General features: G+C 40.0%; 5 protein-coding genes across 6 annotated transcripts; 2 read left to right on the top strand and 3 right to left on the bottom strand.

Annotated features, from left to right (window-relative positions):
- Positions 1–6,120: 6,120 nt before the first annotated feature.
- LOC111237715 (zinc finger protein 62 homolog) lies at positions 6,121–18,007 on the bottom strand. The gene is made up of 6 exons (XM_022766917.1): positions 17,759–18,007; positions 16,093–16,818; positions 14,379–14,558; positions 13,066–14,112; positions 10,050–10,265; positions 6,121–9,068 (listed from the first exon to the last, which is right to left on the bottom strand). The coding sequence occupies exons 1-6, from the start codon at positions 17,928–17,930 to the stop codon at positions 7,267–7,269; spliced, it is 4,143 nt and encodes a 1,380-aa protein (XP_022622638.1). The 5' UTR covers positions 17,931–18,007; the 3' UTR covers positions 6,121–7,266.
- Positions 18,008–19,497: 1,490 nt separating this feature from the next.
- Positions 19,498–21,492, bottom strand: LOC111237726 (zinc finger protein 239-like). The gene has a single exon (XM_022766929.1). It carries the CDS (start codon positions 21,289–21,291, stop codon positions 20,518–20,520), a length of 774 nt encoding a protein of 257 aa, XP_022622650.1. The 5' UTR covers positions 21,292–21,492; the 3' UTR covers positions 19,498–20,517.
- Positions 21,493–22,318: 826 nt separating this feature from the next.
- On the top strand, positions 22,319–28,195 carry ccdc84 (coiled-coil domain containing 84). Its single transcript, XM_022766952.1, has 11 exons — positions 22,319–22,564; positions 23,527–23,693; positions 23,839–23,937; positions 24,028–24,094; positions 24,294–24,356; positions 24,759–24,826; positions 24,961–25,075; positions 25,168–25,198; positions 25,941–26,042; positions 26,445–26,577; positions 27,156–28,195. Exons 1-11 carry the CDS (start codon positions 22,448–22,450, stop codon positions 27,271–27,273), a joined length of 1,080 nt encoding a protein of 359 aa, XP_022622673.1. The 5' UTR covers positions 22,319–22,447; the 3' UTR covers positions 27,274–28,195.
- Positions 28,196–29,390: 1,195 nt separating this feature from the next.
- fam214b (family with sequence similarity 214 member B) lies at positions 29,391–57,695 on the top strand. Of its 2 annotated transcripts, none has more exons than XM_022766989.1 (10): positions 29,391–29,700; positions 48,308–48,494; positions 48,831–49,038; positions 49,234–50,593; positions 52,393–52,451; positions 52,829–52,928; positions 53,994–54,152; positions 55,111–55,179; positions 55,464–55,669; positions 56,320–57,695. In XM_022766989.1, the coding sequence occupies exons 4-10, from the start codon at positions 49,406–49,408 to the stop codon at positions 56,471–56,473; spliced, it is 1,935 nt and encodes a 644-aa protein (XP_022622710.1). In that variant the 5' UTR covers positions 29,391–29,700; positions 48,308–48,494; positions 48,831–49,038; positions 49,234–49,405; the 3' UTR covers positions 56,474–57,695. The 2 variants fall into 2 exon arrangements, with proteins under 2 accessions (XP_022622710.1, XP_022622711.1); XM_022766990.1 differs by lacking the exon at positions 29,391–29,700 and adding an exon at positions 41,729–41,934.
- Positions 57,696–61,062: 3,367 nt separating this feature from the next.
- Positions 61,063–70,302, bottom strand: naaladl1 (N-acetylated alpha-linked acidic dipeptidase like 1). Its single transcript, XM_022766962.1, has 19 exons — positions 69,934–70,302; positions 69,495–69,667; positions 69,062–69,183; positions 67,683–67,802; positions 66,786–66,978; positions 66,471–66,564; positions 66,269–66,373; positions 65,536–65,621; positions 65,321–65,440; positions 65,152–65,237; positions 64,735–64,798; positions 64,436–64,503; positions 64,263–64,354; positions 63,704–63,797; positions 63,286–63,367; positions 62,860–63,033; positions 62,648–62,735; positions 62,435–62,527; positions 61,063–61,605 (listed from the first exon to the last, which is right to left on the bottom strand). The coding sequence occupies exons 1-19, from the start codon at positions 70,131–70,133 to the stop codon at positions 61,428–61,430; spliced, it is 2,232 nt and encodes a 743-aa protein (XP_022622683.1). The 5' UTR covers positions 70,134–70,302; the 3' UTR covers positions 61,063–61,427.
- Between the last annotated feature and the right edge of the window lie 587 nt (positions 70,303–70,889).

Consider the following 70,889-nt stretch of genomic DNA (forward strand, 5'->3'; position numbering starts at 1 on the left):
TCATTTACATCAACTGTTATCAATTTTTCATCATTTGTATATCCCTATGAGAATACAACTATATACATGTATATACATTTTGTTTTGATAACTGGCCGCAACCTCTGCAGTAAAATAATATTTTGCAGAGGGTGAGCCTTTGATTGTGTCTGTATATATAACAGAATAGAGAAGTGAAGATGAAAAAATAGATAAAGCGAGTGTCTGTTCATACAAAGGGAGAGTGCAAATCCACAGCAGGAGCAGAACTAAAATGTATAACTGTTTTCCAGCTATTCCTCTCAAGTTAAAATATTCTGGAGCCAACATCTCTACAGAAGACACACAATGAAAACACATCATGGGTATTCATGAGCCATCTAAGGTGGTAAGTTTCAACCACCAGGCTGAGCACACTCTGTGTCTGGATCTCAGCTTTAATGGCTGCTACTACCAGTCTCAACCTAGCAACAATAATTCGGGGTCATTATTAAGAGTAGGATGTGACAGTTTGCCCCAAAACTTTAAAAGATAACTATAAAGTATGTAGTGAAATTTTACCTATGGCAGTAACCAACATGGTACACCAAATTATTTAACTTAAACTGTATCAGAAGGGTGACTTTTTAATCCAAAGGACCCCTAATTTGTAGAGGGAATCAAAAGTAAAAAAAAAATAAAGCATATGTATAAAAATATGCATATGTAGCCTACAAAAACATAAAACTTTGATGGTGCAATTACATAAATGCCCACTAGATAGCAGAATGGGGTTATATAATTCAGTGCTGCTCTCTGGTGACAACATGAGACAGATGAGCAGCATGAGTTATTTTTTTTTTGGGGAGGTTATTGAACAAGTTGATGGTGTAGCTTTACATGAGGGACCACTTTTAACAGTCACACATCACAATGAAGCTGCATGAAAGCATCATAATACATGTGCCAAAAAATAAACCAAAACTAAAACAAGTTGAGCCTCTACAACAATTCAATTCACAATAAAAACTAATGAAAATACTGCAGCAGAAACATGGCAGCCTAGACATGGATTCACATTTTAAAAAGGTACAAAACCTACTCAAAAATATAAAAATCCAACTTTGCAAATATATAAAGGCCCACATGATGGCAGGATGGAACCATGAGTAATTCAGTGCTGCTGCTAAATTTCCCTGTAACAGCATCTGTTTGTAGTTGTTGATGGTGGAGAGAGTTTTAAAATCCAGTTAAAAGACAGCAGCTGATTCTGGGTCCAATAACACAACTGTTTCAGAATCGATAGATCCATTTTGGCAAGGGTTGTAATTTCACCACTTTCTAGTAATCAACAAAAAATAAACATTCAGCAACCTTGTAATTTTATGTCTAACATAGATATAAAACATACATATTCCCTGTTGAAGTAGAATTAAATGGTCAAAAAACACATTAATCTTGTTCTGTTGAACTGACATTAATCTCCAATTAGAAAAGTGTCATGTGACAGTTATTTATGTTGTGTGTGGTGTACTCAGAACTTTTTATGTTACTGTCCTGCACTAAAGGTTTTGTATGCAAGTTGTTTCCAATAAACTTAAATTCAGGTAACGAATTGGGATTAATAGGTACGCATTTTCATTATTAAGGTATTGTGTTGTCCTTGTGACTTTGACCACTAATATCATGTAGTGGTGAACAATATTACAGCAATCGATAGTCAAATAACTAAAAGTGAATATAAAATAGATCAATGATATTAAAAAATAAATGTAGCTAATAAAGATTAATAAAAGAGCAGATCAAAGAAAAACTTCTAAAAGCAAATCTCTAAGTATGGCTATGTGCCACAGGGAAACAATACCTTTCTTTGGAATTTAAGTGAACAGACCCTTTAAAATGGAATGTGGAATTTATGAGACGAGAGCCAGTGTGATGTCACTGATCAAAGTACCTGTTGGACACACACTGTTGGTATTACTAGAAGACACGTGTTACAGTTAGTGTATCAAAAGTCAGGATTTCTCCCAGCTACATTCACGACAAATTGTTAGTAAAGCAAAGCCATATTTTAGGATAAGAAAATGGACAAAGATAGATCTAGAGGACTTTTCTCTCTGGAGGTCCGGGACTCTCTGTGGCTCCCAAGGAATCATCTGTCTGACAATATCTCTATTGAAGAGATTGAAGATGAGATTGAAGACGAGACTGAAGTTGAAATGACAGACATTGAGGAAGACATTGAGGAGTACTGCTACACTCCTTCCCGTAAGGTAAGAGATACGTTTCACAAATATGAAAACTGTAAGAAATCCAAAAGATGCATTTTAGATTTGTGTAAAAATTACTGGCACTGTGTTAATACTGATCCCCACCTAAATCTTAATCATCTTAACAAGAACATGCATATTAGTACATTTAAGTAGTAGATATACATAAAGTATGTATATTAAAACATTACAAATCCCCTTGTATACAAAAACTATTTGTTCAACTGCATCCTTTAAACATGGTTTATTTGTGAATATATTTGAAATGAAATTAATCAGAAAATGTATGCATAAATAACATTTTCTTTGAAAGCTCATTATGTATCTAATATATTTACTGTGCCCTGCTGTCTGTCATCTTTTTATATGACATGAGATAGTATTAACAACAAACTAATAATCTCTTTGTTTCACAGAGAAATGAATCTGAGAAATCAAAGAAATCTTATGGTCTTCAAGAAGAGGAGGAGGAGAAGGAGGAGAACAGACAAGCCAGTGCTGCTCTTGAAGAGGACTTGGAGATGATAAAGTACGAAGATAAATCAGGAGGACTTTTCTCTCTGGAGATCCAGGACTCTTCGTGTCTCCCAAGGAAACCTTCCTCTGAGAATATCCCTATTGAAGAAGAGATTCAAGCTCACTCAATAGAAGTTGAGGAAGAGGTAGAGAAGTACTCCTACACTCCTTTCAGTGAGGTAAGACATAAATTTCACAAACATCAAAACTGTAAGAAATTCAAAAGATACAGTTGAGATTTGTTTATAAATGACTGGCATTGTGTTAATATTTATCCTACCTGAATCTTCATCATCTTAACAAGAGCCTACTTGTGATTAACTTTTTAAAAATGTACATATTAGTTTCTTAAGAAAAGTTAACATTTAAGTAGTAAATGTACAAAACTATGTATATTGTTATATGTATATGTTCAGTTGCATCCTTTAAACCACCTAATAATTTTTATGTATGCACGTTTATTTATGAAATGAAATTAACCGGAAAATGTATCTCTAATGTCTAATATTTTAACTGTGCCCTGCTGTCTGTCATCTTGACATGCGATAGTATTAACAACAAACTAATAATCTCTTTATGTGTCACAGACAAATGAATCTGATAACTCAGAGAACTCTGGTGGTCTTCAAGAGGACGAGGAGGAGGAGGAAAGACAAGCCAGCACTGCTCTTGAAGAGGAGTTGGAGATGATGAAAAGAGATCAGGTTCAACAGAAAGAAGCCCTAGAGCAGGAGCAAAAAGAAAAAGATGCTCTTTCAAAGGCTTTGAAGGAGGAACAAGATGAAAAAGCCAGTCTTCATGTTGAACTGGAGCACATGAAGACACAAGTAGCTGATCTTAAGAGTTCACGGAAAGAGCACAGGCATAGGAATTCAAAGCTTCAACACAAAATAAGTAAAATGACAGCTGATCATGAAGAGGACAAACTGGTGATTGAGAAACTCAAAAATGATCTGGAGGTGTCCTCTCATCAGCACAAAAAAGAAATAAGAAAGCGTGATAAGGCGAATTGTGCCAATATCAAGGCACTAGGAGACCAACTCATCGAGCAACAGAAGGAAAGTCTTGAAAAAGACAATGAGATTCAATGCCTGCGCTTCACTATTCAGAATCTTCAAAGTGGCCTTGAAGCCAAGGACAATACTGTTTCCTCACTGCAGGTGAAACTTGACCAGTGGGCCTCAGACCTCAAAGAGGAACAAATGAAAAACTACAAACTCCAGGCTGCTGTCTCCCGGCAGCAGAAGGAAGCAGAAGAGCTAGATCGTCTGACTCGTGAAAACCAACAACTGGCTTCTAAGAACAAGAGGCTTCAAGGTGAACTTGAGGATGCTTTAAATGAGGTACAGTTTGTTCAAAAGCAGCTCCAGGAAGACAGAGAAGCTTGCAGCAGACTTGAGGAGGCAGTCAAGAAGGAGAAAAGTTGTTTCTTGAGAGCACATGAAATGATAAAGAAGCAAGAGACAGAGCTCTTTGAAATGACTGTGGCTTTAGAAAAGAGCAAGACTCGGCTCAAAAAGGCCTCTGCATCCTTAGAGGGCAAGAAGTACGACATGCAGACACTAAAGATGGAGAATGCAGATATCAGGACTAAATTCATGGCCATGGAGACAAAATATGACATAATAGTGAGTAAACACCAGTCTCTCCGTGAGTCCCATGAAGAAATGAGGAAAAATCAAAAGAATGATAATCAAGCTACCATTGCTAGGCTCGAGTACATGGTAGATGACTTCAAAGCACGTCAGTCAGAAGCCAAGACAAGACAAGCCGAACTTGAAGATGCCCTGAAACAGGAAAAAACACACAACTCTAACTTGCTGCAGAGATCCAATGAAATGGCCTCTTCTCTTGTAGAAGAAAGGACCGCGTGTGAGAAGTACTGTGTCAAGTTTGAGGAAGCTTTGAACAAGCAGATAGAAACACTGGGCGAACGGCAGGAGCTGGCTGTGACCCTCCAGAAAACTCAGGACAGCTTATCCACACTTCAGCGACAACAGCTGGAAGAGTCAAACTTTCATAAAAATAAAATCTCTGAGAATCGAGCTACCATTGCTCAGCTCCAGTACATGGTAGATGACCTCAAAGCACATCAGTCAGAGAGCAAGACAAGACAAGCCGAACTTGAAGATGCCCTGAAACAGGAAAAGACACGAAGTTCTGACTTGCAGCAAAGAGCCGATCAAGGTGCCTCTACTCTTGAAAAGGTAAAGACCATGTGTGAGAAGTACCGTGTGGAGCTCAAGGAAGCTTTGATCAAGCAGACAGAGTTACTGGAGGAACGACAGAAACTGGCTGTGGCCCTCCAGAAAACTCAGGACAGCTTATCCAGACTTCATGAACAACAGCTGGCAGAGTCAAACTTTCAATCCAGACACATCAATGACACTGAGCTCAGGCTCAGTGAGAAGAAAGTTGCTCTAGATGAGGCATTACAGGCTTTACACAGTCTGCAAACAGAACACACAGACCTGGGGAAGAAGTACTGTGCCAGTAATCATAATTTTTGTGAGCTGCTTAAAACCCACAGTGCCCTCCAAATCAGATATGAGAGGCTCGGCTATGCACAAGGAAACCCCCAACCAGAAATCAACATACCGCAGTTCACCTTCAACTTGTAATAGTCATACATACAGGACAGCTCATTGGACAAGGGACAAATAAGTGTCCTTTGTCCAATAGGGCTCTTGTCCTACATCTGAAGGACATGCGACACGTTTGAATGGTCTGCGACATCACGGATCAGCCACTTAAAATGCAGTTTCAGTCTTGAGATCCCTCCCGAGGCACCTTAACACCCATCCACCACCCCCCATTTCTTTCCCTTCAACCCAACCAGCCGAGGCAGATGGCCACCCACCCTGAGTCCGGTTCTGCCAGAGGTTTCTTCCCGTTGAAAGGCAGTTTTTCCTCTCCACTGTCGCCCAAGTGCTTGCTCATGGTGGGAACGGTTGGGTTTTTTCTTTTCTTTTCCCTTCCTTTCTTTTCTTTTCTCTTCTCATCCCCAATAAACACTGAAAAAAAGTTTTTGTTCATGTTTACTTGTGTTAACATTTTAACATGTGACAATTTCAATACATAAAAAATTTTACTCTTATTGTAGATAATAGTTCCATACCAAAGAAATTAAAAAAAAGGTTCAGGTGAGCTTAACTTTTTGGCATAATTACCATGTTTCTGTGAAACTGTCTTACTTGCATTAGACTTACTTCAGATCAAAATCAGGACTGGCCTTAACCTACAAAAAAAACTTCACCTTAACTCAATTTCACACAAAACTCAACTGAACTTGTTTGACAGACAATAAAAATATCTAACATTTTGAGGTGTTTTTATAAAACATGAATTTAATTTTTCATGAATTGACAAGTGAGCATTAAGGCAGTAATACTTTATTTAGACAGTATACCAAACAGGATGAACCTGTAACAACCACTGAATCCCAGTTGGTTCATGTGTAAAATATTCAACTTTAAACTGTTGGTTTTACATCTCATACAAGTCAGAATAATCTAACAGTAACAAAGGTATCTCACAGATCTGTCCTGTGCAGCTTCATCTCAGGCTTCAAACGGATATCCAGCAGTCTGCACCGACAAATGATCTCCTCCTCTTACACAACTATTATCTGCTCACAAACGCCTAATATTTCCCACAGTAGTAGTTAGTTGCTCTTTGGTTAACTTTCTCAAACTGTGATTAGAAATATTTCAATAAATTAGGAAAGAATTTATTTCAAAACAAACTAATTTTCCAAAAGTCAAGGAATTAAGGCACTTGGACAACTAAGACGCAGTTTCTCTTCCTTGTTTGTTTGAAAAAATCAATAACATTAAATCTGATTAAAACAATATGATAAAATGGATTAACCAATTTTAATTAAGAATTAGTCAAGAATTTGTGTATAAAAACAACTTTACAAGGCACAAAACTGTGGGATTTAGCTCTTATGAACATCCCAGTTTTTAGATGCTTTATGAAAATCTAAACTCCAATATTAAAAATAAACGTATTTACAGAATTTTACAATTAATCTGTAAAACAATCATTATTCTACACCTAAATGGGCATCTTGTTATTTACAGTCCAGATAAAGGAAGTAAAAACCAAAAACCTAAAAAGGGGAACTCCACCAATTTTACACAACAGTCTGTTTACAGATGGGAAGTATTATTGCATATGTGAAAAAATAATATAGATCTTTTTGTGTTAGGTCTGATGTGAGGCAGTGTCTGTTGGGGTTGAAGACTACAAGACTGAAAATGTAAAAAATCTAAGGGTGTGAGGGTCTGCTTAAGGCCAGCGGCTCCAGAGTGCCTTATTAGCCGTGATTGTGTTGCATTGTACATTGTGCATTGTGCGTAACGTAGGCACCAGATTTTGACAAGGAAGAGGAATGTATCAAATAAAAAAGACAATATGTCTGGAGTGCAACACTAAAACAGTGAAGTAGTCTCTTCAAAACAAAATAAAAACTTAAAATTCCAGTAACAGTTCTACTTTAGTGTAATTCATTCGCTTTTTAAGCAGAGGAGCTTTGTCCATCACTTGTGTGGACATGTTTGTGTTTGTGGAGTTTTGACCAGGTGGAGAACTGTTCTCCACATGTACTACATTTGTAAGGCTTCTCTCCTGTATGTGTCCTCATATGTCCTTTCAGGTCTGTTCTGTGGGCAAACACCTTCTCACACACATTGCACTTATAAGGCTTTTCACCTGTGTGTGTTCTGATGTGCCTTGTCAAAGTCGTCCTGGTGGCAAATTTTCTCTTGCAGTGGGAACACTTAAAGGGCTTTTCGCCTGTATGAACTCGCAGATGATTTTTGAAAGACGAAGAATCTGCAAACTCCTTCCCGCAGTCGCTGCATGTGTACGGCTTCTCACCTGTGTGAATTCTCATGTGCTTCTTCATATTCACACATGCGCTGAAGCTTTTGTCACAGATGTTGCATTTGTACGGCTTTTCCCCGGTGTGAACCCTAAGGTGCAGGTCGAGATTGTATCGTCGGTTGAATCCGTTTCCGCAAACTTTGCACTTGAAAGGCTTTTCAACAGAGTGAATTACTAAATGTTTATTCAAATCCCAGCTCTCCCTGAACATTTTACCACAAGTATCGCATTTGAAAGTCTTTTCAACAGTGTGGGATTTCATATGAAATTTATAGTTTTTGAAATTAGTCATCACTTTACCGCACCGGTCACACTTGTAAGGGTTGTCTTCATCTTCATTACTGCCGCTTGACGTGTTCCCATCTTTCCTGTTTTGTGCTGGGGGTGCACTTCCATTTGATGTTGCGCTCTTATTGTTACGTTTCTCACTTTGTGTCAACTCCGATGTTGTATTGTCATTCTTTCGTCTCTTATTTGGTGTTGCATCAGTACTTTCATTTGGTGTTGTGTTCCCATGCTTTTGTCTCTTATTTAGTGTTGCCTGCTTACTTCTTGTAGACCTTGTGTTTACATCATTGGGTTTCTTATTTGGTGTTGATTCAATACTTTCACTAGAAGTTGTTTTCCTCTCGCTGCGTTTCCTATCTGGTCTTGGTTCAGTGCATGTGGTTGATTTTTTCCCATCATTGGGTTTCTTATTCGGGGTTAGCTCATTACTTCTAGTTGATGTTGTGCTCCTTCTGCTACGATTCTTATTTGGTGTTGATTTTGTACTTATGTCTGATGTTGTCTCATCGTTGCGTTTCTTTTGTGTCTTTTGTTCTTTTTCTTTAGGGTCTCTATTTTGTGTTGATGCAGTATTTCTTTTAGCTGTTGTGTTTTCATCATTAGGTTTCTTATTTGGTGTTAGGTCAGTATTTTCAATTGATGCTGTGCTCTTGTTATTTCTTTTCTTGTTTGGTGTTATCTCTGTACTTTTGTTTGATGTTGTGTTCCCATCATCCTCATTTGGTGTTGGCTCAATACTTTCAGTAGGTGTTGTTTTCCTATCATTACGTTTCTTATGTGCTGTTGGTTCAGTACTTGTGGTCGATGTTTTCTCATCACTGGATTTCTTATTAGGGGTTGGCTCAGCACTTGTGTTTTCTTTAATACAATTCTTATTTGGTGTTGATTTTGTACTTCTGTTTAATGTTGTCTCATTGTTGCGTTTCTTACTTAGTGTTGGTTTAGTACTGGAAGTTGATGTGGCTTTCCCGTCATTGGGTTTGCTTGGTGTCTTGTGTTCTTTTCCTTCCGGGTCTCTTTTTTCTACTGATGCAGTATATGTAGTTGTGGTTGTGTTTTCGTCATTAGATTTCTTATCTAGTGTTGGATCAGTACTCTCAGTTGGTGCTGTGTTCTCATTGTTGCCTGTCTTGGTTGGTGATATCTCTGTAATTTTGTTTGATGTTATGTTCCCATCATCAGGTTTCTCATTTGGTGTTGGATCAATACTTTCAGTAGCTGTTGTTTTCTCTGTTGTTGGTTCAGTTGTCTCATCATTATGAATCCTGTTTGGTGTAATTTCAGTACTTCCAGTTGATGATGTAGCCTCCTTGTTACAATTCTCATTTGGTGTTAGCTCTGTACTTCTGGTTGACGTTGTGTTGCTATCGTTGCCTTTCTCATTTGGTGATGACTCAACACGTCCAGTTGAGGTTGATCTCCTATCTTGGCTTTTCTTATTTGATGTCTGTTCACCATTTCCTTTTGATGTTGGGTTCTCATCATTACATTTCTCATTTAGTGTTAGCTGGGTTCCTGTAGTTGATATGGTGTTCTTACTGTTACATTTCTTATTTGGTTTAGTACTTTTAGGTGATGTTGTGTTCTCAAAGTTCTGTTTCTGATATGGTGTTAGCTCAGTACTTGTAGCTGATGTTTGTCCATTATCGTGTCTCTTATTTGGTGTTGACTCAGTACTTCTAGTTGATGTTGTAGTCTCATTGTTACATTTCTCAGTCTGTGTTACCTTGGTACTACTGGTTAATGCTGTGTTCTCATCATTACTTTTCTTATCCGAGGTTTGCTTAGTACTTGTTGCTGATGTTGTGTTCCCATCAATGCTTTTCTCTTCTAATGTTTGATCAGTATTTCTAACTGATCCTGTGTTCTCCTCATTGCCTTTCTCATTTGGTGTTGACTCAGTATGTCTATTTGGTGTTGCACTTCCTTGGTTAGAAGTTATGGCATCTTGGCTCTCAGTTACACAAGAGTTATGAGAAAGGATGCGCTGGTCATTGTTTGGTGCTGATACTGAAGAACTCTCCCTGTCAGATCCAGATAACGCATCTTTGTTTGAGATGCCTTGTTGAGGATCTGTATTTGCTGTAGTCCGAGGTTGGTCAGTGTCCAAAGGCCGAGACTGATCACTGCAGACGCATCCCTCACAAGTGGGAGTCTTAGAGGCATCAGTCTCTTGTTGCTGTACAAGCTGCCGTCGTTCTTGACTGATGCGCATTTCCTCATGTTCCTCTTTTACTGGTAAAGGATCTGGTTGGATCAGACTGGGGTTCGTCTCTTGGTTACTGTGCTGCTGGTGGTCCAGGAGAACCTCCTCCTCTTTACGGACAGATGTCTGGGAGAGCTCTAGGCAGAGGAACAAAGAAATGGGACAGTGATGAAAATTTGTCTGCATATAACAGTTGTGAATAAGATAGTCTTTTATGAGCAATGCAAATTGGAAACACAGAAGCTACCTTTCCAAGGGGAATGCAAGACACATTGATTGCCACAGTTTTTAAACTTGTTGGGTATTTAGGGTTATGATTTTTAGTTCACATAAAATATTAAATCTGACATGCTACTGAGCCACAGTGACATCAAACTTGGCATGCCCCCAATGTCTGACTCGATGATTGTACAACATCGTACCACAGAGACAAAATTTGATCACTAATTACACGCAATTAATACATTTCCATACTGAGGTGCAAGTATTGTGTGAGCCCTTCACTTCCCTTTGCTGTCCTGACTATGTTTTATGATCCAATATTTATTTTTAGTCTATTTTTCACTATTTTCAATCTACCTTCACTATATAGCTTAGTACACATTTTAGGCCCACAATAAAAGTAATGACTTAGTTTAGATATATTTTATAGCTAACAACTCAGCAATAAGACAATACTTTTCCTATAATGTTTTGTACAGTGTCATACAGTATTTCTATCATTTCTAGGACAGGATTTCGACACTTATCAACCTCAGCAGGTGCAACTCACCTGCTACATGTACTGATATTAACTTCAAAAGATTTGTTCTTCCTCTCCTGCCCACATACCTCGCCTATGCTTTAACAGCAATAGGTAGGATGAAGAGAGGCTTTAATATCTGTCAGTTACTGAATATTATTGCCCTTCAGGGGTTTATGACGATGGCGACTTCCGCGTGTATTTGGCACCATGTGTATAACATGTGCTGTAATAGTGTTTGCTTAAAACAGTACGCATATGAAAGTGCAATAACAATCTAGACACACATTTTCTTAGCAAGATGCTACATACAACACTTTACTCTGGAAAACATGTTTCGTTACACCTGTCAAACTGGTCTGTTTAGAAGATGAGGCAAGGCACAGCTAAAAAATAAAATGTGGACCTGTACCATCGCCTGTTTAACACAGAACTAAATTCATTAGAGACTAACTTTTTAATTTTACCAACCTGTGTGCTGTAACTTTATCTCTGGCGTCAAAACGGTTTCCAACAGTCTGCGTTGTCGAGCGATTTCTGTCTCGTAATCTTCCACTCTCTTTTCAAAGGCTCCCAATATTTCTTGCGCAGCCGCAGTGAGTCGATCACAGACAAACTGTCGCATACTTTGGACAGAAGACATTGTTGAATTATTAAAATTGAGATACTTTCTTTTGCTAAAACTTCATCAAACTCTTTGAGCAAACTGAAGTTGCGTTCTCAGTTTTCCTACTTCCGCATTTGCCGAAGTAAACAACATGCGCTGTAGCGCATACTGCCACCTACTGGCCTGGAATATATGGCATTCAGGTTCAACCGGGTTCAAACCATTACATCTACAAATCACTTTATATTAATTTACTTAAAACTCATATTGTGCAATAACCTGCACGTATCATTCGTCACCTGTTTGTAAGTTTATAAGCATCTTTCCAGGGTTTACTTATGGGAATAATTATTGCTTCTTCCAGCTTTCTTTCATCTTCCTAGACTTCATTATATAATAGCAATAAATTCTATCCATACTTAAATATGTCAAAATTAAATATTTCGTCTTTATTTTTGGTGTAATGTATATATACATAATACATAATACATATATGTCTATGTCTTCGACTGTTTCTGCACAAGAGAAATTTCTGATGGAATTTTCAGATCATGTCTGAAAATCATAGTTTTGCTCAAACACAACATACAGGTAAACAGTCTGTGCTATAGCTCTCCTGACTAATTTTCTAACAAAGAAAAAGTTATGGAAGGAACAAATTCAGTCTTTTTGTCCAGTTAAAGTCAGAAAGGCTCTGTCATGCTGCTACATTAAAATTAGGGGTCATAAATATAATGAGAATCATAGTCTGTGGATTATGATTATCCATTCCAAATTTTGGCTTCAAAGAATATCCGACCAAAATATATACTAAATTATAAAAAAAAAAAGGGTTACCTGAACTTGAACCAATAGCTGCATTGTAATGCATTTACTTTTGTGTAGCTGATTCTGCACGTGTTATATCTTTGAATAATTTTGACTCTTACACCATAGAGATTATAAACAGGCATATTTGGAGTGTGTACATTTCAAGACCTCAACTTTAGTCTGACATGCACATGAGATCCAACAATAAATAGACTGAAAAGCATATGATACAGTAATATCTGGATTATTATTCAAACATATTCTGATTGTGTGCCAGTAAATACCTACACAAGTAGAAGAGAGAAATAATTTCAAAGGCAATAGACCAGTAAATAGTTCGTAAAGAAAGGTGTAGGTAAGAAAAAGTTTAATCACCTTGATTTGAATCGTATTTGTCCATATAGGGATCCTGTACATATAGAGACACATTTCTTGTAGATGTTAAAGGATGGTAAAGAAGCAGACCCTCTGTACATTTAGATTCATTATCATTTTTTGTAAATAACCTACTGCATAGTGGGTTATCACTGCAGCAAGTGATACTAAGATGATGTACCTCATAAGCACTGAGCTAAAAGCCAAACTCAGCCCTGACTGCATTAATGTGATGTGACAATTTTACATGTGAGTCTGATGTCTCAGTAAGCCTCTGAGTCTGTTTTAACCACAAATCTTGAATATTACAGGGTCAGGGTCACTTTTCTATAACACTTCTAACATGCACAGTCTAATCTAAATTTTTGAACTTTTTTAACCTTAGCTCAAAAGGAAATTCAGCTCTGTGGTTTCTCCCTTGCATGGATCCTTTTGTGAAACCTCAGTCCTGTGTTATGAGCAAAATTCTTCCCACAAAAGTTGCATTTATACGGCTTTTCCCCTGTATGGACTCTGGTGTGTATTTTCAACGTTGTGCTGACAGCAAACCTCTTCCCACACCAAATACATTTATAGGGCTTCTCCCCTGTATGCACTCGGACATGATTTGTGAGGGATGAGTGGTAAGAAAACTCCCTCCCGCAGTGGACACAGCTGTAGGGCTTCTCCCCTGTGTGAGTCCGGGTGTGCCTCCTCAGATCTGCTCCGCGGCTGAAACTTTTCCCGCAGGTTGAACAAGTGTGCGGCTTCTCACCAGTGTGAATTCTCATATGGGTGACGCTGTTTGACTGACAGTTGAATTCCTTTCCACAAACTCTGCATCTGAAGGGCTTTACCCCTGTGTGAGTCATCATGTGTTTCCTCACCAGAGCCTCCTGGGTAAACCCTTTCCCACAGGTGTCACAATTAAAACATTTTTCACCAGTGTGGGTCCTTTTGTGAAGTTTTAATTTTAAGTAATCATGAAACTCCTCATTGCAAAATATACATTTGAAATGCTTGTTCTCTGGTTTGTGATCAGTACTTGCATTCCCTTGGTTTCCTCTTTCATGGTCTTGGCTTTCAGCTGTGTCAGAATTATGAGAAAGCTGGTGCTCACCGTTTGGTACTGATTCACCTGAGCCCTCTCTGTCAGATTCAGATTTTATCACTATAACCGAGATGTTGGTCAGTGGCTCTTTTTCTGCTGCACTCTGAGGCTGGTCAGGATCCAAAAGCAGAGTCTGATCTTCCATATAATCACTTCCATCACAAGCAGGCCTTAACAAATTTGTCTCCTGCTCCAGTATAAGCTGCTCTCTGTCCTGAATGGTGCAGAGCTCCTCCCGCTCCTCTTTAATCTGTGAAGCCTCGGGTACCTCGTGGTTCAGACTGCAGTTCCTCACCTGGTTAAAGAGCTTCTGTTGGTCCAGGAGAACCTCCTTATTATAGACAGATGACCGTGAGATGTCTGAAGGGAAGGACAAAAGCACTGATGTAAAGATATGAATCCTCCAGCGGCGGAAGAATGTTTTTTATTTATGGCTTATGATTTACCAATTTAGAATTAGTAAATTATTCATTAACCAGTGATAAAAACAATTAATTAAAATGTTAACATCCCATATTAAAGCCGCCTTATCAGAAAGTGCTGTCCAGTAGGCTAAGCGTTTGAATGTAGGAACAAGTATATGAATTCGTCCATGTTATAGCCAAGGACAGTGTAACATGACAAACCTCTCTTGCGTAATCTTATCTCCGGCTTCAGGAAGATGTCCAGCAGTCTGCGCTGACGGACGATCTCCTCCTCGTACACTGACATCGTTTGTTCAAAGACTCCTAATATTTCCTCAGCAGCTGCGGTCAGTCGCTCGCTGACAAACTTCCTCAAACACAAACCTGAAGACATTTTCACTCAATCAGCTGGACATGAGATACTATGGAAGATAAAGATAAACCATTTGACGTATGTGCTAAACAAGCCAACTGAACTGAAATCCGCTTCGCTGTGATTGTATGTTTACTTCCGCCGGACACAATATGATGTTGCTCCGATTTAAAGGGAACGCGCCTACTGCAGATGTTGGTGTTGCAGTGGAAAAATCTCAGTATAGACCAGTCTGAGAAAATTAGCACTACTGGCTTAACCTTCTTATCAATGAATGACATCACCAGTTCATGAATCAAGCTATTCATTATAAAGGTGTGCAAGGCTGTCTACCTATTGTATCAACACACGACTGCAATTGCAAATTTCTTATTGATATTTCTTCAAGGGCATCATGTCATATGTCTGTATGAATTAATTGTTTGAGAAAGAGATGATGGCTCTTGCTGTCAGAATCTCAACCACATGGGTTTATCAATCGCAAGATGTCAATGTATCAATAACAAGTTACTACCAATTTAAACTATGTGGGTAGAAGCAAAATGGCAGACAAAATACAAAATATGAATTTCCCTCCTATAAAAAAAATATTAATTGAAAAACAAACTAATCTAAAGAATGTTTAACTCAAAAAATAAAAAATAAATACTGCATCACTTCATGGGTCCTTTTTTCTCCAATTTTATTTACCTCTCCTCAAGCAAATCTGTACAGGATTTTGGTCATTCTAATGTAATGAAACCCTTAGAAAAAATAACAGAGATATCTGATTTTCTTTTATCATGTAGATGTGTCATATTGCACTGATTGAATTAATTATTTAATCGTATTTTCTGGACATTGTATTCTATTTCTAAGTTATGTATGAAAGTCTACTCCACAGTGCCAATAAAATACTGGGGGAGAAGAGTCTTCATTTATTAATAGTTTTTGTTGACTTAAAAGCAGTTAATAACCATAAACCACCACAACCAAAAAAATGAAACACAGAAGACATTAAGACAGTATCTTGTCCTCCGAGCATTAAATCCTCACATTGGTGAAGCTGGTACCACCTAATGTTTGGCATTTTTTCTTGAAATGTGACTCAGTTATCAAAAAAGTTTCTGATTAATTTTCTGTCAATCAATAAACCGATAAAACAACTAATAGTTTATACTATTAGTTATACTGTCTCGAACATTATGTATTGAATTGTTGAAAATACTATTGTGAATTAATGTGTGCCCTTGTTGCTGTAAAGCTGTTTTCATGAGTTTACCTTATACTAGCACATTGTTCTCTATATCATACATTACAGTGGGCATCATGTGCCTTCTAGTAGATAATAATATTAGCAAATCTATATCATGAGACATTTGTTTGTACACTTACTGATTATGTGCCATTGTAATTCAAAGGGAAACAACCTGTACATATTTGACAACATCTGAATTTTATTGATGCTAGTGATATCAGGTGATAACCCCATTCCACATTATGTCCCAACACAACATTCATTAAAGGGAAGTAACAGCCTACACCATTTCACTGTGGCTTTCAGGACAATTTTTCATACAGTACCATGTCTACCATCTGCAACTTTAGTATATATAGCCATGTGCTTCTTCAGGTTCGAGGAGGTGGTGAAAGCTCTTTCACACGTCTTGCATTTATAGGGCTTTTCACCTGTGTGGATTCTGTAGTGGACTTTCAATGTCGTGCTGTCATTAAATCTTTTCCTGCACAAACGACATTCATAAGGTTTCTCCCCTGTGTGCACTCGGAGATGCCGCAACAGAGATGAACTGAAAGCAAACTCCTTGTTGCAGTACTCGCAACGGAAAGTTTTCTCGCCTGTGTGAATTTTCATGTGCAATTTCAAGTCTGTAATTTTGAAACTTTTCCGACAAATGGCGCACATATACTGCTTCTGACCTGTTCTCACATGCAGGCTGTGGTCACTGTGCGGTTCTGTGGCTAAAGAGTGATTTCTGTCGGAGTCATATTGCAGCCTTTCACAGGAAATGCTGGACAGAGGTTCCATCTCTGATGCATTGTGAGTTTGATTATTATCAAAAAGTACAGTCTGATCTTCGCTGTGGTCACTTCCATCATAAGTAGGACTCAACTTAAAGGCTTCAGCGTCCTGCTCCAGTACACCCTGCTCCCCGTCCTGACTGCTGCAGAGTTCCTCCTGCTCCTCTTTAATCTGTGGAGCCTCTGGGTCCAGACTGGAGTCCGTCTCCTGGTTACTTAGCTGCCGGTCAGCGAGAACCTCCTCCTTACGGACATGTAGCTGTGGGAGCTCTGGAGGGAAAGAGAAAGGAAAGACTCTTTAGCATAAGTGTCCAAAATAGAGTTTATTCTATTAACTATTTTCATTACTGAATAATCTGCAGATTACTTTTCTAAATTAATCATTCAGTCTAGTTAAATGTAAAAATTAAAAGGGAAAAAAAGAACCCAGTTTTTACATCTTGAAGATGCTTGTTTTGACCAAGCAACAGTCCAACCCCCAGTTATGGACAGGTCACTGTTGTAAATCTTTGTGTATTTCAACTCTTTCTAATATTTGTATTTTTAAATTGTTTTTATGCATGTAAATGAATTGTCTGAGGGCACTTGTTTGGAAACTGACTTGCCTCAAGATGTCTGTGAATATTTTCATTCATCCAGGTCATGGTTATCCACGAAGAGTTGAATCAAGGGCAAAAGTACTTTGATGTAGATACTTGAAGACGTTTCACCTCTCACCCAAGAGGCTCCCTCAGTTCTGAACTATTTCTAGAGTAAACAGTCAGCCTTTTAAGTCAGTTCTTCAAACATTAAGTATCTATGTAAAGTATCTACAACCAAGTCTAGCTGCCCTCAAGTCAACACATCTTAGATTGCTGGCCTCACATTGCTGAGGACAAATAAAGTGTTTTAATTGTAAATGAAGAATGTTGACATTTTGACGGAGTTTGTGTGTTGAATGAATATATAGAACATATTGCAACAGATCAAGGTCTGTATTAAGTTACCTGATTTGCAGGTCTGGATTAGTTTGTTATATATATGTAGGTGTTTTAAAATTCTCACCTTTCGTTAAGAGAGTGAGTGGGGAACAGAAATATGTCTATGTCTTATGTCTGTCCTGATTGTGCTCGCACTGCTGTTCAAATACGGTCGGTTGAATGGGAATAGAAACAGAAATGTCTGACCCAGTATTTTATCAGTCAGCTTAAAGAAACACTGTTTTACACACCGGTCCTTTGTAGTTTTATCTCGGGCTTCAGGACGACATCCAACAGTCTGCGCTGACGAACAATCTCCTTCTCGTACACTGATAAAGTTTTTTCAATGACCCCAAATATTTCTTCAGCAGCAGCGGTTAGTCGCTCGCTGACAAAGTTTTTCAAGCAATGAACTGACGACATTTCTTTAGTGTAACAGAAAAAAACGTGACAGACGGTGGTGTCGACTAGTCGTTAAACAATAACACTGATATTTGACACTCGCCTGTCTGCAGTGTTTAACTTCCGCCGGACTCAATATAGTGTTACTCCGTATAAAAGAACAAGGTTCCGCTATGCTTAAACGTTACACTTTTTTTTTTTTACTATTATGTGTGTACCACCTACATAGTAAATAGGTTTTAAATACACACTGTAAAATGACAAAAATAAGGCTCTACTAAAAAACTGAATTTTATGCTGTGGTTGTACACTATAATAACTGCTTATACCTGAATGATATACTCACAACAAGAATGTAATTACATATTATCTAAGAAAAAGTTGAAAAAAACTTCTGGTGAAAAAACACCTGAAACATAAAATACAATAATATAATTATGTATCATTAAAAAATAAAAAAAAAAACTGAAATACAAGAGTATAAAATGCAATGATATAATCATATTGTAACAAGTGAAAACAAAGCCCCTCACAATTTCCCAGAACCCAATATGGCATCTTCAAGATGCTTGCTTTCACCAGCCAACAGTCCAAAAACCCCAGTTATGGACAGACCCCTGTTATAAATCTTTGTATATTTCAACTCCCCCTAATATTTATTATGTCCAGCAGTCTGCGCTGACGGACGATCTGCTCCTCGTACACTGACATCATCTTACCTCCATTTGTTAATCTCCAAATTCTCATGGTAACCTCTTTTAATATATAAATAACCTCCATACAGTAACCTTTTAGAAAAATGCTTTTCAGTTTCTGTCTCTTATTACAAACATTATTTCACACCTGAGCGACATTTACTGTGTTTGTGTACCTTACATTTATCTGAAGTGAATGGTTTTTACTGACAGAACCATTCATCATCCAATTTCTAGAAACTTGCATGTCGTATTTTTTCTGTAATAATGATTTTGCTTTCTTTTCAGAGTCAGGAGAAGTAGTTTGGTATTGCATTGTAATATTACAACATTTCCTTTGAGAGTGACACATCACTAACATATCACTCAACCTGTTATTTTTCAGATGCTAGCAGCCACATTTGTAGTCATACAGTGTACTGAATGAAACTAAGACATTTCATGTTCAAAACTTTGGCATAAAGAAAATATCGCTCCCGCAGAGTCGCAGGAATATGGTTTCTCTCCTGTGTGGCTCCTCTGGCATCACTTCCCTTGTGAGTAGGAGTTCAAGCAGTGGAAATGAGGTGTTATTTTGTTCAACATACTTTGTTTACAAATGTAGTTATTTGTGTTATTTGTGTAATTTAAAATTGGCAATGACAGAGGTCTTTTTTGTCTTTAAACTATGCATAGGAACTATCTGCCTAGTTGAGTTGACATTTATCTCTTCATTGATATTTTGTCCTCATCAAAACCAAAAGTGGAAAATTCATCTACAAATACTGTACTAAAGTAAATGTTCAAATCACTTGTAATTGACTGTCTCCATTTCGAACCGTTTTGATGCACATCTTATAAAGAAATAACAATTTTTGTTGCACATTTATTTCACAGCCATGTTAGCACATTATGATTTTACGTATTATGCAAATAAAATTACCCAAAATTACCAACAATAACAACCAGTCCAGTGAGAGACCAGTGTACAGAGCTTGGCATGCCAACCAGGGTAAAAGGTAGCAGCTTTACATGCTGACCTATAGGCCCGTCCAGTTCATCACTATAACTAGAGGGATATTTGCAAAAAGTGACATGATGTTGTTTCAGAAGGAACCAATGGCCTAAAATTCTCACATAATTTGCTTATAGTTTTACAATTCAAAGTCAATCTGGTATTTTTATGTTATTACCATATGCCGTAAAATCACAATATTGAAATAAGCACATGAAATAACAGCAATTCATTTTCCAGCTTCATTTCGGTGCTATTTATACACCAATCACCTGGGTTGATATTGCCCTGTAGTTTTTAAGCTAATCATTCAGTCCCTCAATGTGGAATATCAGTCTGAATAACCAGCATCAAAAAACATTACATTAACAATATTCTTTGACAGCACCATGTAGTGCATCATTACAATTTGGGTATCTTCTCTAAAGCCTAAAATGAAAACAATTATATCAAGAACTATATGAAAATATCAAATGAAAGGCTGTAGACACAAAGAGACCGTAGTTTGCAAGATGACATCATACTGCAAGTGGCCCAACATCTCAGCTCAGAGTTCATAATTGACTCATATAACTGAGGTAGTGTATACAAATAGTAAAAAAGAATAATGATTTATGAGGTCAGTCATTTATATTGTTAGGGACTGTGCATTCACTGATAGGAGATAAGAATAGTTATAAAGAAATACTGCTGCAAACAGAAATATGAGTAATAGATAATAATAATAATGTAATAATGTACCCTCATAATAATGAGGGTAGTTTAAAAAACATTTTTGACAATTAACTGCATTTAACTAAGACTTAAACAGTTGCTGAGATGCAGTTCATGCAAAAGATTCACTTCTGTGGGTTCTTGTGTGTTTTGGCCATGAGATGCTACAACTGAACCATCTCCCATATATTCTTGAAATACAAGGCTACTTGCCTGTGTGTGAGCTCATATGTCTTTCCAAATGAGACACACTTAAGTATTTTTTCCCACAAGTGTTGCAGGGATATGGTTTCTCACCAGTGTGGGCTCTTCCGGGGTGGAATCTTCCATTGTGGACTATCAATTCACTACTAAGTCTGAAAGTTTTCCCACATGTTATGCAAGTATACAGCTTTTCACCTGTATGGATTCTCATGTGGGCTTTGTAGCCACTGCCAAGTTGGAAATTTTTCCCACATATTTTACAGGAGTATGGTTTCTCACCTGTGTGGACACTCACATGTGTTTTCAATACTGACTTGCTACTAAATCTTGCCCCGCAAGTGGTGCAGGGATACGGCCTCTCACCTGTGTGCGTCCTCATGTGGACCAACAAGCCATTACTACTTATAAAACCTTTCCCACAAGTTTCGCAAGTATGTGGCCTCTCACCTGTGTGAGTTCTCATGTGGACCATCAAGCCACCATGATATCTGAAATATTTCCCACATGTTTCACAAGAATATGGATTCTCACCTGTGTGAGTTCTCATGTGGACCATCAAGCCACCATGATATCTGAAATATTTCCCACATGTTTCACAAGAATGTGGCCTCTCACCTGTGTGGCTTCTCATGTGGACCACCAAGCCACTATTATATCTGAAATATTTCCCACATGTTTTACAAGAATATGGTTTCTCACCTGTGTGGACTCTCAGATGTGTATTTAATTGGGACTTACGCTTAAAATCTTTCCCACAAGTGTCGCACTGGAACATATTTTTACCTGTGCAGGTACTCAGGTTATACACATGGCTCCTGTGAATTTTGCTTTTGCGAGGTCTCTTCTTCGACTTTGGCTCTGCATTTGCAATTGATGTTGAGTCTCCATTCTTGCCACCTTTGTGTCCTTGGCTCTCAGCTATTTAAGAGTTATGAGAGTTGTGAGAGGGGAGCTGGATGTCGCTTGCTTCTGGTTCACTGTGGATACTTTCTTTGTTAGTAGGAATCAACTATATCATATCAGTCTCCTGCTTCAGTACAAGCTGCTCTCCTTCCTGGCTGGTGAAGAGTTCATCCTCTTCTTCTTTCATCTGTGAAGGTTTGGGTTCCTCTTGGTCCAAACTGGAGCTCCTCTCCTGGTTAAAGAGCTGCTGGTCAGCAAGAACCTCTTCCTCCTCCACCTTACCGATATTTTGCTGTGGGAGCTCTGGAGGGACAATGGACATAAGCAGGTTATACATGTCAAGGTACAAGAAATTTAAATAGAGTCAATGTTTAAACCGATATGTGGGGATATGTGTTATTCTCCCGTTTCCTTTTTTTTTAAGATAGTTTATGTTTTACAAACCTATCCTGTGTAACTTTAATTCAGGTTCCCAAACTTTGAACAGCCTGCGATGACGATCGATCTCATCCTCGTACTTTACTATAGTCTTTTTAAAAGCTCCAAATATTTCTTCAGCAGCAGCACTTAGTCTGTCTTCGATCAACTTCCTTAAACACTGGATTGTAGACATTTCCATTTAAGTCTGAGAAGCACATTTCCACAGGGACGATAAACTCATACAATGCAGATAGTTTCCGCTATTCAGTTAACGTAACTAATTTTATTTACTACCATCGGATGTGCAGAACCAATAGTCATAAATGCAGCAAGATCTGATGGAAATTATCAACAAAGATTAGCAGCAAGTTTTCCAAACTGGCACGATAGTCACAAAGGTTTAACGTCAGTTCCGCCTAGGCTCTTTGTCTCCAGTCGGGAAACATATCGAGACGGAATTGCTTCCGGTAGAAGACCACCAACGCTTGTGAGTTGAGTTGCGATTAGTAAAATAAAAATAATAATAATAATAGAGATGTTTGGTTTAAGCTCGAGTCCCGTGTCAGCTTAGCTGTAGTATACTGTAGTGTACTACTCCCATCGTATCAATGGGGGCCTATTACTGTGCCATATGTAGGCAGACAACGTTCACCGGGAAGGGACATATCTTCGGGAAAAGTCATCAAAGCAGACTTAGAGTGGTTCTTCTCAAATTCTTGGAAAAGGTAAGTAGGTTTATGCCAGCCAATTCACACTAATATCTAGCATTTTGAGTATTTTTGTGCTCACATTTTCTTCCACCTTCATGGATTTTATCTATTTACGCACTGCTAGCTCCCTGGTGCTAGCTGTAAACCGTCGTCGAAATCAAAATGATCAAGTTGTGTCACCTCTTGAGTGACACTGACACTTTTTAGCCTTTTGTGTTTGCTAACTTGTGCTTCACAACAACACAAAATTTTTAAAGCTCACTAACATATGTAGTAATTTAGGGCTTGACGTCTACAAAATGGCCACTACGAGGTGCATCAAAGATATTGAATTTATAACATTAACCAGACTAATAACAGATGGGACAATGTCGAGATAAGAAATCACAGAATCAGTCTCCGCATGTTCAAACTGTCCGAGATTATGTTGCTAACCTGGGCTACTTATTTTAGTGTAACTCTAGTAGTAAATGTACAGACATGTCTAACACCTGTTACATTGAATTGTATTGCTTACATCTCCTTATAATAAGTATATATTATTATTTTTGTAACTCATGGTATGTACTACAGTATTCTTTTTTGTTTCTGTTATATGTACTATTTCATGGTATGGTAAAATGTTGCTGTATAGAGTATGCACATCACACACACACACAGATTTATGGCTGCCTGTTTTTCCTTTACAGTAAGTCTAACTCCAACAAGTCACTATACCACCTTAAAAGGATGCAGGGTTGCACTATTAGATCATTTATTTCACACAAACAATTGCACTGATTATTTATTCAGTCAAAGGTATTTTATTCTTAAATTCCTTGTTTTATTTTTTTTTACATAATTGGTGATCATCTGTTGATATAAACCAATATAATACAGGACTTACTGCAGGGCTGTTGTATGAGACCGCATCAGTTTTTGTTATAGTTAGTACAACTTTTATGTTTTCTGTGTTTGTTTCATCCTCTGTCACCCAGGTGAAGGAAGCTCGTCGAACACTTAAAAAGCCCCAAGTTGAAAAGTTTGACTGCACACAGCCCAAGCAGACATTCTGGTGCTACTGCTGTGGGCTCGAAGTTGATAGAAACGTTACAGATGGCAACATGACTGTGCTGTACGGAGGGTTGTTGGAACACATGGCCACGTAAGTACCAAAACTATTTTCATGCAACTGAACGTCTGTGAGCTTGTCAAAATTCACATGATCACACTTTTAACCCAAGTTTTCTGTGATCGACTCCTTCTGTCCCCTCTTTGCTGGTTTACCTTTCAAATGTACTTGGTTTCAGCCCAGAACACAGGAAAAATACACACAAGTTTTGGTGGGACAACAAGGCCGACCCCAAGCTTAGAGACAAGGTCATCGTCACAGAGGAGGAAACTGAGAGGTAGGTCCAGTGAGCCAAAAGTCTATATTAATGAAGTTGGTTTGGAAAATAAAAGATTCCTTGCGTTGATCATTGTTCGCTTTTGTTTAGGTTTAAATCTGAGCTGGCAAATGTGTTGGAATCCTTTGTGGAGAAGGAGGATGAATTCATTAAACAGGTAATGCAAAATTGCTTCTTCTTTTTTTTTTTTAAATGAATTTAAGATTAACCAACGAAGAGTCTATAGCTGTGGTAGCAACTCTGAGACAACCACTAGCATGGCTACAAAGTGTCGTAGGGAACGTCATTTTAACCAACCTTCTGATGGCAATCTGTTGCGATCTCTTTTTTGTTTGTTTTTCTTTTCATGGCTGCAGCAAGCTGATTATATCCGGACCCAGGAGAAGCATCGTCAAGAGGTCCTTCAGTCTCTTTTAGAGGTTTGTTTTCCAAGGATGCAGTGGCAGTATCCATCACTCTGGCCTTGACTGTTGTCTTTCATCATGTTGAGTTGCATGTAAAATGGGAATTGCCACCATTCTCCAGCTAAATGATTGCAACTGCCAAAGCAATGATCCTCTGGCGAACCTGTTTAACTCTGAAAATATTTGTGGCTGGTGAAACCTTGTATCTGGTGGCCAGGGTGGTTTAAGGACAAAGTAATTTTCTACATACGGTTATAGTGGAAATTTAGATGGGCATGGTGAATAATGAGAGGTTTGTGTTAACATTTGGAGCAAAGTCGTGTGTGAGGATTGTGATTATAAAAGCTGAGATGACGCACGATGAGTGCTCAGACTTCCTCTGTGAACCACTGTTGGCTTTTCCTGAATCAATATCAGCGTGACGCAGAGCCGGAGTTGTACAATGGACCCAACGGCACAGACATGTCTGCAGAGGATTCTGTCAGGTAACACAGTGTCTATCTGTCATGTTTCATCCTTTTTTCTTTTTTTTCTTTTTTTTTTTTTTTGCGTTGTATCATCAGTAGCACTTGAAATTACATCTGTTTGTTTGGGGATCCCTTTGTTGTCTGGGGAACAGCTCTCAGTTTCCATCTCAGGGATCAGACCAGCAGCCAGGTAGCAGCTTTGTGGACTCAGTGGTGGAATCACCGTGGGCTGCAACAGGACAAGGCCTGACTTTTATAGGCTATCAGGTAGACGGACAGCTGTCATTATGAAGGTGTTTAATAATTAACTGTTTGTCTTTTTACACAAACACAATGATCTCATTTGATCTCTGTTACAGGATTCATCAAACAGTGGAAATGTCCATACAGGTACAGTGATATATGAATAGATGCAATGGTTAAGTATATAAACTCATCTCTTATCTTACTGATCAGTGTTTTTACCAGACAGTAGTTTAAACAATCACCTCATACATGGTCTTTGCTGTGTCATATAGCACCACAGTTTATTTCCCGGAAGCTTAGTAAGCCTAATATTATACTTTACAAAAGTGTAATAATGTCTTTTAACAAACTGTGGTGCCTCCTCTATTAATAACTGTGTGATAGCCTGATATACTGAGTGTGCATTTTTGGAGTTTTTCTGTACATAATAATTAATACAGTCAAAAAATAAATTTTATTTAGAAAAATTTTCATCATTTGAAAAAACATTTTTAAATTATTATAATCAGCTTTTTTGTAAGAAAAATAAATCTTTGCCATGTCTGAAAAATCCTGCTAAATATGAGTCACTTTTAGCTTTAAAATTCATTCCATCTGTTTTCCAGGTCAGTCTCTTCTCTGCATTTGATGAGTTTGGTGGATAAATATGTTGTGCTTATAGTAATATTGCTTTGCCAGCTGTCACATGATCCTAAAGAGAAACGGCACATGTGCATGTATATTAAGGGTTCCCTTTGAATTAATAGAACATATACTAGTTTCTTATTGTGCTTTCCATACTTTTCAAAGCTTGTGTAGAAACCCAGTGTCTCCAGAATTTACAGGCTCATTTCACCTCTTGCATGGGTTTCAGGAAGAGTAAGCATATGGGTTCTCTGTGTCGTAGGTGCCGTCCCTCCTTGGCTCCAGGACGATCCTCTGGAGGGGACCTCCAATTCTACAGCAAATGTAGAGATTGGCCCATCGCTTCAAGAGTTCCTCAAACAGAGTAGGAATCACACACACAGATTTTTTTCATGTTGTGTGTTATGTAAATTTGTTGTCAGCTGAGCAGTTCATCTGCTCAAAGAAATGCTCCAACGTCGATGATAATTTCCATGAGAGCTGAGTAATTATCTGTTATTGGTTGCCTGGGAGCTGTGATTTATAACTCATCTTAGATTCTACTGTTTCTGTGACTTTTTTGATGCTACTGCTGTATCTTATGAAAATCATGGCAGTTAAGCAGTATGAACATATTGGTCTCTGATCTTGATCTTCGTAAGTCTCAGTGATGCGAAGATTTTATCCATGTAATACCACGTATGCAACACCACATGTAGACCTAAGGTAAAAGAGTCAAAACAAGGATTGGAGTATAATTAAAATGGCCTCATTCGTCTTTTGCCAGAGGAGCAAGAGAAGCTGAGGAAGCTTCCACCAAACAGAGTCGGAGCCAACTTCGATCACAGCTCACACACAGACGCCAACTGGCTTCCCTCTTTTGGTAGAGTCTGGAACAGCGGCCGACGCTGGCAGTCCAGGTGAGATCACACCACTCTTCACTACCCCTGAGACTAATATAGAATGAATGCAAACCATGACTCTTCTCACTCCATCCCATTCATGTTTACACACTTACAGGCCCTAACCTAAGGTTTGATGTCCTGTTTGAGTATGTTTGTGTGAACAGAGGAAATGACTAATTTGAGATTGTTATTCCCTAAATGTAAACATGGGGTATGATAGTTCATTCAGATGTTTTTTTTTGTTTGTTTTTTTATAAGAATCTAATTTTTTTTTTTACATAAAGCCTATTTCTTTCTATAGCAATCTTCCTGAGGAATTTGGATCCACATTGTTGATTCATAGCTGCATTAAAAAGCTAGCAGCATTCTCTCTTACTGCAGTCTAAATACTTACATCTGGATGGTACAAAAGTGAGAGTGTAAGCACACTGCAAACAGACTTTTTTATTCTACATGGTGCTGTTTGGCTGATGATGCTGATTTCATCTGTTGTCCCTAGCCAAACATAAAAAAGACATATTCAGTTTAATTTTCAGTTCAATACATTCATTTCACTGGTCTCTGCATATGAATGTGACTTTTTTTCCCAACAGGCATCAATTCAGACAAGAGGAAGGGCAGAAGAACAGACAAAAGAGGAAAAGGGAGCACATCACAGACGGGTCAAAGAAAGCAAAAACGACTGAAAAGCCGACAAATTCTGACACTTAAAACTGAGTATGCTGTATGAGAATTTACGAGTGAAAGGATGTATAGAGTTTGTAAGATGTGAATGAGGTTTTATATGTTTTTTTTTGAGGAGTTGTACTTGGTTGAAATGCTCAGGCTGACTAGACAGCCTCCTGTATTTCCAAACTTACCTTATTTAAAACATAACTGGGAAAGTCTGCATTAAAGATATTAACTTGGTATATTAAGCAGAGCTTAGGGGAGGTTTTTATGTTAGAACATTACCTTTGATAATTGCATTTTTTTTTAATATAACAACTGCATTGTACACTCAACACCACCCTGCTGCACATTCAAAAGATTAGACCAAATTGGTCACTGAGCTGCTTTTTAATCAATTGACTGAATATCAGTGGCTTCAATCAGAGACACAGAGAGAGAAGCCTCATTGAAATTCTTTTCCTGCCCACATTCTTCCACCAAGTCCAGGACTCTGATCTGTAAGTTATGGAACTACAGCTCATTGAGATCTGAGGATAATGTGACTGTTCCAGCAGCTGAACAGCAGGGGGCGCAAGACACTCAACTAAAAAAAGGTCCTTCTGTGTGTTAAAAGAGTTGACATAAAGGCAATCTGTTGAAGCCAATGTTTAGGTAACAACATGGTAAAAAGCTAACTGGATTATACATTTTATTGATAAATGTCAGATTTTTTTTTGTTGCTTTGTTTTTCACATTTTTTTCTTTTCTCTCGCTCTCAGATTCTGACCTATCAGTATTATTTTGTAAACAACCGTTAGTGGTTATACCCATAATGAGAGCAGTAGTTCTCAGTGTTTCTCTACAATAAACATCAGTTTTTTTTGCAGTGAACCTTTGTGCCAATTGATGAGCTTTCATTTCCCTTTTCAGATCATGTTACGTGATGAATTACTGTGAAAGACTTAAAGGCTGCATATGCAAATGTTTGTCGCTCTGAAGTAAGACTTGATAAAATGTTAAAAAAAGTGAATACCTTTCATCTGAATAGATTCAGTGCTTTCTAAAACAAGAAAGTCAAACCCCTTTTCTAATCCTTTATAATAGAAAGAAGGTTTCTACGCTTTAGTTGTAGTTTCTACAAGTCAAGCATGATCTAACATGAGGTAACAAATATTCTAATAATGGGACTACTCAAACAAATAAACACTGGGTGGGAGGACACAACCAAGAATCTGTCACAAGTGCCCTCTTGTATCCTTGCACAAAACAATCCACTGTTGTTTTTTACCTTAAAGCCTTTAAGACCAACTTTTGTCTGTAGACTGCTCTGTTAAACTCCAAATGCATTTTTAAGGAATCACTTCATAATGGGTTTTGTAAGAGGTTTAATGTTTTGGCTCTTTCCTGCATTATATTTAGGATATAAATGACTATTACTGTGTGAAATATGCAGCCAAGTGGAACATCAGTACAGGGATGGATGAATGGCCAAGAGCAACATCATATATTCCACTCCTTGAGCTTTCAGTAGGCCTTTGTTTTATCTCTACAGGCCTCCTCCTCTCCACAGCAGAGTAATCAAGCCCCAGTGTGCTCTGGGTAGATGGGCGTGGAGCTCAGTGCAGCGCAAAGCAATATGGGGATTCAACGTGTAGCTGAGCTATTCTTAGCTCTGACAACATGGCTAGGGCTGTTTCAGTACAAGCGGAAGAAAAGAAGGGGTTGCCAGTTATTTGGCTGCAAAGTTAACCGTTGCCGTGTGTAGTTTTACAGCATGTTGATGTGCTGTATAACTGTAAAGTTTTTATTTAGTACGTCAGTACATAGTTTTCTTGTAGTTTTCTGTTAAATATTATAGGATCTATTGACAGCACAACAGCCGTCTTTCGCAGTAAAGAATGGGAGGGTAGAAAAAGCACGTGTACTGGGCGTTTCCTGAGTTAATCCATGGTCCAATCACAGAGCAGGATTTTTTGAATAAATCTGCATGTTTTAAAGACGGCCTAATCCCTGAGTGCTGATTGGTTAAGCGGAACAGAAGCAGCCAATCGCCTAAATGACAGGCGCTCAGCTGGCCGTGAAGCCCCGCCCCCTTGATATTAACTGGCAAACCCCGGAAACGTTGACGCTTAAAGGGACAGAGGAGGAATTTCAGGCAAAGGTTGAAACAACGAAAACAGCTGCGAGCACAAAAAAAGACAGGCACAGAGAGGAAGGGACGTAGACAGACAGCAAAGCGAGCGAGCTATGTGGCAAGACGATACTGAAGCTCTCTGATTATTTTACCCATCAGACATCCAGAGCTAAGGCGACTAAGGGCTTTTAGCGTCGAAGTCGATTTTCGCCCCTTTAACGTTAGCTACCTGGAATCCGACAACGCAGCAGTCAACACGGCAGAGAGATAACAAAAAGGCCAAACTCCCAGACGACAGGGACGCGTCAGTTCAGACTGTGTGTTTCCCCTCCTGAATCCACCTTTTTTATTAGGTGAGTATGATTTTACGAATCCTCACATCTGACTAGCTAGCTACCTATTAATCATCTGCATTGTGTGAACTTTAAATATAGCTATGTATGGATATTGTACAAATGTTGCGGTTATTTAGTAATTCATGGATCAGTCATCATTTTCTTTATCAATCAGTGAATCTGAGCAAAGAATGACTGGAATCCAGCCTAAGCCAGCTGATGACCTGCCAGTATCTTGCAGGGTGCAGGGGGCGTTCCCCTGCTTTGTCTGCTTTCCTCACTCTTTCTTTATGTATGTGTGTGCGTGCGTGCACTCTGCGGTGGCGAGGGACGAAGTGAGGGATAGAAACCCCAGTGTATCAGTCACCGTCATAGGTATGGATGTCCCATCAAAATGCAAGTGTAAATATTTAATTTTGGTATAACTGCTGCACACTCATGCCCTCCTGGGATTGTGCATATATGGGCTTTGCAAGAAGGAGGGATCAACAGCACTGGCATATATCTGTGAGATTATGACTGTAGCTCAGCGGGTGGAGTGATGATGATCACTGTAAAGCTTACAGGGGAGAGGATAGCACTGAGTACAGTGGGTGTATTGTTCCCTTGGATTGCACTTGGGAGTTGCATTGCATCATGCAGTGAAGGGGGCATTGATGTTGGCATTGAACCCTAGTTACAGTATATATAAAACCTATGAAGTGTTTAGAGTCAGTTATTACAGTGTTATTATGCTCAGCTGCAAAGCACTTCCTCCCATTGTCCTGACAAGCAGGGCATGATGGCTCTGACATACACATTACACCTCATGTGCATACAGTCACACTCACTCTACATCACCTTTACAGCACATGTGCATATGGGAGTCCACCAGCTGTTTCACATGTATGTAAATAGAAGATTTTCTGCACACACACACTCACACACACACTCACCCACATTGCTGCAGCAAATCCATCTACAAGTCTTCATTTTTCACTCTATTGCTTGGCCTTGCATTGGTCTGACAGCCACCCCCCACCTCTCTGTCTGTGAGAAACCAGTGGGCTTTGTCCTCAGCTGAGTGTGACGTCATGCAGATCTTTGCTGTAACCAACCGTGAAGGCGAGGTGCATGTTGTTCAGCAGTCCTTGGTCTGGGCTTGTCCTGTGCACAATCACACTTTGACTTAAGTTCTTTAATGTTCAAACAAGATGGTGTGTCTCTTCAGGTGAAACAAAGAAACTGAGAAAACCGTCTGTCTCACATCAAAAGAATAGGAAGGACGGTAAGCATCAAAAACTCAGCAAGGATGAGTGTGGGACGTTTTTAGCATGGAAGGAAAACAATGCCAGGAATCCCCAGTGATGACTTGTCTGTTTGCCTCAAAATGTATAACTACTAATATATTCAACCTCAGGGAAAAACATGATATGCTCCTGTGTTTACGTCCCAGCCAAGTACATTAAATGAAGCAGGAGTGTGGTCTTGAGATCCTGTGTGTTTTCTCAGGGAGCATATATGGAGCCACCTGCCTTGCTAGGCTGTTTAGAAGATGACTACATTATGGTCAATATGATGCTTACTTGAGATTTAGAGAGAGAGATTAGGCCCAGACTAGCAATGTTACAGCCTCTGTTAAACATTGGCCTGCAAGTGTCTCTTCTTACTTTACTTACAGTTCAGCTGCAGTATACAAATTTATTCATGTGTAGTCCGGGTCATCATGTGTGACGTCAAAGTTAAGGAACACCATTTTTGTTGTGGTCCTCTCTGCACCCAGCCTATGTACGTTTGACCAAATGGATTTTACCATATGGCTAGCTGAGTCGTTATGGCTCATGGTTGCAATTCTCCTTTTTAGCTTCTGTACCTGGCAGCACTTTTTTTTATATGCGTGTGTGGAAAGTGGGGGTGGTTATTAGACGCTTTGAGCTGATGAAGGCTTGTTGTCAGCCCTCCAATGTGTCTCTGCAGGATTTGATGTCAGAGATTACAGATGATTATGTGGGTTAGATCCAGTACTCAACAATGCTCTGGGGCTATATTGATCTCTGGTGTGTCTGTTTTTGTGTGTGTATGTGAGAGTGAGTGAGTGAGTGAGTGAGTGAGTGAGTGAGTGTGTGTGCATGCACATATTGCACTTGTATCCTTATCTGAGCTAAATTACCTCTCTTAAATAAAGAACTATTTAACCACTAAGGGTTGGATTTAAGGTTAAGTGAAAGAAAGCGCTCCACAAATGTAGCCGTATTTGTATGTCACTGTGAATACATGTTTTAATACACAGCCTTAAGTCAATCACCAAGAACCAGAACTGGCTGGTAGACTGACAGGAACAATGTCTTTCTCTTGTCTGAAAATACAGAAATGCTACCTCGTAGCTTCTTTATATGTCAGTATGAACCTTGTTGATCTGCCAGCACTGTGTAAAAATAAAGGTCCTCCTATTCACAGCAAAGCAACACTGATAAAAGATTTCTTTTTATAATTTTCTGCAGAAGCCCAGATGAAAACATTTATCACAAAGATTAAAGGCAGTAGATGGCATTACTAGTTGTTTTTCATTGCATAACCCCTTCAAGGGTCCCAAGCCTGGGTGATGCTGTTTGCTAGGAGATACCTTGTTCAGCCTAGGGTCCGAGCTGAGGCGGCTTGAGATGAATCATAAAATTTACAAGTGGACAGGTCAGAGTGCAACATAAACTGTGAGTGTGTCTCTGTCATATTCATGTCCTCACATTTAAGACTTCCAAGAAAAAGCTTCCAGAGTGAAGACATTTCAGAAGTGGTCTGTTTTGAAGAGATAAAGACATTACAGGAAGCAAGGAAGCTTTTTTTAATGTTGTGTGTAGGATAAAAGCGTGTGTGTGTTTTCTCTCCTAAATAACAGCGTATTCCCGAGCTGCTAAAATAACACCTGTGCAGCTTTGACTGGTGCAGCTTTAACCCTGAGACCCTTCACTCTGTAACCTCTGGTCTTTACACACACTTGTACACAAACCAACACACTAACTAAACGCAGCTTCAGGCTTACCATTAAAGGTCAGTTAGTCCACTTAACACTCTGTCAATAAGAGGAACTAGTTAGGCCTCTTACAAACAGCAGTGTCAGCAGTGTGTTTGTAACTGTGTTCTCTTAGCATTGACTGACTGTTTCAACCTATTCACAGGGCATGGAAGAGAATGCCAATTGTTTCAAGGATGCTTGGAATAAGTGAGCATCTGGAGACCATTTCAAAGGTGGTGGAGGGTCTAAGTCTACTGACAGCTGGAAATTAGAAAATAATGAGATAGACAAGTAGCAGTATTTGATTCATTTGAGCTTTTCTATTTCAATGTGTTACTTCTAAGTACAATAAGTGGCTGAGACAGGCTTTTCACAGGTGTCTGATCAGGCCACTTCAGCCAGGATTGAGCAGCATTTTAATATAGCGCTACTGATTGACCTTGTGAAGAGTGGATTCTGTTTGTTAGATGCTGGAGTTACCTAAATGGTTGGAACTGCATGGTGAACAAACCATGGAAGGCAGAGCCACAAACTCTTAACTTAATAAAGTATCTATTTAGAATTTTATTGACCAATATTTCAGCACATATGGCCCCATTGAGGATCAGTGCAGTAGTAAAATACCTGCAGAATGGAAATATAAATATTCAGAACTTTTATTCACACCCATGTTTCATTATTAGTAGGAAAACAGCATCATCACACCTTTTTGAAAGACAATCCCATCTATATTAGCAGCCTGCTCTCCTTTATTCAAACACAGCTGACAACAGAAGTCCAGAGAGAGAGAGAGAGAGAGAGAGAGGGAGGAGGGTGGCAAGGCGACAGAACCACCTGCTGAATAAATCAACGTGGTTTGACATTACACCCTGAGAGGCAAAGTGCAGTTCTGTACAGCGTGGGTATGTGAGAGTTTTATCTCTGGCTCTCTTTGACTTTGTGAGTGTACATTTTAGTCATTTATAAAGTAGAAATGCCAAACATCTACTGCAGAGCTGAAACGATGACTCAGCTAATCGATTAGTCATTCAACAGAAAAGTAATCGGCAACTATTTTGATCATTTGCTTTGTTGCTGTGTCAAATGTTCCATGTATTCCCAAATTCCAGCTTCTTAGTCATGAGGATTTGCTTATTTGTCTTATTCAATAGTAAACTGAATATTTTTGGGTTTTGTATGTATTTTTTCAGTATTTTCTAATATTTAATAGACTAAACAATTAATCGATCATTCAAGAAAGTGATTGGCAGATTAACCAGTAATGAAATTAAGTTAGTTGCAGCCCGAATTTGCTGGTTCAAGCTTCTCAAAAGAGAGGAGTTGCAGCTTTTCCTCCATTTAATATAACATTATACTGAATATCTATCCATTTAGGACTGTTGGTTGGGCAAAACAAACTGCCCTAGTTGAGGAACGGGGGCAGACCCACAAACCACACTAATACACAAATATTTCAACTAAAATATCTAGGTGGATAGTGGAAATTATACAGTGGGTAGATTGCACCAAGACAATTTACCACGGCTGAAAAACCACAGTTGGCCAAGGGCTGTTGTGTTGTTGCATTAATTTTGCGTTGATATTCTTTGTTGTTTTGGTTTTATTTATGCAAACTAGAAAACAAATCTAGTGTGAGTTGTTGTTGATGTGCCATCTTTGTATTTAGTTGATACCGAACTTTGCAGAAGGACTTTATCCTCATAATTGAGTATAAATAAGGAACAGCCTCTTGCGTGTTACTGTTATCACAAAGATGTCTAAAATCCAGTGCTGGGAGCCTCACAAGTGACTTGAGTTTCATATGTAATCCTATTGAATGACTTAGCATACAAATACACAGGTTACATAAATACGTTTCATGTAGACTGTGAGCCATTTAGTCTGTTAATGTGACTTCCACACACACCTCAGAATCAATGAGTAGATGTTGGAAGGCAGATGAATCTCTGTGCATTATATAGGTCAACGTAGAGCTTATCAAGCTAAGACCTGTTCACTCTCTGCCCCTCTCCCTCCCTCCCATCCTTGTCCTGTCCCCTCTGTCCATTACTCTCAGCTATCTTGTCATTTGTCTCGTTCCTCTAGTCAAAGCATCAAAGCCCTCCATCTCTCCTTGCTGATTTTATTTCCATCTTTCCATCTTGCGGAGGCTGAGTTTGTATGACAGGACTGGGCCTTTGCATGCATCATTTGTCACATACATTTACTTTCATCTAGAATGAAAGAAGATTCCTCTTTGGAAAACTGTGACACCCACTCTTGGAAATTCATTAATGATATTGTTTTACATGCTGGAAGCTTTTTTTTTTTGCATTGATGTTTGGAGTATATATACCTGAATTGACACTGGGGGTGTTGGGTTCAGCTGAAACAGTCTGTTTCCTAGTCATGTTTTTCCTGATACTAAAAGAACGCACACAGTTGTGTATTTCCTGCAGGCCTGAAAGCATCAGTATGTCTTATGTCCTCTCAGAGAGTTTTAAAGCTGTGGTATACAGAAAACACCTTCAAGCAATACAGGGCTGTACATGTGTATGTGTGTCTGTGTGTTTGTTTTCCACAGTTAAAGCCTAAGTGAAGTGAGTGCTAATCACACGGTATAAATAAATGGGGCCCTCTTTTGTTTATCATTGGGGCATATCTGCGTCTTTACTTGTTTTCACGCGCTTGTGGTTCATTAGTGTGCTGTTGTAGAAACGGTTGTGTGTGTGCCTGGCTGATGTTGTGCCATCAGAGACGGGGAACAGCTGAGACATTTTTGTCTCAAAGTGCCTTGTTGTTTCAGTTAAACTGACCGTAGAAATCAGGAGTAGGTAATTAAGTAATTAATAGCGTATGTATGAACTGAAGCATCTATTTAGCCATGCTAGTGGCATGGATCTGGGGATGGCAGTGTTTATTGCTCAGTCAGTTGCTAGGTCCGTTGAACAGTTGGTCCATAATTTTGCTCCAGACTGATATACCAAATGAACCAGTTACACCCTATAAGTTGTACTTTTATGTGCTGCTTGGGTTTGATATTTGCTAAATGAAACAGCTGGCAGCTTTCATAGAAAGAGTTAACAACAACACATATTGGATCTATGTCCAACTTATTTACGTTGATTGTGTTTTGTCTAGTTGCCTATTTGGATTCTGATGCATGTTAGTAGCTGCAAATAGTGTGTGTGCAGCCCTGCCTTAGGCTCAAACACAGAGCAGCAACTCTTGTGGTACCAAAGCTTCTCATTATTAACTGCTGCTTAATGACCACAAGCACGTGTGTTTGTGTGTTTGTGTGCGTGTGTGTCTGTGTTCGTGTGCGTGTGTGTGTGTGTGTGTGTGTGTGTATGTGTGTACGAATGATCTCTGGATTAACCTTAGCCAGGCCCCTCTCTACCCTTCACCCTTTAACACCCACACACCCCCCGCCCCCGCTCTGTACGTGTGTGTTCATAAACGTGCACGTGTGCAAGCGTCACTGGTCTTTTAGTTAAGCTTGTCTTCAAGCTCATTGTAAAGTTGAGCTTTGTTCTTCCTCATTTTTCACATATCCAGCTGTCCTAAAATGAGCACACACCTCTAACAAATGTGGGTATAAATGAGCTCTAACAGCTAGTGTAATCCTCTCCACCATCCACTTTGGCCAGTGACTAATCATCAGTGAGGTTGGCTGGTTAAATAGTGACAGTATGTCCTGGTTAGGTATTAGTGAGCTATGCTACAAAGAAAGTGTTTTTTTTTCCTCTTCCTTTCACTGCCCAGATGGCAGGCTAGACTACTTTCAACCGCTGCCAGTCTGAGTGGTGCAACACCACGCTGTGCGAGTTCCCCAAGCATGAAAGGGAAAAAAAGGAATTGATTTTAGACTGACGGAAGATGCACACACAAAAAAAAACAAAAAAAAAAACCTAAAGGCCAGGAGAACGGAGGAGAGAGAAGAAACACACATAGACAAAGAGGTGATGTTACAGAGAGAGACAGAGAGGTGAAAAAACGGGCAGCTGAATTCAGGGTGAAGAAGTGAGGTCTGAGAGGGAAGGGAGGCGAGGTGGAGGGAGAGCGAGCAAGCGAGCTTTATTTCCTGTCCTCCACGAATAGGCAGCATATTTCTCTGGAACATTCCATCCTCTGAGCTGGCCCGGCCTGTCACCAAGACTCAGGGTGCCACACTCCTCCCCATCTCTGCATTTCTTCCCATTGCACTGTCTCTCTTTCCTCACTGGACATATCAGGCGCTGCTTGATATATATATATATTCTTTTGTCTTTCCACAGCAAAAGTGAGCTAATTATGGAGTGTTATGTCCAAACTTTTTTTTTTCAACCAGACACTCAAAGGTATCACAGAGTAAACCACTACTCCTGCAAATGGAAAGGTTAAATATTACATTGAAAAGTAACAAAATCATGACATGACATTAGTGAGAGCTGTGGATGAGTAGTTGGAAAATAGTTTATTTTTGATGATGGATTGGTGTTGAAAGGAAGACTGAATTAACCTCAAATTCTCATTATCTCTGTGAGGAAGTTTAAACCAGATTACAGGATACACAAAAGAAAAGTTTCTACACTTGCAGAATCAAGTCATCTCGGATTAATAGACGAACAATGGACATGTTTGCAGAAGTGGATGGAGAGACATATTTGGTAATGGAAAAACAAACAAAACTTATTTCAGGAATGCTTTATTTGGACAGTCTGGTGTTTTTTAAATGGACTCCCAAAAAGTCTGTGTTCAAGAATGTCTATTTGCTGCATCTGCCTAATTTAACCCCAAATCATAAATTTAACTCTGACAATGACAAAATAAAGCGTGAACCATTTTGGGATTTTATTGGTCAAATATATCTAGCAAATTAGCTTAAATGGCAAAAAGAGCCAGGTATACACATACACACATATTTACACAGTTTTTTTCCCGAGCACTAAAGTTAAATGATTGTATTTAAATAGGCTCTCGGCCTCTTTTCAGCATAGTGAGCTTATTTATCAACAGACAGCTGGTTAAACATACCCTTCTGGAGAGAGTTCATCTCACCAGATTGTTACACTGCTTTAGAAATTCAAATATGAAGAGAAACTCCACAGGAACTGACTATCTGATAAAGGTAAAGTTATGGTTATATGGGATTCTCGGTGGGGTTATAGCTGTTAGACTGGCAGGTAAAGCATCAGTTGCCTGAAGAACAGGACACTGGTCTGCAGAGAAATAAGGGCTGAAATGTTGAAAATAGAAAGCAGCTAAATTTATTACCATGTGGTGACACATAATAGGCTGATAAAAATAGAAAATGAAGACTAAGATAAAAAGCACGTGCGGTATAAGTGAGAATGCCAGTTTTAAATTTGCACTTTAAACTTTAAGCCTGTTAATGGTGTAGCCCTGAAAATGGGAAGGGTGTTCTTTTCTTTTTTTTTTTTTAGCTTTCACAGTCCAAAAGGGCACTGTAAACATCAGCCTTCCTACAATATTTCTATGTTATTACATGACATCCAAATTCATTTAAAAGTTACAGTAAAAGCAAACAAGTTGCATCACAAAACTCAAATGGATTTGAAGCAGCAATTCAATTTGTGTGTAATTTCCCGGTAAATATTAGCTGTGAAATTTTTTTTGGCACATTAGAGCTTTCCTGATGTCCACTGTTTGTCCTCCCCTCGCTCTCTCACCACACACATATGTCTCCGTGTGTGTACCACTAACACACTCCTACATGCCATTAGAAACAGACACCCAACACGCGCAGGGATCCACGCCTCTTTAAACATGCAAAGTATTACACAGAACCACCGCTCCCACCCCCCACCCCCTCAGTCACATACACACACTTTCCTTTCCCACCCTTCCTCCACCTCCCCTCTTCCTCACCTCCTTTTGTTCTCTCCCTCCTCGAGAAGGAGGGTGAATTGGACCTTGTTTTCGATATTTAAAAACTGGCCATTTGAAACTGTGACTGACTGATTTTTCTCAAAGAGGTTTGGAGCTGGTGGTAGAGTCAAATCAAAGTTCTACAGTTTTTCAAAGCTGTGGCTGTTTTAGAGCTGGTGGGTAACCCCCCCACCCCACCCCACCCCCGACTCAAGAAAACACACAGCTGGTGTCACTTTGAGAGGCCTCAAAAAACAACGTATGTGTCTGTGTGTGTGATGCAGTGTTTCATGTGCCTCGATTGAAAATCCGACCCTGTCGTAGTCATATAGACATCAAAACAAACACTGCCATGCTCTCACGTCAGGATTCCATCAATGCATGTGTTTGATGGAATGTGAGTGAGTGAGTGTTTTCAATGCTTCTTTCTCCTCAGCTGCACTCAGAGTGCCCTTGAATGGAGGAGGGTCTTAATAGAGAAGACACACCCTTTTTTCCCCAAATATGGAGAGCAACATGGGCTCTTAAAGGTACAGTGTGTGTGTGTGTGTGTGTGTGTGTGTGTGTGTGTGTGTGCGCGCGCACTGAAACACAAGATCATAAATACAGTGCTGCTTGCAGTAAGCCCCCATTATTATAGTTTTTTCTCTTTTTTTACAATCTGTGCTGTCAAAAGCAGCAGCTCAGCATATTTGAATATAGAGGCCTCTCCTGATTTCAGTCTTCTCTTGTCAGTTTATCTTCCTCTGTCTGTCTCCGCTTGCTGTCTCTCTTCTACGCCAACTACCCCCCCTTCCCCACCCCCCCATCCCCACATCTCTATATTTGGAGGTATGTGGCTGAAGACGTGTCTTGTTTTTCAAACCTCCTCTCTGCTCACTTTTACTGCTCACACACATCCTCCTACACAAATGTATGCATCCTGCATCCATCTACGACAACATGCGTGTTGCGCTGAAGCAATAAGTTGATTAATCAATAAGTTAGTCAGCTGAAAATTAATTGATAATTTATTAATCATTTCAGTCAATGTTTGATCAAAAAACTAAACATTCCCCCTTCATATCTTAGGATTTAATATTTTTATTTGACTTGTATGGTAGTATATTGAAAACTTTGGGGTTTGGGATTGTTGTTCGCATGGAAGAAGCGATTTAGATATGCCATAATAACAGACATTTTTCACTATCCTGCAGCATATTGTTGGCACAATGTTTAATCGATTAACAACACAGCTAGAGTGCAAATTTGGAAGCCAGTATTTACAGTATTTGGCCTGGTGGCTGCAGGTAACTTCACATACTAACATGTTACTATCAGTATGAGTTTTTAAATGTAAAAACAACTGATGTAAGAGTGTAGCCATTTTGTAATGGAGATGATGCAAATTATTTCCTCTTCTGAACAAGGTAAGCTGTCTAAACCATTTTTTCCTAACCCTAACCTTAGAGTGTTAAAATGACAAGACTATTAAAGTCATCTTTATTTAAATAACCCCAAGTCACACATTCAACTCTGAGAGCTTTAAAATCTTTACATCACACTGAGCTGGTGAAGGAAAACTCAACACAACTACACAATGTCCTCTCCATCCTTCTCTATACCAGGGATAACATAGCAGTTCGGCAGCAACTGGCCTGTGTACATTCTTCATCCTGTTTTGGAAACAGACGTGGGCTGTCACAGATGGAAACTGAGCACGAGGTAGACATACAGTAAATGAGGAGTCAGGGACAGTGGCAAGACACAGAGAGACAAAGAGACAAAGAGCTATCAATAGGTTTGTCTCTCTTGGGTCGGCCAGAACACATCTGTTAATATCTCAACCCTGGTTTCCTAAATAAGGACAAAAGCATAAGTGGGTAGGTGTGTGTTTGGAACAAGAGGGCCGATTTAAAGTTGTGTGATCTTGACAACTTCAGGTATGTTTTGTACGCAGTGCTTGAACTTGCGTAATCTCCACCCACAATGTTCTGTGTGTGAGGTGAGAGAACGCACACAAGAGTGTGATGCACTTGTTTGCACTGTGTGTGTCGTTTAACCACACCACTCTGTTCAAAATAGTTCTTGCCCAGTCAACATGCTGTTCCTTATTAGCTCACAGATGGCAAGAGACACACACACACACATATGAGGGCTGCTCCTGGTACTCAGCTGATAAACTTTTTCACATTCATTTCATTCTCTATCTTTACTCCAGCAGCAGATAAGCCTTCTGCTTTTAAGCTTGCGTAGGCTATAGGTGCTGTGCACATTTCATGCTACACACTTTGTTTGTGCCTTTGTGTGTGAGAGAATGAAGACAGACACACACACACACACACACACACACACACACACACAACACACAACACACACACACACACACACACACGTACGTGTGTTGTGGGACGAGATTAGACAAGTTAGACACTACACATAATATGGTTGAAGCTGTCAAGGACACACATTTAACACACGAACACACACACGCACGCACACAAACACACACACACACAGACAGTGTTTGGGGAAAGTGCTGGTTTTTTTTTTGTTGTTTTTTTTTTTTACTTCTACAGAACAGGCTGAGCAGGAGCAAGTGGGCGGTGTTTCAGCTCACCGTGCCTCCTCCCCCCCTTTCACTCCTTCCCTCTGGCCAATCACGAACTCAGCCACTACAGCTGACCCCCCTTTTCTCTGGCCAATCAGCTGGCACTCCCTCCCCTTTCTTTCCCCTGTATGCCTTCACTGCTGAGTGAGCAAAGCACACCTTGCTCTATCAGCTGAGAGGAAACAGACACACATACACATACAGAGAGAGAAAGAGAGGGGGGAGGAAAGGAGGGGCCTGGGAGTAGATAGAGGAAGAGAGCAGAGGGTGATGAAGAGAAGGAATGGGAGGAGAGGAAAGGGGGATTGCTAGCATGTGGAGTGGCTTTTGTATTCCAGATATTTTGGAGGGGCGCGAATGAGAGAAAAGAAGAAAGAGGGAGGGGGGGGGGGGCTCGAGAGAGAGAAAAGGAGAGGGAGGGAACAAGCAAGATGGGTGGGGGGTGAGAGTTGCTGATGGGCTTGTGATTTGTGTATGTGTGTGACTGAGGGTGGAGAGAGGTGGACAGGAAGAAAACAGAAGAGAGACACAGAGCTATTGCAGGCTATTGGGCATCCTGACAAAACAACTTGACTTTTCTCCGTCTTTCTCAACACCACCTATTCAGGAGGAAGGAAGCAAAGAGAGACAACAAACTCGGAGAGTCAAGAGAAAGCGAGAGAGGCAGCCTGACCCAGTGGAAATAGAAACACAGAGGAGAAGGAGGAGGAGAGAAAGAAAGAAAACACACAGCAGAGTCACCCATCCAGCCACCAGGCGAAATAGAGGAAGGAAGGAGAGGCAAAGAATGAGGCAGTGAGATAAACTCCATCTGTCTGAGAAGGTGAGCGTCACAAGTTCTCCTGCTGTCATGTCAAGTGCCCGTTGATTGCTGTCATATTGTCAGCTGGGCTCGGGTGACTCGACGTCTCCTAAAATGGCTACATGAAAGCAAGGCAGACAGACAGACAGCCAGGCAGGCAGGCAGGCAGGCAGACATATAGACAGAGGGAGGGAGGGAGAGACAGAAAGGGACCCTGTGTCAAACAGCATTCTCAGCAACTATGTCACTGAGCCAGCTTAGTTTAGACGGCCATGACTCCCCAGCCTGAGTGCCCTGTGTGTGTTGACGGTGTGACACTGTCTTGCTCAGAGGTTTATCAGTTTCAGTCAACTTTGCCTCTCTCCATCTGTCACTTTCATGTCTTTCTTTGCCACTTCCTGTCTCTTCTGTCTTTGTGTGACACTCACAAACACACTCACACACACACACACACGGACACATGCAGTCAGCTGTCAGCCGATCCTGTCGTGAACAGTGACATCAGATTTCCAAACTGCAGATGGCTCCTGTAATCTAATCAACAGGTGATGGTTTGTGCAGGAGCACTTGGCAAGTTTTGTGTGTGTGTGTGTGTGTGTGTGTGTGTGTATGTGTGTGTGTGTGTGTGTGTTTTTATCAGCCTTCAGGCAGAGGCCTGGGAGTAGCTTGGGTGGGGTCCTGCTAAAAGTTGATGAGACAATTGAGGCATTTGGGAGGCTGCTAACCTCATGCTGATGCTATCACACCTCTGAGTGTAAAGAGTTGGCTCAGGACACGAGGGCAGAGTACAGCTGATCGGCTACAGTACACAGTTTTCACAAAAGGCCCATTCAAGATGATAGCTCATGTCACTGATTGGAAAAAAATGTAGTATCACATAGTCTATAACATGGAGAGTTAACCCCATCCAACAGCCAAATGCTCACAAGTGCCCACTTCTTTCTTGTAAGGAGTTAGTCAGGGTATTGTCAAGTTTGTGTGCAAGATAGTTTGGCAACTGAGCTAACATGTACCATTTTTTTTTTTTTTTTTTACATCTTTCATAGTTTACATCTTAAAAGAAGGACATTTAATAGAATGTTACCTTTCTTAACAAATAGGTATGTTTTTTGCCCATTCATTTGTTAAAGATAAATAATAGAAACACGCGCCCAGGACACAGCCTCCTTTTTGTTTTGATTGGTACTTGGCACTTCTCCCTTCTGAAGGCTATATCTGCCTCTGCCACTAAACTCATTTTTATATCAAAGGAACATGCCGGGGAATTTGAGACTGCAAAAAGTTTTTGATTCAAACATCTGTCTACATTGGACTGAATGATATGAAAGAAATGAAAAAAGACCATACAGTATTAGTGTCAAAGGTATGTAACCTAGTTTGGGATCTAGAAATGATTCACCTTTTTTTTTTTTTACTGTTCCTAAAGGGGAGGAAAAACATCATAAAAATGGCTCAAATTTCCTCAGAAAACACTGTTGTTTTACTTGTTTAAAAGCAACTCTGCTGGGTTTTGAATGTTGTGGCTCTACACTACTACATTCCTGTGTAACATGTAATATATTATAAACAAAATCTTTATATTATGATAAACGAAAAGCAAATTTAGACAACAGAAATATGAATTTAGACAGCAGTAAACACAGCAGCTGTGTTTCTGCCATAAACTATTTCTTAAAGGTGGAGTACAGCAACTGTTAAAGAGCATGCAGACAGAAAATCTGAACTATGCCGTGGCTATGTCTGTTGCACTTCTGTAAGGGAGTGTAAACCAACTCAAGTTAAGAGTTAATATAAATGTTGCTTGTATTCTCCCTGTGTTATTTTTTTAATTGAATGTTTCTAATAGCTGAAAGAGAGAAAGTGATGGTGCTTTGAATGACGTACTCCGTGTGTGCCTGTGTTAGTGTGTATGCACACATGCAGGCATCATCTGGGTGTTGTGATGAATGTATACAGGCCAAATGTCAGGGTGTTTTCTGAGGATAGGTGCTGGCTGTGAACTCTGCCCCCTTCACCTCCATACATTTTACTGAGAGATGGTTTTGAGGTCAGAGCAGTCAGCATACCTCTTAATGGAAAGTTTGTGTTTACAGTGTGTGTGTGTGTGTGTGTGTGTGTGTGTGTGTGTGTGTGTGAGATTTATTCCACTTATGTGCAACTTTTCAAAGCTTCCAGGGTTCACAGGGTCTTAAATGTACTTTTTCCTGATTTGCAAATGATTTTCTGAACACACTGATGCTACTGTTGCCACTTCAATAACTGATGATGTATCTCAGTCTAACAAGCTCTTAATAGGCAATGGAAGCAGCACAATGTACAGTCTATAGCTACATGTAGATCTGCACTTGGTTTACCTTTGTGTAAGCCTTTTACCACCTCTTATAACACCACCTTTCTCATGATGATGAAATGTGCCTCTGCACCTCCTGATGTGCTATAAATCATCTGACCCCAGACCCTTAGCCTTTGACCTCATGACCAAAGTGTGCCTGTGCCTTAAGTGTGCTCACACACTCATTGACACTCAATGAGTGTGTGTGTGCTTATGCACAGGCGTGTATACATCCTTAAGAACACACAGGTTTGTACCTATATCAACACTTAATATCCTCCTTGAAGGATACGACCATCTTCTGAACAAAACGCTTGAGCTCCACAACAGGTATGTCTTTAGGTGTCAGGTACGGCAAAGGTGCTGAACCCTTTGATCCCAGTCTTAAACATGACTGTAAATGGAAACACTGCTAGTGTTTGTGGATGCAACTCCTGAGGTTGTGATGCTCATGTGAACTTTTTTAGTCCACAATAACATTTAGTATCCAGATCAGGTTTTAGACTGCAAGCAAAACTCCCCAGAAAAAAATGTTTCCTAGACTATCACCATAATGTTATCATTGTCAGAATGGTAATTCCCCTTTTTTTCTGCTGTGCATCTTGGCAGAAAATAAATGAGACAGACGTTCTTCCTTCGTAGTCCCATCTCATTTTCCTATTGATTGCTGTCGGAAAGTCATTTCCCAGGTTTGATCATTAGCTTATCTATTTGAATGTTTTTGTAAGTGGGACTGAGTCTACTCTCATTTCGATCCAGAGCTAAGCCTTGGCCAAGGCCAACATGGCCTTGTTTTTTAAAGATTTAGTCCATTGGTCCCACTGGTCCTGTACACCACTTTACTGGGTTTTCATGACATTACAATAGGTTTCTGCATTTCTTTCTTTTTTTCTTATTTTTTTTTTGTCATTTATCTTTTTCTTCCTTTGTGCATACAAATAAACCCTAACCCTAAAATGTGACACGGTTACCCAGCGTTAATTCATTAGGTATCTGTGAGGGTTTTATATTTTTAAGCCTTTTAATTATAGCTCCAGTGTTAAGTCTGCTTATTTTACTGAATACTGATTTCTTGTTACATTCATGTACAGTATATTCCACTGTGCAGCTTTTCTACACGGACCATTCTTAAGTCAGGGGACGGCTCTGCTTGCTCTACAGGACTTTGTTAATCTGAAAAGATTCACTACCATGTACAAAAGGCTGCTTTTTGGTGCAGCTTAATTTTTAGGCTGTGAGTTAACAGAGTTTATGTACCGTATGAACTCTGAGTTGGCCCTGACATTGTCAAGCTCTACCTGTTCCTGCTGTATTTATACTTTGCTCAAGGTCATTGGCTTGGCAGTGGTCTGCCTGTTTGCCCATCCTCTTTCTCCTCTCTCTCTCTCTCCTTTTTTCTCTCTGTCTCTGTCTGGCTGTTGTCAGGTGTTTCTGATTCCTTTTTCGGTCATCTCATGATTTCTACTCTTGCACTGTGTGTTTCTGAATGATTACTTGCTGGTTAATTTCCAGTGATGCTAAGTCAGTGTCACGTGGAGATTGCACCTGGCCTGCCAGTGATGTGTAACATCTTCATGCTTCATGTCAGCAGGATTCTGTCAAGGAAATATGACATGAATTTTTAGGGTAATGAGTTGTTTTTTTAAATTAGTGATAGCTAATGTAAAGATTTCACGTAGAGAAGATAACTTTTCTATTTTACCCATATTGGGGAAATTGGTCTGTCTAGAGTATTTAAGAGCTCTTAAGCTGTCAGATCTAAGCTGACACACAACTCCAGCAACCTGAAGCCTTTCTTGGGGTCAAGCCAGAGTGTCTCCCCTGCTCTGCTGGCTCCTGGGTCGAGCCTGAAAAGGGCTGGGAGGCCTCTGCCAGCCTCCTTTTCAGCTAGTCCAAAATAAGGGCAGAAATCAAGTGGGGCCTAGCACAGATCCTTTGGGTACTCCCAGTGAGCTCTGACACAGCCATTAACTATAAATACTCACCGCTGACTCCTCTCCCATTCTTCCCCATCCCCCACACCCTGCGTCCTCCACTGGGCACTCGCTCAGGAGACTCTACCTGTCCTTGGGGGGACAAAACAAGAGGAGGTGATTCCTTGTATTGTGTTTACAGAACTCATGTAGATATGTCATACTGCCTATCTTTTGACTTAAAGAAATAAATCAGATATCCCTGTTTGCCTTGGACGGTTGTGGTTTTGCTTTAGACTATCCCCCAGCCTGAAAAGTATCAGCAAAATAATCAAATGCCCTGGTTTATAGTATTTGTCTTCCAAATGTCCTGGCTTGGGCAGTGGATATGTGACTCATAAATGTGTTCAGAGACATTACCATTTTCCTTCCTGTTCATATTCCAATAAGAAAACAATGAGTTATAGCAGAGACAATTTCATGGCATTTAGGCTCCAAATGTAGTTTTTTGTGGTGTCCATGTGATTCTTTGTGTGCTGTGATAGGAGAGCATGATTACCTTATGATATACCATTATAATGCAGCTGTATATAATCAGGCTATAATGTACACAGGGGCAGTCAAGAGTCAGTCTGTCCCTATTTCCCCTTTATGTCACTGTCTGGATCCCTCTCATTCTTGCGTCATCTTTGACAGATAATCCCTCCTTTCTTGTTCGAGTTGAGGACTGTATTGTTCCAAATGAATGGGGAATTTAGTTGGAGCAAAGCTATGAAACACAATATAAGCTCATATAAACACTATTTGTCACCCAAGCAATTTAAATGCCTGCCACAGGTCACCTAGAGTGCAGCTATGTAAGTAATACCCCCTGTATTACTTACCTACTTTGATCATTACATCATTTGTATAGTAATTTAGGGATTTTATTCAACATCCCTCATGGTTCCACCTGTGGATACATTTCAGATGTGTGTCAGTGGAAAATACCCATGAACAACTCTCATTATCTACATTTCCTTTTTCTTACCAGGTTTTTCTTTCCTCTTGCTTGATCTTTAGGCATTTGTCATAACTTGTATGTACGTAACAGATTCATGTGTCATCACTGTTTCTTTACAATGATTCCAAGGAAAATACGAAAAAGTGAAGTAATTAGTTGCTGTAATGCATGTCTCAACAGGAACACATTGTATTTCTCTTTTTTACTGATTTATATGGGTGCCAGCTAAGTGTTAGTCAGATGACCTCTCCCTACTTTTTTCAGTCCTCCATTCCATCATATTTTACATTTGAAGCTCTGGATGAAATGTGGAAATACTTCAATCAAGTTATTTTGCCTGCTTCAGGTCAACAGAACACAGTGTGTTGAAATATTCATTTTCATGCGTTTGTAGATATTTTCTTGGAAGAGCATCTTTGCCAGTCTACCCCAGCACCCGCAGCACCCTCCACCATCCACCTTCTCTCTCTCTCTCTCTCTCTCTCTCTGGCTCTGCTTCTTTTTCTCTGTCTTTGTCGCCAAGCACAAAGGAGCCGTTATCCTTGGGCTACTGGTCACCATGGCTACTGGTGCCCCCCACACCCCCCACCTCGCTCCCCTCCCCCACCCACATTCCCAAGTTCTGGTCCAAGTGGGTCAGAAATGGCCCGCTTTTCTTGGCCTCACACCATTCAGTGCCAAGTTAGCAAAGGAAATATCAACTCTCTGCCCCACGAGTTGCTCCTCCATGTTTGATCCTCAAGCCAGAGAGTTTGGGTTTTTGTGCTCAAAATGGGATATGAGGAATGAGAGTAGTATTTCTCTGTAAGTTGACTTGTTGTCTACTTACACGACAAGATAAGTTTGATTATTTGAGTTCATGAACTATTATTTCATTGATCTGTCTCTTTTGTTGTTCTTCTCATGTGCTTTCATCTGCAGTGTTGACAAGTATGAGGATGTATTTGTGTTTCTGTGTCTTTCTTTTCTTAGGATATTTAGAGTGTGTCTGCCATAATGTGTGTGTGTGTGTGTGTGTGTGTGTGTGTGTGTGTGTGTGTGTGTGTGTGTGTGTGTGTGTGAGAGGAATACTCCCATCTTAATGACTGTTAATGGTAAAGTAAGAGCAACTGACTGATGACTTTTAATGTTCTTCTGTCTTATCAGGGATTCTGGGTGGAATGACCCTGTCATGATGCCACAGCCATGTCACACCCCACACTTAGGTGACCAAGGAGGACATGTCTGGCTATCAGCCAATCACAGAGGGAGCCCCAGTAGAGTTACGTCCGATTCTGGTGCAGAAATATTTCTTCTCAAGAGCCTCCTGAATCACTGACACTCCGCCCCTCTGGTGAGTTTTAGCCCTCAGGTTGATGATTTGTTCCAAGTAACTTGTTGCAGACCAGTGTATGATAAATTTCTTTTTCAAACAAACAAATATAGTTATAATAATATAGTATAAAGTAATTCATGTGTGTTGACCAACTGGTTGCCTGACCAAGTTGCTTGTAACTTCTAATGGTTAAAAATATTTTTCCCTCTTAGAAATGTATCTAAGATGTTCAACAAGTATGCAGTCAAAAGTGGAATGTTTTCAGTTCTCTTGCAGTGGTGCATTACACATAAATATACTGTAGTAACTTTTCTTTTGTCACTGACAAAAACTTATCTTTTTATTTCTCTTCAGGTCATAACTCCTGTCCCCACCTTCACTCCTTCCTCTGGAGTCCTCACTGTTTCCTGATTACCTACCTTGGGATGTTGGCATTGTTTTTTGGCAGCGGCCATGGAGATAGACAGGTTCCTTCAGTAGGCCATTTTAGACACAACTTCCAGATGTTGTGCCAGATGCAGCTTGTCCACACGGGCAGAATTAGACAAGGACGGGCACAGAGGTGAGATACTGATCTTCGGCCTTGTCTTCAATATATTATTTTATTAGATAAGAGACAAATTAGCCTTATGCTCTGCCTAAACTATATTATGTCTATTATTTTTCATGCTATTTTATTTTTTTCTATCACTCGTATTGTATTATCACTTTATTAAAATCTGTCCTGAACAGTAATACTGTATTTTGTTCCTCTCAGGTGCTGTGCAGTTCAGCTTCCTGTTTCACACTGTTTGACAATATCACAGCAAGAACTATAGGACTTCCTATTCCTGTGGAACATCTTGCTCTGCCTCCTGGCACTAGTGAGGAACCTACTTGACCTGTTGCACAAAAGTTAGTCAAGACTCTTATCCTCCAGCATAGAAACCATGCGGCACATTCACGTGGAATTAGCCCACAAAAAGGCTCCATTAGAGCTTCCAGCCCAAGAGGGGGACCTGCCTCCACCTACAGCCCCAACACAGGGCCTAGACCCTGGGGTCAGACCAGGGGTGCCTAGACACTTTGGTCAGGAGGAGTTGCGGCTCCAAAAGGTCTACCAGCTCTCCATTTTCTCCCAGTTGGGGGGATTTTCTACCTCCACAGACTCCAACACTGATGCCCAACAGAGGCATGTCCGATTGGGTGTAAAAAGGGGGCTCGAGGAGCCCCAGTTGACTCATAAGCGCCCCCACCTGGGAGACTCCACAGACAGGGAGGCACTAGAGGGAGAGGTCCTGTGTGGGCCAGCCCCAGCTCAAGGTGTTGGGATGGGGTTAGCGATGGGCCCTGGTGGGCCTGGTTCTGTATACTCTTGCACACAGATGGAGCACAGAGACTCTGAGGGGGGGCTGTCACCCAGGTCCCCCCCCCTCTCCCCAAGCCACACTCCCTCCCGACGTCCAACTCAGCACAATCATGATAAACCCATTCCTGATGTATTTGCCCCACTCTCACCTAAATCACCACCAATGTGTGACCCACATGGGCATCTCTGTGACCAGGGCCACTCCCTCGGAAGCTCAGCCAGGACTGAGCCTCCTAATGGGGGCCGCACACCCAGCTACTCACTAGGTAGCCCTGGAAATGAGAGCTGTACCAATGGGTCATCTGGAGGCCAGCCCAGCCCCCACTTATATGAAATGTCCACATATGAGACTCCCAACCCTGCCAGTCCCACCAGCCCTCCTGGCCCTTTCTCCCCCCCACACCACACAGAGCTGCAGGAACCAGGGGAGGCCACTGAATGGGAAGTTGGACTTGAATCCTCCCCACCTGAGCGAAGTGCCACCCAGGCTGCCTCCTCCTCTTCTAATGGCCTGGCTTCCTGGGAGAAAACACCCAGCAGTAATGGCCACCGTCTATCCTCTGGAGGCCACTGGCCGGCTAAAAAGAGGCTGCTGTCCCCAAGCGACACAGGCGAGTCATGTTCAGAAGATGAAGGACCCTCCACATCCAAGAGAAGCAGGCTGTCATTGCTGGCTCCAGGACTTGGCCCTGCCTCATGTCGCAGCACTGATGCTAAAGCTGCCCCTTACTGGAACCACCTGCTGCCCTCTGCATGGGACCGGCCCAAGGTTAGCACAGACACATACATACAAAAGCATACATTATACATACCCCTTGGAAATTTGCTTTGAATATTCCAGTTTTCCAAAACAACTGCATCAGCCTATAGATCCAACTACTGTACTAGCTAATAGCTAACATTAGCTGTTATGCTACGAGACTGTAACAACAAGACACCCATGGTGTGAAACTAAATATTCCTACAGTCCTAATATTATTCATATCATAAAGGATTTGAAGGAAGGAAATTAGAGTTGAGGAAAACGGTTTTCTGTTTTTTTAATGACCAGATGATTCAGCTTCCCAACCCTAATTAAAGGAGCTATTTGTAAGTTTAGCTACATAGCTAACGTTAGCAGCTAACTTCTGTTTGCAATTCACTGTAAACTCCAATCTGCCCTGAGGATGTAGCACTGCTCAGAGGGCATATTATAACCTCTTGTCTTGTAAACGCAATGATGCCTGAAGCTCTTGTTAAGCAACAATCACCACCACCCGCACCCTGTAAGAAACCACGTTCGGCAGCAGAGAAAACTTACAAATAGCCCTTTTAACAACAACTACAAAGAGGCTCTAGGTGATTTTACTGCAGCATACGTTAGAAAAACAGCATGTGCACATTTGCATTTAAATACCATTCTTTAAGATCCAAAAACATTTAGGCTCCTACTATGTAGAGGCTTCTAGTACTTTGAATATGGAAGTAGCTGAGTAGCTGTTCAAAGTCAGTGGTTGATGGTAAGACATCTGTGAGCCTTGGCAGTCCTGGAAAAGTAGCTGAGGCATAAATAAAGAGAAACTAAGGGAACGAGTAAAAGTGACAGAATGAAGTGATGGCCGGCTCATTATCACACCACACTGGAACAGGCTGAGTAGCTCCAGAATAAAGCCCATTGAGGTAGAGTCCATTGTTTCCCCCCCACATGAGTGTACTGAGCCTCTCACACACATGCACACACATAACCACACACAGACACACACACATACATACATACATCCTGCTTAAAAAATGGTTCTGGAAGTGAATTGGCCATTTTTGAACACTGGGAGGCCAGAAAGAGCTTTGAGTGTGTGGGTTTGTGGGATGGGGAGTGTGTAATCATGACAATAGGGTTCACTAGTTCACTAGTTAGGTTCCATACAGTGGGGGGATCACTTTGGCTAGAGGTGTTCAGCGTATGTGTTAGGGAAGCACAGGGAGAAACAGATAGATGTAAGAAAGATTCAAGGACAGTGAAAGGAAGACTTAAAGAAAAAGATCAAGACTAAACAGTGACAAGTGATACTTCAAGTAAATAAAAGCTAGAAAAAGATATTTCAGAGACACAGCAAGGTGAGACACGATAATATTCTACCATGCCATATGTGGTTTTGATCAATTGTGATGAGGAGGCGACCAGCTGACAGAGAGCTTCAAGCTCTGTAGAGAGCCAGTGTAACCAAGGGTTAGCGAACACCAATAAGCTAACCGTGAGTGAAGGGCTTGCTATGAGCAAATGGCTAGCAGGTAGCGTAGCGTTGGCTAGTGACGAGTCATCTGACAGTTGGGTGGCCTTTAGGATGAACAGCAGCCTGGAAATGGGGAACGTTTGTGCGCATGACACATCGTCCAGTAGTCAGTGCTCAGTAAGTAAGAGGACACCTGAAATACACAATTACACATCCAGATTTCTCTCACAGACACACATTTAGATTTTTTAACATTTCAAACAATTTAAAGTTTCTGGTACAGATTTGTGAATCGCTAATTGACGAAAATTTGAATGTTAATAGACAAAAACAAATCATAATCTTCCTTTTTGTCCAGACTGCCACAGACTGCACAAGATCAGGGAGACGACTGAAAAGTGGGCTACGGTTGAAAAGGTGAGTCATCCATGATATTATTGTAAGTTATATCATGTAATTAAAAAAAATCTGCATAAAAAAGACAAGATCTACTATAAAGGGCTTAAGAGAACAGGATTTAAATTTAAGCAGGTTTTTATGTTTAAGTCCAAGCACACATGTGGATGGATGAGATCAGTTCAGTGCCAGTCAGATTGACTGTAGCAAAGTAAACACAGGGAAAGGAGGTGGGAGTCAGAGTAGGTTGTATGTTATTCTAAATTAAAGGGTTTTGTGTCTGGACTTGAATACTCAGACACACTCAGAGGCATGTGACATGTTGGTTAAAACAAAATTAGTGTAATCTTAACCACTAACCACTGGTCTGTTTTGTGTGTTTTTGTGGTCATATTCAGTCGGCAGCTGCGCAGCGGCAGACACACAGACACCGGCCGCTCCACACGTTCCAGCTGGCCTTCGTCTTCCATCAGCAGATCACTACTCGGCAACTTTGAGGTACAAATTTTAACAATTGCTTTTTACTTTCGGAGACAGAAGCAGATGTGGGTCATATTTCATAAGGACCAATTTGAAGTCTTTTAAGTCAATGTTTTATTTATGTACACAAGTTAAATCAAACAAGTTATATTAAAATAATAAGGGAAAGTAAAAAAGCACTAAATTAATTGCAAAACTACATTTTAAAGAGGTTTTAATCTATATTAAACATTTTGAGCAGGACTTTAATAAAGATGGAAACTAACCTTTTTTGTGACTAGGATTTTTAAATAAGTTGCATACAATTTTAAAGCAGTTGCCGCTATTTTTGACCCTGTATATCTTGAATATCAGTGAAAAAAATCACCCTTGTTGGAGATCTTTCCTCCTCCCTTAGCTGTTTTTCTAATTAATGCAGAGCCTTGCCAAGGATTATAAGGATTTACAGTAAATGCAGAAGATTAGTCGGTGCCAAAATGACATTGGTAACATATCTATTCAATTTAATTTCAATTCATTTTTATTTGTATAGTGCCATATCAAAACATACATTATCTCAAGGGACTTACAGGGTAACGTGGAGACCTTACAATATTACAGAGAGAAACCCAACAGCTCCCATAATGAGCAAGCACTTGGCGACAGTGGCGAGGAAAAACTCCCTTTTACCACTAAGAAACCTTCAACAGAACCAGACACAGGGTGGGCGGTCGTCTGCCTTGACCGGTTGGGTTATATCTAAAATATTTGATTTACTCCTTAGTGTGTGTTTAAAGATAATTTATTGACATTAAAATAAAGTAAAACAAGTTACAATGTAATTATGTCAGAGAACCCTTCTTTGGCTCACATTGCTGTTGGCCAGCAAATGCATATTTTATTACTGCGTTCAACACTGCTTTGGATTCAATTAAAATAAATACATGAAATATGATTTTTTTATGGATATGTCCCAAGCATGACTCCACGGTGCAGCAGCCTGTTCCTAATAAACTTTATACTGCAAGTTTTACAGTATAAAGAGTTTTAAAAGGCTCTTGTTCATGACTGTATATGCTCTTCTCTTTGTCTTACATGTTGCAGGAGTCCATACTGAAGGGACGGTTCTCCCCGTCTGGCAGGATTGAAGGCTTCACGGCGGAGATTGGCGCCAGCGGCTCCTATTGCCCACAGCACGTCACCCTGCCCGTGCAGGTTACGTACTACGACATCTCAGAGCACAGCGCACCCTCACCCTTCCTGGTCAGTCTGTGTATATGTGTGTCTCCTAGATATATACTGTGATTGTGTGGTGTTATGTGCGTGCTTAGTCAGGCACAAACAATAAAACCAACACTGTTTATTGCACATGGCAGACTTGTTTGCTAGTATGAAAAAACTGCACCCATTAAAAGAAAAACAAAGTGAAATAAGAGATCAGAACAACTACCCAAACAACAACAACAACTATAGATTTGGCGTCAACAAGGTTGATGTTGGCTTGCTCCCTCAGAGCCAGATGTAAAAAAAAAATATGCGGTACGTTTTTTCTTTCATGCATATACCATGAAGCCTTTTCCCACATCTGTCTACATCAGCACTGAATACAATACATTCATCAGATATGTAATCATATAACATAAGCTCAGAGCGTACTTAGTTAAGGTATCCCGAGCATTAACATGTGAACAACTTTAGTCATACTTAGAAGAAGTCTTAAACTGTGTGTGCTGTAAGACTAGAACATTTGGAAGCCAGCTGTTTTAACTTTCTTAGCTTCATGCCTCATGATGACTTTGAGTTGTTGTGTATAAAAGTGGTGAATGTAGGGACTCTTTTGATTCCGCTCTTTGAACTGTTAATCACATTTAACGTAATATGACTACCCCCTTAGCTACTTTTGTAACTGCAGCAGAATATGTCTGTGTGCTTTCATTTAGGATTTTTGTTTTTTTTTGTGTTAAGTGTTTTGGATGATGAATTGGTTCTATTTGCAAAAGTGACAAATGTGTCTCATCATTAAACCAGATCAAACCAGAAATGAGAATTACTGCTGTCACACTACTTCTCCTTAAAAAGTTTCATTTCAGTACAATTAATCCAGACCCTGATCCTGATGTAGAAGTTCACAGTTATTAAAATCCATCAAAGGATAAGAGTTATTTCATCATGAATAGCGATTGAGGATGTTTATTCAGTGTCACGTCTCTCTCCCTCACAGGGGGTGATTTCCCTTGAGCCTCTTGGAAAGAAAGGATACAGCATACCCAAAGCAGGGACCATTCAAGTGGTAAGTTTGTCTTTTTTACTCTCCATATGCTCAGCTCGCTCTTTGCACAGGAAGCTAGGGCCAGGTTGCCCATGACAATGTTTGAAAACTTTTAGGTATATCTCATCCCTGCTTCCACAACATTTAAACAATGATGACATACAACATGTTGATATTGAGATCTTTTCCTTTTGTGGGTTCAGTCATAAAAAAAATATCCTTTTTATACTTGAATTAAAACCACTGCTAGCTGTCTTATTTTTTCTGGTTTCAAACACTGACTTTGGTCTGACATATCTCCTCAGACCTTATTTAATCCCAACAAAACTGTGGTGAAGATGTTCCTGGTGACCTACAATTTTGGCGACATGCCGGTCAATCACATGACCTTCCTGCGCCACCGTATCTTCCTGGTGCCTGTGGAGGAGGGGGTTGAGGGGAAAGGCGAGGTGTCTCCAGTGGGCGGAGTGGTAGACAGGAAGAAGATTCTCTGCTACCTGATACATCTCAGGTACGGCTGAGGTTTCAGCAGTCTGCATTACTTTTTATACCTGAGATCCTGAGAAGACTTGACTTCAAGCTTGTAAGATACACTAACATTTATTTTATATATTTATTTAATAATTTATATTTGAGATTTACTAAATGCTAGGAAATACTAGGAAACTATTTTCCTGCATTGGCAGTTATTTTCTGTTGTCACAGCAATAACATTTAGTGTAACATGCCTGTTTGCTTTCTTGCCAAGAGTTAGATGAGATGGCAGTAAACGCATGAAACTATAGCCATCAGCAGATTAGTTTAGCTTAGCGTGTAGACTGGAAACAAGGAGGAACAGCTAGCTCTGTCATTGTGCCCAGCTAAGAAGTTGTGCACATAACCCTGGAAGGAGGATTTTGTTCCCTTTGGGCAGAGCCCAGACTATTTCCAGACTTAATGCTAAGCTAATGTATCTGGCTGTTGGCTGTAGCCCAATATTAAATGGACAGATATGAGTGATATTGATTTTTCTCATCTTACTCTTGGCAAGAAGGAAGCCAACAAATGTAGAAGCATCCCAGAAGTATTAATTTAGAGCTTTGTTTCAGTTAGTTTAACAGTTTTTTGTTGCGTTAAAACAAAGCGTTTTGCTAACACTGGTCTTGGTTCTGCCCCTCCCAGATTCCAGAGCTCCAAATCTGGGAAGATCTACTTGCACAACGATATCCGGCTGCTATTCTCCCGCAAATCCATCGAAGTGGACACAGGGATCCCTTATGAGCTGAAATCTTTCACCGAGGTGCCAAGAAACCCTAAATACTCCCCCCGCGTGTGACCCGAGCTTGACCCTTCGACCCTCCCCAACGCCAATGCAGCCCCTCCTGTGCTTCCTAAAAGGGAGGGAGGGAGGGAAACAGACAGACTGCTAGAATGATGGACACAAAACTTGAGAAGACTGAATGAAACATGACACAAGTTCACAAGACACACGTGCACATATGTGATACAGTGTTGGTCATTGAAAAAGTCCCCCTTTTTTATGCTTTTAGTCTCCATTGAAAATTCAGATACAGATATGAAATGTCACTCAAACCAAACATGGCATTTCTTGTATCTTCCATTCAGTAAAATTATTAAAAATATTATATATATTTGTGTAGGAGCAGTCAAGCATGCACGCAGTCAAAAGCAGGACTTTTTCAACGCCTTCATCTGAACAAAGAAAGAAATGCACAAACACTGACACACACACACACCAAAATAGACCGACAGGACTCACGGACAGCACATACCACATGCGTCACAGCTGAAAAACTTCTGGTGGCGAATCTCTGAGTTCAGTGTTAACATGCATGCCTTGTGACTTAAACACCTGAATTTTCCTCTAGTGCCGTATCACACTGTCCTTCACTCTGCCTGCAGCTCCAGCCGCCTCATTGGACCAATCATTTCCACAACTTTGGATCTGACAAAAAGCCACAAACAATAAGCACATCCCTGATTGTGGGGATTAACAAGATGATTACCACCCCCCACCCCCCACCACCCTTCGCACACTCACACACTTCCTGACCAGCGGAGAGGAGGTGAGCAGAGACACAAATACTAGAGAAAGTGAGGGCTGAGCTAGAATCAGCCATCTTGATTGGATGTCTTATCATTTAACACAAAATAAAAACCACACCAACACGATTTGACCAAACTCAGGATGTCTGTTGAAGAATAAATTTCACTTCTTATCATGGTACAGACCACTGTGTAGACTTCAAGCCAGGAGGGTCATACCATGTCATGAAAAACAGGGGAATCCAGTTCATTTTAATGTAGCCAGACTGAGGGACACTGTGCTGTTTTTCTTTTTTATCTTTTTTTTTTATTCTGTTCAGAACAGTCTGATGTTGGAGCAGAAAATGAAAAAAAAGACGAGCTGTAGTATTTTTAATTTATGTTTTCGCAAATGTCTTAATAAGCAATATACTGCACAAAGTAGAGTGTGTTTTTCAGCCCGACGAGCTTTCTCTCTGGAGGGAGGGGGGCGGGCAGAGAAAGCAGAGAATTGAGAGTTAGGGAAGAAATGGGAGGAGGGAGGGATGTTGAGGGTGGGTGGGTGGGTGGGTTGGAGGGGTATTTAATGTGGGGAAAAAGTCTATGTATATTTAAAAGAATAAACTCTGCGATTAGTGGGTAGCACCTGTGTGTCTTGTTGTTTTTGATTGACAGACATTGAGGATATCCCAGTTTTTTACCACATCATTGCTGATACTGCTCTTTAGATTTCCACCGGATTGGTATTGGCACAGATACTGACCCTTTTAGGTAGATCAGTTATCATCCAGATGTGACTGTTCAGCACTGAATACAGTTACTTCATTAATGTCATTAAATTGTACACTAATTCTGCCATGGCAGGCTGCCTAATCAATTTTAGAGCCACAGCAATTCCTGATATAAAATATTTGCTTATTTATCATTATATGCCAGGTATCAAATCAGCACTCTGTATTGACAGGACCCTCGTATCCTTTAGGTATTTTGATTAGTATGGAAAGAGAGAAAAACATAGCTAAAACATGTATTTTGTGCTGTAATTGGAAAAGCCTGTACCAACATATTTTTCAACACACTCTTAATTAGAACAGCCTGCATTTGAGTTTCATGTTACAGTCTGGAAGAAAGTCATTTAAATGAGTATTTGTACGTTTTGCTATTGCTATATAGCCAACATTAGCATTAGCAGCTGTTGACGTACAGTCTACAAAAAACATTGTCAGTCCAGCATCAAACTTTCTTTGTTTATTCGCCAAGAGCTGTCCCCAGTGGGTGAAAGCAGCCCTCTTGTTTTACTTCTATTTCTATAACTTGTTCTTGTTCTTTTCTTCTACTGAAGTTAGCATGCTAACAGGCTTGCTAGCTCACTTTCCAAAACTGGGTCACTGTAGTGTCCAGTCTGCCCTAAAAGAGTGGCGTTGCTTGGAGGGCATATTATGACCTCTTGTGTTGTAAATGCAAAATATGGATGAAGTTCTTGGCAAGGCTGTTAAGTAAACAGTTGTTAATGCTAACATTGGCTATATAGCAATAACAAAACAAACAAACAAATAGCTCCTTTCAAATTTGCTTTTAATCACTTTTATTTCAAAATGCAGTCTGAGGAAACTTAAGAGGAAGGAATTTCCAACTTCACAAAACACCTCCAGAGACACAGAAAACATTATTCAGCTGTTTTCACAGGCTGAATAATACTAACCATTACAAGTAAATTGAACTTCATGTGTGAAATTGGTGGCATGCCCCTTGAAATCTAGTCTTCAAAAGAGTATCATATTCCAAAAAATATTTAAGTCAAATAAATGCTTATATGTCAACTAGTATCCACCCCCTACTTAAGACAATATTTTAGTTCACTGTGTAACATCTGAGAATCATCTGCAGCAAAAAGTTCAACAACAAGATCAGTTCACAAAGAAGCTAATGTTCCATCAAGCTTACATAAGTTTATTTACCGCACTCTTAGCATGAACTTTTCTAATTGTGCATGCATGTGTTTTGATAAAAACAAATTGGAGGCATAACGTCAGACTCTGGCTTCTGATAACACACATAATATAACAAACAATAAAGAAAGCAGACGAGTACCAGTCACAAAAAGATTCCCTCTTGCAGATTGTTTACAAGTCGGCATGAGAGCAATCTTAAGCTTTAATGAGTTTCCTCCCCCGGCTTCTGCTGCTCCACTGAAACTGCTCAGTGGCCACAAGCAGACAGTCTCTGGTTGTTCTGTGAAATTCTGCAAATATTAATGTCAAACTGTGTCAAGTCACTCACTCTGCATTGCTGAAAAGAGTCCATGTTTTGTAAATATTCCCCCGCTAAAAATACTGAGGAACAGCTATATATATCTCACCAACAAAATAGTCAGTCTTTTCCTGTAATACACTGCTCATAATGTAGAAAGAATTTACTTGAAATAAATAAATAAACTGCAAATACTGCTACAGTTTTATATTAGGTTGCTTGTCAACAGGTATTGCACATGTCCATTATGTCCTTGCCAGTTACTTTTAAATTATAAATGTTGCAGTTTTTGTGACTTGCACGTTTTCTGGCAAATGCTGCTGAATGGCATTTAAGTCCATTTGACCCACATTGTAGCAGTATACGTGATTCAAGAACAATCAAGAACCAAAGGAGCCCATCTTTCTTATTTTATTTTGAGGTTAAAAATAAATGAATCCACCCACAAATCTCATCCACCAACCCACACAAACACACAGTTATTCATTTACACACCAGCGCAACCCATAAGCTGTGTTTCTACAGTGGCTTCGAAGGGCTCAGATGGGTGTGACTAACTCTGTAAATTTAACCAGAGTGGAGGGGGGCTAGATAAAACCAGCAGTCCCTGGGAGACCAGTGTTTACATGAGAGCCTGAGTAGAAGGATCCCATGAAGTCAGACAAGAGCAATTTTTCATGCGTCTTCTTCTTTCTCTCCTTAACTTTTTTGTGTTCACACCTCTTACTTATACATCACTATTATACAGGCTTAACAGCATTATCTTAAAGTGGATCTATGACGTTACCTTTACAGATTGGTGATATGACTAGGTTTGTATATCCAACTGTCACTCCACTTTTGTCACACCAACATTTGCAGTCCCAACGACTTGCCCTCTGTGGCTGTCTCAGAGTGTTTTCTGACCCCTGGTGGTGAGGTCTGGTATTGCAGCCCCACATTCAGATCCGCAGTAGGGCATCATTCTGCAAGTGAATGCAACTCAGGCTCAAAAAAGTAGAGGCAGGTTTTTGATGAGGTGCAGTTTCTTTTTATGGCAAATGTTTTCAAAGAAAGGCCCTGGCATATTAAATAATTTGCTTTTATGACACACCCTTGCAACAGTGTTTGTAAAAGTTTTCCAGCTGTATACCGTTATTGATCCATTAACTTCTGGATCATAACTCAGTAAACTTACACTGCACCATTTCTTATAATTTCCCTGCAGTGTCTGTCTGCTTTCCTCATTCCCAGACAGTCGAGTGGATCAGGGCTACCACTGTTTCTTGTTCCTGTCAGATGAAATGGTCTTGACACGCATCAACTGTCTCTTCAAAAAAAAACAGCAAGTCATCCTCCCTCATTGATCTTTCGAACAGAAATGTTCTGTTTGATTTAAGAATTAAAAAAATACCACCATATGTCAAAAACATATAAATATTAACTATACAGAAGATCTTTGCACAAAAAAAAGGAAAAGTTTCTGGAAATATTCCATTGCTACTTTAAATTTATATAGAAAAAACAATAAAATAATGTCTTTTACTGTGTGATACTTGACTGAGGTGAATATTTATGTCAATCAGATCAATAGTGTCCAGAGGCTTCTCTTTGTTAATGGTTTCATGGATCTTGTGCAAAAAGACATTCAGTTTCCCACAGTACAGATCATTAATCTGCAGAAAACAGGTACTTTTAACCTTTGTAAATGAAAGGAAATTTAAACAGTGCGCTTAATAACTACAACTGTATTAACAACAACTGTTATGGCTTTTCTTTATTGCCTGCAAATGAAAAATATTCTTAATATTTCAATATTTCAATCCAGTGGCAAAGACAAAGACATTCGTGTTACTGTTTGGTGATGAGCTGTGTTCATTGATTCCTAAATCACTTCACTTAGTATCATCCATAAATATTCGTATTATGGCCCAGCTGATCAGTGCTCATTAGCTGCAGTTCACTGTCTTTTTTTCTTTCTTTTTTAATCCCTGAGCGAGTGCAGTTCCTCCTCTTCATATGACATCAACCAGTGTGTGGGCAGCGCCCTCGATGGCCTGGCTCAGGACTGACAGGTGGTAATGCACTTTGTCCCAGTCGCTTGACTGACCTGATGACTCAGCGTTGGCATAGGCATCAGCCAGACCTGGGAAGGTTGCCTTGCCAGCACTACTTGAGGCCCAGATAACATGCCTGTGTGACGGGAAAAAGAAATAAGAGTGATATATCAATGATAGGTGACTGAATGGTTAACAGAGATGTGCTCAGACACAATGAAGCAGATGGTCACTGTCACTATCCATTAAATGCCTTAAAGAGAGGAGTATAACAGTCACTGACAGAAAAGATTTTAAAAAGAAACTCAGCCCTTGGAACCCTCAACAATACAGCATGCGGTATTAATAAAAAATAGTTTATTGTGCAGAATTGAAATATTTACAGAAACCAAGAGTCAGCTATGCTAGCAGCTCTGTCAGGCTGTATTTAGGCACAGTGGTTTGAGCTAACGTCAGCATGCTAACATGCTCAGATGATAATATTTTGCAGATATAGTATATAACATGTTCACCATCTTGGTTTGGTGTGTTAGCAGGCTAATATTTGCTCATGAACCTAACACAAAATACAGCTGAGGTTGATGGAAATGTCATTAGTTTTGCATGTGTTTGGATATAAACCACAGTACAACATTTGACCTGAAGTTACGGGATCAGCAAAGTTATTACAGTTAATGGACATGAATGTCTGCATCATTTCATTGCAATCCATCTAATAGTCAAGACATTTCATTCAAAACAACAGTTAGAGGAAAAGTCAAGGCATGAATTTCATGGCAATCCATCCAATAATTCCTAAGTCTGGGTAAAAGCTGTGGACCTCCCACACAACTGTATTTCTCCACCTTTTTGCATAATTTTCCCTGAAGCTGTCAAGCACAGTGCACACAACAAATTACACATGGCAGCTTGACTCTATTTTGCATGCAGCGTGCAGACACGAGACGGGCAAATCCTCCTCTTACCTGTATGCATATTTATCTGGGAAGGCCAGAGGGTCCAGGAAAGCTCGGTCCAGCAGCATGAGCTGGTCATTGATCCTTCTGACCTTCAGCGGTCTGAGAGGAGAGAGATAGAGAGAGAGGTGGTGGTGGCGAGGGGGATTGGCATTCATTTCCATGTAGACAGAAGAGGAGATAAAGTACGTCTGTATAGCCTATGTATGGTTGTGTTCTTACGTTTCATTTGCCAGGTCTGAGGTGCGAATCACCTGGTCCAAATGAGCAGCTGCACTGCGAAAGCTGGCCACTGCGCGCTTCAGTGGTTCTGAAACAACATGAAATGACAGTTAAACATAAATCCCAGATGAAATACTTTCACCTGATATTAGATTTCTATCACTGTGTGTTGTGTACTGCAGTGTTCCCTTGCATCACTGTCTTCTCATTACCCATGGATATATTCATTTTTTTCAGTTGTTGTTGATATAGGGTCACTGCTGTGTTGAGGTAGTCCTCCAGACTCTCAGCGTAATCACTACAGTTTAATGGCAGCACCAGGCTATCAGCCAATCGGATCAGGACGTTTCCTGCTGTCCTGGCGATGGCTTGGTGACTGACGAACCCTGAGAGTTGGAAATGATAGAATTAGATGTTATACAGGACAAGAATTGTTGGGAACATTTTTATTGTCTTTTCAGTTGTCATCAGAAGCTTTTTGTTAAAATACACCAATTATTTTTGAAAGATAGAACATAAAAGAAAGCATAATCTACAGCTCCATGACAGACGTAATTCAAGGACTGGGATTTTTACCACTGACTATGGCTGTACAAGAAAATCCAATATGTGATAACATGAGAGACGGAATTGCTCACCGGGATCAATGAACTTTGAGGCGTAGTCAAAGGTGTCATATGCTGTGTGATACGCAGGGTATATACGAGCATTTGTTTTACTCTGTATGAAGACAAATATCCACATGACAGGAGTTACAAAACCAACTAAATGAGCTCAGGTCAATTCAGAATCAGAATTTTCTCCTCACAGGTGTCTGCTGAAATTAAAAACTTTTCTCAGATGAAAGCTCTCTTTATTTATATATTGCATAAATGAACAGAGCTGGCTGCTCCCGCCTAGCATGGGCCACACATTTAGTCGGAAAAATCAAACTTTATCACAGGTGAAGATCATTTGAAAATACTATTGTTACCATTCAGTGTTTCTACATCCAACATACAACAGTAAAGTCATCAGAACAGAAATCTGTTAAGTCAAAGGCAGTGAGTTTCATACCCTGTCATACGTGTATGTAATGTCCATTGAAGTGATTCCCAGGTAATGGACAAAGGCAGCGTAATCACTCCCTGCACCTGACAGGTATCCCACCCTATCAGAGGAAGACAGAAAACAAGAACCATCATTTTAATGATTTAAAGCACCAATTTAATGATTTATCGACAGACCTGAGATTTAGTTGGGGATACATTCTGTTTACTTCAGTACAAACACATTCATGATGCAAATCTGCTCACAATACGGACAATAAACAATGTACTGTATGGAGGGAAGAACTGGGCTTTACAAAGCCGCAATGATGTTAATTCAAACTGTCATGTCCATCTCATCTCATGCTACTGTTGCTGTTGAGCATGTACGCTCTTTTGCACAATCATACTTCCTTTGTTGGTCATCTGATCAGGATATGATCAGTTAACCAACTAACCCTTTTGTTTCAAATGTCCAATCATGAGCCAGTTCTTCTTTAAAAACCCACTGACTCTATGGGGATTTCTCCCAGGATGCAATGCAAGATGTGGGAGATTTCTAAAAGGTGTTAACTGCAGTTCATTACCTGGGAATGGTTCCATGGACTGGGCTTGTCCTGTTTGAATATCGTACCCAGTTGTCGTACACAGATGTGGAGTCCAGTCCAGGTGCATTCACCTAGAGAACAAACACACTTTAATGTGACAGGGTCCTGGTCAAGTTAAAACACCTGAGTTACATTTTTTTTGAAGACCTAACCTGTTTTGCTGCTGTGAAGATGACGTTCTGTACCGATGGCATCCCTGAAGCTCTGAGGGTGGCATTGGCTGAGGAGTGGAGGATGAATGGGTGTTTCTGATTAACCTCACTATTAACTATTCAATTTCTAAGGCACAAGACTTATGGTCAGTGAACACAACCTACAGCAGCAGGAATTCTTCTTCATCAAATTAACATTTTGTGTCCATCAAGTACGGCTGCTTTTGTCCAAGAGTAGCCAGGAACTGACACCTCTTCAAGGCATTAGCTAGATATTTAGTGCAGATGGAGCGTCTTACCAAAAACAGCTATATCCACATTGATGTAAGCAACGGTGCGTTCGCTCAGCTTGGTGAAGTATTGCTGCAGAAAAGACAAGATCAAGGTCAGATTTAAGCTAAGTATACAAGCAATACTTAAAGCAACATATGCCATTTGCCATTCTACTGACCATTATGGAATAAATGTAGATTTAATGTAACAGTAGCAAAAGCGGAGAGGAGTGATCAACTCAGAAAAATGACCCAGTGATGTATGTTACGCAGGAATATTCATCTAAAGTTTGCTGACATTAGCTAACATTAGCCAACATAAGTTACTTGGTCATGCCAGACCAAGGAAGAAAGTCAAAACTGATATAGCTTTTAAACAAACAGTTATGTACACATTCGCTTGCTTGGTATTATGTCTAATCTTGTGGATTCATTGTAAATCACCTCTGTGTACTCTGCAGACCCAATCAGGCCGAACTCCTCTGCTCCCCAGCTTCCAAAGATAATGGACCTGCGAGGCCTCCATTTGCCTGCCACAGAGAGGAACAGAAATGAGCTTTTCATCCAGCACCATATACAGTAAGATACAATCAGAAACCATCACTCTTCTCACCCTGCTTGACCATCTTTCCCAGCACCCTGCTCAATTCCAGCATGACCGACGTCCCGCTGCTCGGGTCGATGGCACCGTGAACCCAACTGTCCCTGTGGTTCCCATAGATCACATACCTGTCTGTGGAAATAAACACACGGAGCAGCCGCAGATTATTTGCAAGATGAAAACAGATGACATCATATGGCCAATTTGGTTTGAGTCACCAGTCTCACCTGGCTCGACGCTCCCTCTGATAACTCCCATCACATTGGAGGAGTTCTTCACCTCTTCATGGTTAAATATGTCCAGTTTCACATCACTGGAACAGAGGTTCAGCTTCAGAAGTGTGAAGCAACAAGGAGGAGAGACACTGCAATACTGCTGCTTCATCTCCACCAAGATGTATTTAGGAAAATGTAATTTGACTGTCTACTCTCAAAGATGTGAAAGGCCTGATATGCTATTGAAAAGTGAAGAAGAATAGGTGATTGTTTGAAGTGGATGCAGGGTTGCAGCAAAATACTTTATAACTTATAATAATAATAACAATAATACATTTATTTAAATGTACCTTTAAAAACAGAATTTACAAAGTGTTTTGACAATCGAAGCAAAAGGATAAATGGGCAATATAAAAACAGAAAGCCGGACGGTAAGGACAAGCAAAAGCTGTTTTCAGTCAAGAGCTAATATTGAAAGGTCGTCTTGATACGTCTTAGTAACTTGTAAAGTGACAAAGCAGATCATTGGAGACTCATCTTTTCTCTCCACCAGTTCTGTGTTTATTGTTGTATATGGAAGACTTTTGTACTTCCCTCTTGAAATTTAATATGAAGCCACTCCTCGCTGTTGTAACACCATTTCCTCACGAGTCATTTTGATGACCCAGTTGCATTGCTCAATAAAAATAATTACTCCTCCAAATTCAGATTTCAGTGCATCTGGTGTCTGCTGGTTGTTGACTACCTGTTGTTGAAAGCAGATGTAAGTTTGAACCCTGGACCGCCAAAGTTGTAGGTGCACTTGAATGCTCCCTGCCATGCAGCTGGAGCAGCTTTTCCACCCAGCTCACTGAAATGCCCGAAGGAAAAAAAAAAAGTTCGAATTAGTTCATAATCAGCTATTTTGGGCTGTATCAATTACACAAGCTCACAAGTTTGTCTCAGACCAGATTAATTTGTAGGCATCCTCGAATCCAATTGGTTGAATTGGAATAGGAGGGATTCCTGTAATGTCCTCGACTGGAATTCTGTAGGTTTCCTCTGCAAAATAGTGAATCATAAGTAGATCTATGTTTCTGTTTCTGAAGAATTTATGGAAACGTAGAAATGACCTGATTTTATCTTTATGTGTAGCTGTTATAAAAGTCCCCCCTCAGAGACTGGTGGAGCCAAAGTGCAGCAGTAACAGACTAAATACACAATAAAGAAGAAAAACACTACTGTTTTTTATACTGTACATTTTTACAGACATCACTAGTTACCTTTGGCAGCCAGGTAGGGCGTGAGCATGTCTCCATAGCGACTGCTAAAGGATCCTCGCTCCACACCAGAGGGCGGCATGTACCAGGAGTGAGGATACGTCTCATTCACATCTGACATGAGACCGTCGTTGATGTCCAAAGGGTCTGTGTAGACGAGTACACCAATGACACCGTAGGGTGCTGCATTGATGGCCTGGAAGAGACACACATGGCATTTGGTAAACATTTATCTTTTCAGTTAACTCAATGTAACAGATATTCCTACTTGGAAACTTCCCAGTACAACCACTGTTTTACAGATGGCCATTAAACAGTGGCACTGCTTGTGTGACACACACACTTACCCAAACCTTTTAATTTTTGACTTTCAGATTTGTGTTTGTGTTCAGTTTTTTTCAGTATTGACTATCAATTTCATCTGGGTTTTGTTGACTAAATAATGAAAATAATAACAATAATAATAATAATGATGATGCTAATAATAATAATAATAATAATAATAATATGATGTAAGGTAGAATGTGACTCAAACTGTGGATATGAATCATTGTGAGTCATAGCTTTACAAACAGGATCTAATTTTGAATGTTGTTAGTATCTTCAGTTGACATCATCTCAGTTCTCACAATCACAGCGCTGCAAAGACTCAAAACAAGTTTGGTTTAGATTTATTGGACAGTAAACTAGTGACATTATAACATGGTTGTCCTCCAAACCTTTAACTGTCTCAATAAAAAGTGTTGTTAACAGTTATAGGTGTTGACTGTATTGATGAGGACATGCAACACTCAGGAGCATGTGACCGCCACTTTAGGCACAGAAGCTTTGATTCTCCTGAACAGTTTGTACCTATTTTATCTTTATTTTAAAAAAGCACAAACTTGATAAACAGCTTACTTTAGCTGCTCTCCCTGCTCCTCCGTATCTGGTGATAGCAATGGTTCCTCTCAGGTCGGTTGTCTCGTTCAAAAGCTGGTAGTCACTTGGTGTCCCCTGGTTGGCGTAAACCAGTTTCCCCTAAAACCATCAGAAAAGTCAGCACTATGTCAACAGCAGCAATTCAAGAAGCAAGCCAGTAAACTGACAGCAGGACAAGGTGATGTGATCTTTTTATACCACAAACTTAAACAATGGCTAATGGCTTCCTTTTGTGTAGTTTCTTTCCCCATTTTTTTCCCAAAGAAATATATACACTGTATTTTTATCAGATTCTTAAAAACCTCTGACAATTCCTCCCCAAACCATCCCACTGTCTCTGAAAATCCTTTCAATAGACTCTTGTGCTTTTCTGTGATTTTACTATAATGCTGACTAACAAAAGACTCTGTATCTTTATGCTATTCTTTATTACACCCTCAAACTCGCCTCTAATATAAAACAGATAGTAATATTATTTATCAGTCTGCCTTTTCTTAACAGATACACCCTTGTTGTTTTATTAACTCAGTTTACATCATAGCTTGTAATGTTATCAGTGCCTGATAAGACATACAAAAGGTTTTGGCCTTGAAGATGTGATATATCTGTTAGGAAAGTTTTGCGGCACCAGTAAACTACCAGAGAGTGAAATGGCTAAAAATAATCAAACCTAGTTGTTTTTGTTAACACTTAATTCTATCCAATGTCATTATTTATTTGCTTATTGTGTTGAGAGTTTCCTGCTCTTCCTGGCTGATCTTCGATCACATCACCATTACAGTCGAGTACTTGCAAACTCTTGTATTGCCACAGTATATTATTCCTGAGAACCTATAAAGAAGATGAATAACAGATGCAGTAAATGCCCCATATCTCTGACAGAAGGTATGACAAATTAAGAAAGTTTATGACAGATAAGCACAAGGTGTGTGTGCCAGTAAGACAATCATGTGATTTTTATACATTGAGTGAATTATTTCCCAGAAATTATGTGTGCCTTACAAAAACATGAAGCGCCACAAACACTTCTATCTACAATCTATCTTTTTATTTGTCTATTCATCTCCCCTTCAACATACCTAGGGCAAAAACAAAAACTAATATATATTAGTAAATTATTAAATAATATATAGGAAATGAGAAATACCTTTCTGAGCACATCAGATGAGATACGTTTTTGTTTATGGCTACAGTCTAAATTAATCCGATCAAATTAAAGCATAACAACATTTACTAACTAAATGTAATGATCAGTCCCTCCACAGAGCCCTGTAGCGAGGGCTCAGTGATCGTTAATGGAGCTTGAAACAGAGTTTAAGATACAGTACGTGTGTGTATGTAGCTTCTTTTCTTCTTACTTTTGGGTGTCCTTTTGGGGAGTATGCAGCATATGGCTGAACCACATCAGGATCATCTTGGTCCGGAGTATAAGTCTTCTCTTTTTCTCTGGCGGTGTACAGCACAGCATCAGATGGGCTCACTGAAATGAACAACACATGGTGATTGGTCTGCTAGTAAACAAGTGAAACTCACTATGTTTATATGTTTCACCGCAGTAAATCATACAGCAAAACACACAAAGGAAAGCCAACTGACTCGCCATCTTATAATGTAAAGTTTTGGTGTCTACGAACCTGTTAATCTCGAATCTTGAGCTCCTTTAAATGTGTTTTTTTTTTTATTTAGACCAGTGCTTTAAAAATATGCTTAATGACAGATTCTGACAAAAAAAAGAGATGGCGTGAGCATCTCAACTTTCAACCCAACACACTGAATAGCCTGTTGACTCACCTACAGTGACCTTATTGGGGTTCTTGGGGTCAGGGAAGGACAGGTAGACCATGTACTCCTCTCTCCAGGCCTCATCCAGACCAGTTTCGGGGTCCTGCCATCTCTTAAGCATAAACTGCACTGTCTGTTCATCTCCAGCTGTTGTGGCCATATGAGGCACTTTTGTCAACTCCCTGTGGAGAATAATAGAAATAGAAATCTCATAAGAATGCAGATTAGCCTTTTTTAGACTGAGACACTTCACTATGAAAACCAAATAAACCGTCTTAATACGTTTAAATCTTTTTACAATCCACTTTTTTTTCTTACTCAATCAGACAATATTTTTCCTTTTTTGTCTTTGTATTTTCACTTTTTTTTTTTATCACTTGAACAAATGAAATATGATGAGGATGACTGAATGACCCAACATAATTACGTTGATCATTCATCAACTCACCTTAAGTTTTTCTGAATCTGGATGTTGTCCACCTCAGACAGGAAAATCTCAATGAGACTCTCGTCCACGTCCTTCGCCACATCCCTCACCCAGGTTGGTCCTGAGCTGCTGCTTTTGTTGATACCAAAGTGGCCGATTAGGATACCGGAGGTCAGTATGACAGCGCCACACACAATCCCAATCAACACCTGCTTTATCATTCTCTTCCCTGGGATAAGCTTCTCAAGAAAATAGTTCAGCTCCTCTTTGGACCTGAATCTTGTGTCTGACAGTGAGATTTGTCCAAATGTGAGAAAGTTTTAGGCAGTGTCGCTTATAGATCCATTAGGTAAGAGAAAGTGATTGCAACTGATTCCCAAATGATCCCTGCAAAATCAGAGCGGCTGCTGAAGTGACCTCCCATAAGAAGGAGGCATTATCATTGTAAGGTTTACTCATTACTGTTTGCAGATGGGATGGACTTTAACCCTTGTGAAGGGGTGTAAAACCATTTATTTTAAATGTCCAAACTCACGCTGTGAGTGTGCGATAAATAATCGAATTCCAGATGATATTCAGTTGCTTTCAGCTCCACTCATCTATCACTGGAAATGTCCTCCAATCAAAGAAGAAAATATAAAACAAAAAGAGTTTGAATATTGCTGATCATAAACTCTAAAGCTGTCCTACTGCTCTAAAAGATTTCTGTTTAACTCATCCTCACATCCACAAAGTTTCCAATGACACTAAATACTGCATATCACAGTGGTGTTTGTGTCATTCATGCCCTGGTAAAACAAGCCGCTGCCACTCCCCCAGACAGACAAATGAGTGACAAGGAAGTGATGTCCTGACTGATGACCTGCCTTGATGAGAGGAGTGACAGACTGCATTTTCATTTTCTCCCCAAAAGAGCATAGTGACATATAAATGTAAATGCAATGGACTGTGGGCGCTGTTTACATATTATATTAGAA

This window comes from Seriola dumerili, unplaced genomic scaffold (assembly GCF_002260705.1).
Source record: "Seriola dumerili isolate Sdu_G_001 unplaced genomic scaffold, Sdu_1.0 BDQW01001090.1, whole genome shotgun sequence".
In the NCBI taxonomy this organism is placed as follows: Eukaryota; Metazoa; Chordata; class Actinopteri; order Carangiformes; family Carangidae; genus Seriola; species Seriola dumerili.

What these genes read in the sequence shown, in the direction of transcription:
- naaladl1 (XM_022766962.1), bottom strand. Translation starts at nt 70,133, where the DNA reads ATGATAAAGCAGGTGTTGATTGGGATTGTGTGTGGCGCTGTCATACTG. An exon ending in GATGCCTACAAATTAATCTG is followed by an intron (nt 66,374 to 66,470) that starts GTCTGAGACAAA and finishes CGGGCATTTCAG; the next exon opens with TGAGCTGGGTGGAAAAGCTG. An exon ending in CTCAAAGTTCATTGATCCCG is followed by an intron (nt 63,034 to 63,285) that starts GTGAGCAATTCC and finishes TCCAACTCTCAG; the next exon opens with GGTTCGTCAGTCACCAAGCC.
- LOC111237715 (XM_022766917.1), bottom strand. Translation starts at nt 17,930, where the DNA reads ATGTCGTCAGTTCATTGCTTGAAAAACTTTGTCAGCGAGCGACTAACC. An exon ending in GATAAGATTACGCAAGAGAG is followed by an intron (nt 14,113 to 14,378) that starts GTTTGTCATGTT and finishes CCTTCCCTTCAG; the next exon opens with ACATCTCACGGTCATCTGTC. An exon ending in TGCAAGGGAGAAACCACAGA is followed by an intron (nt 10,266 to 13,065) that starts GCTGAATTTCCT and finishes TCCTCTGCCTAG; the next exon opens with AGCTCTCCCAGACATCTGTC.
- fam214b (XM_022766989.1), top strand. Translation starts at nt 49,406, where the DNA reads ATGCGGCACATTCACGTGGAATTAGCCCACAAAAAGGCTCCATTAGAG. An exon ending in GCGCACCCTCACCCTTCCTG is followed by an intron (nt 54,153 to 55,110) that starts GTCAGTCTGTGT and finishes TCTCCCTCACAG; the next exon opens with GGGGTGATTTCCCTTGAGCC. An exon ending in AAGCAGGGACCATTCAAGTG is followed by an intron (nt 55,180 to 55,463) that starts GTAAGTTTGTCT and finishes ATATCTCCTCAG; the next exon opens with ACCTTATTTAATCCCAACAA.
- LOC111237726 (XM_022766929.1), bottom strand. Translation starts at nt 21,291, where the DNA reads ATGTTCCAGTGCGACACTTGTGGGAAAGATTTTAAGCGTAAGTCCCAA.
- ccdc84 (XM_022766952.1), top strand. Translation starts at nt 22,448, where the DNA reads ATGGGGGCCTATTACTGTGCCATATGTAGGCAGACAACGTTCACCGGG. An exon ending in TCTGCAGAGGATTCTGTCAG is followed by an intron (nt 24,827 to 24,960) that starts GTAACACAGTGT and finishes TCTGGGGAACAG; the next exon opens with CTCTCAGTTTCCATCTCAGG. An exon ending in TGACTTTTATAGGCTATCAG is followed by an intron (nt 25,076 to 25,167) that starts GTAGACGGACAG and finishes TCTCTGTTACAG; the next exon opens with GATTCATCAAACAGTGGAAA.